The 72,089-nt window shown below is 34.6% G+C and overlaps 3 protein-coding genes and 1 long non-coding RNA gene across 10 annotated transcripts; 2 read left to right on the top strand and 2 right to left on the bottom strand.

Annotated features, from left to right (window-relative positions):
- Positions 1–1,645: 1,645 nt before the first annotated feature.
- LOC110923475 (uncharacterized protein At3g28850) lies at positions 1,646–3,130 on the top strand. The gene has a single exon (XM_022167562.2). The coding sequence runs from the start codon at positions 1,840–1,842 to the stop codon at positions 2,980–2,982; it is 1,143 nt and encodes a 380-aa protein (XP_022023254.1). The 5' UTR covers positions 1,646–1,839; the 3' UTR covers positions 2,983–3,130.
- A 36,376-nt stretch (positions 3,131–39,506) lies between these two features.
- Positions 39,507–40,427, bottom strand: LOC110923127 (transcription factor PRE5). Its single transcript, XM_022167306.2, has 2 exons — positions 40,091–40,427; positions 39,507–39,990 (listed from the first exon to the last, which is right to left on the bottom strand). The coding sequence occupies exons 1-2, from the start codon at positions 40,211–40,213 to the stop codon at positions 39,838–39,840; spliced, it is 276 nt and encodes a 91-aa protein (XP_022022998.1). The 5' UTR covers positions 40,214–40,427; the 3' UTR covers positions 39,507–39,837.
- Positions 40,428–44,056: 3,629 nt separating this feature from the next.
- LOC110923739 lies at positions 44,057–45,097 on the top strand. Its single transcript, XR_002584209.2, has 2 exons — positions 44,057–44,298; positions 45,034–45,097. It is a non-coding gene; the product is annotated as an uncharacterized LOC110923739 (long non-coding RNA).
- Positions 45,098–55,401: 10,304 nt separating this feature from the next.
- Positions 55,402–69,168, bottom strand: LOC110926117 (GDP-mannose transporter GONST3). 7 transcript variants are annotated; one of them, XR_004886944.1, is made up of 15 exons: positions 68,888–69,159; positions 67,051–67,158; positions 64,299–64,415; positions 63,113–63,253; positions 62,931–63,021; positions 62,778–62,858; positions 62,567–62,647; positions 62,287–62,422; positions 61,927–62,216; positions 61,571–61,821; positions 60,255–60,494; positions 59,090–60,144; positions 56,700–56,804; positions 55,600–56,184; positions 55,402–55,531 (listed from the first exon to the last, which is right to left on the bottom strand). XR_004886944.1 is itself a non-coding variant. In XM_022169864.2 (2 exons), the coding sequence occupies exon 2, from the start codon at positions 68,538–68,540 to the stop codon at positions 67,449–67,451; it is 1,092 nt and encodes a 363-aa protein (XP_022025556.1). In that variant the 5' UTR covers positions 68,541–68,546; positions 68,888–69,168; the 3' UTR covers positions 67,317–67,448. The 7 variants fall into 7 exon arrangements, 2 of the variants coding, with proteins under 2 accessions (XP_022025556.1, XP_022025557.1); XR_002584984.2 differs by having other exon boundaries at positions 55,402–56,184; positions 61,927–62,007; positions 62,136–62,216; XR_004886943.1 differs by having other exon boundaries at positions 55,402–56,184.
- Positions 69,169–72,089: the final 2,921 nt, after the last annotated feature.

The following is a 72,089-nucleotide window of genomic DNA, read 5'->3' as shown; positions in this document are numbered from 1 at the left end:
ATATTTATAGGGGAAGGATAGAAAAAAACTCATATTAGCTAACAAAACTAAGAAACCCAAATGAATGGATCATCTTTTGCCACATGTTACACCTTTTTGCAGACTGTGTTACGTGTAACAACCAGAGGCTGCCACATGTTATGTGTAACAACTTTTGCAGACTTTCAGTTTTTTTCTGAAAAAGTAAAAACTGTTACGTAACACGTGACAGCCTCTGGTTGTGACACATAACAAGTCTGCAAAAAGATGTAACATGTGGCAAAAGAAAGTCCATTCATTTAGGGTTCATGGTTTTGTTAACTAACATGACATTCCTTCCTATAATTGCCTTATATTTATATTATTTAAGTCTTCAATGTGAGTGACATGAGATGATGTAAAGTGGTTCAAACATAACTATACAACACATCCGAGAAACATGCAAATGTTACCATCTAAAGATCAAAAAACAGTTTTTAATACGTACCAAACAAATAAATTAAACATGTATTGAACACCCGTGAATTTAGTACCATACTACATATCACATATTCACAAAGATCTCTCACACACTAATACTCTGATTTTCTCTATTACTCTCTTTTTGAAAATTGCAATCATTTTGTTATTAACGCTTCAATTGATCACTTCAATGCATGATCTGTAATCTGTAAACCATCAATTAGACCATGCGTAATGGTAAACAAGAATAATGCCCCCAACATGGGGCATTATGCGCCACGTGTCGCCTAGTCATACTTTGGGCATTATAGAAAAAAAGGTGTAGTGGGGCATTATCCCAATAATGCCCACTCAATCATTTGACAATTATTTTTTTTTTTAAATATAAAAGATAAAGTCTTCATTAATTTAAAATATAAATTACAATACTTGAAAAAAAATACAAAAAAAAAACAGAAAATTAAAAAAACCGAAAAAAAAAACAGAAAAAAAAACAGAAAAAAAAAAAACTAGATGATCTAAAGTCCATATTTTTCACGTATTTTTTGGCGACGCATTTGAGCCAAGATCAACGCGACCTTCTGCCGCGTTTCGATTTGTCTTGCACCGGTTCGGGTTGCGACTCCGGCACGACCTCGACATCGGGTTCGGATTCGGGTTCGGGTTGTGACGGTTGCGACCCGCCGGCTTGACCAAAGCCGTAGGTGGGAGAAACAAAAGGAGGGGCGCCACTCAAGTAAGCCGCGTAACTTAAAAAGCTCGGGTCCATGTCTTGTAGGTTGTACGGGGTTTGCGGTTGGGTTGTGTTCGGGTTCGTGGGTCTTGCGGGGCCACCAAACGGGGGTCGGTATGGATGCATGTTTGTAAAAAAATAGGAGAAAGTGGAGGTTTTTTTATAAAGTAATAGAAGAGAGTGGGTGAGAAAGTAGTAGAAATTTTATAAAAAATTGGAGAAAATGGAATGATATATATATAGTGGGTAAAATTTAGAATTAAAAAAAAAAAATAAGTTTTTGACCGTTGCCAAACGGTCGAATTTTTGGCATCTTTCGAATTCACAGCGTTTTTAAAATCACGCCGGAGCCATTTTTTTTCAAAAAAAACGCCCGGAAACGCCCCATGTAATGGGGGTTCCGGCGTTATGCAGCGTTTTTTGGCAATTTTTTTTAAAAAAAACGCCCCGTTACGGGGGGTCTTACAATTCTAGTTTTTTTAATTTTATTACAATTTCTTTTTACTTTTTGTACAGCTCATTATGTCCCTTTTTCATAATCACCTACACATGGATACTCATATTATAGATGTTATGTTTGCTTAATGTTTTATTGATATAAAGGGGTTGTGGGTATCCTTTATTCTTTAAATTTGTTGTTGTGTTGTTGTGGTGGTGGTGGTGTGATGGGTTGTGCTCCGTCGAAGCAACCGGTGTGCCGGAGATGCAATGCGCGATGTTCTCCAGTGCGGCGGAGCTATTCGTTGCAATCCGACCGCTCTCCACCACGTGAAGAGGGCAGCAAACACCGTGTCGAACCACGGGCCTCAACCACCCTTGGTTACCTTCTGTTTAATACTTCGATTGAATCCGATCGGGTACGCGAAGAACCGCTTCGACGAAATGTCTCGGAGAAGAACAGAAAGGGTTTTGGAACTGGGGTGGTGGAAGAAAAGACTTGGGCTAAGGTGAATGACGAAAAGATAGCGAAAACTGTACCGAAAACGCCCATTGGTACGCCTCGAGGCGAGCCGGAGACGATCAATGCGTGGGAACTGATGGAGGGTTTGGATGATGCAAGCCCGTTTTGTCCACCACCGTCGACGAAGGATCATATCCGTTGCCTCTCGTTTAACACGGGTCCCTACCCGGTTCCACTCGAGCAATCCACATTGCCATCACAAGAAAAAGATATGAAAGTCACTATGAATGAGACGGATGTAGCGTCGGATGATTTTGATCCAAAGATGATTAACGTAAAGCCGTTAATAGACGAGAAACCGCAGTCTGATGAGAAAAAAGTAACTGTCACATCACGTGTCAAAGAAAAGTTGGTTTTGTACTACACAAGTTTAAGGGGAGTTAGAAAGACATATGAGGATTCCTGTCATGTTAGAATCATTCTAAAGAATGCGGGTGTTCGAGTGGATGAACGCGATGTATCGATGCATTCGGGTTTCAAGGAGGAACTTAAAGAGTTATTGGGTGACCGATACGGCATCGGGGGGTTGCCAAAGGTGTTTGTGGGGCGCAAATACATAGGCGGTGCTGACGAGATAAGGCGACTTCATGACGAATTTCAGCTAGATAAGGTGTTAGAAGGTTGCGAAATGCAGGGTGACCGCGGCGGTGGCAACAGTGGTGGTTGTGAGGCTTGTGGTGATATAAGATTTTTACCGTGTGAGACGTGTTCAGGTAGTTGTAAGATTTATTACGAAGTTGATTGTGATGAAAGTGAAGAAGAAGAAGAAGAAAGTGATTATGGGTTTCAAAGATGTCCCGACTGCAACGAAAACGGACTCATAAGGTGTCCAATGTGTTGTGATTAATTTCAATCTTTTTATTTATTGTAAAGTGGAGGGTTATATTTTACCTTATTGTAAATGGTGTGGTTATTAAAGTTTTATAATGTTTTGGGTAGATAGTGACAATTATTTTCCAGACTTTGTGTATACGGGAGCCTCGTACAATTCTTAATCGTCTGTGTGCTATTTTGATTTCGATTTGTTTGTTTGAAGCTTAAATCGTATTGAGTTAAAACTAGCTTTAAGTCGAACTCAATTCTAAACTAAATCTCATTCAATATACAACATTGAACACGAGCTTATACATAAACTTGATTACGTTTGCAGTTAGCTAAACTTTTTTTTACGAGCGATTGAATTTTATAACTCACCGCCTAGCAAGAAACTAGATATGATAATAAAAAACCCATTACGGAATAATAAAGATTTTTGTAATGGAATCGAAGATGGACTCCCGCGATTTGTTATTGTTCTCGAATGCAATATCATTCTGACATGACAATAGTCAATAGACCCAATCAGCAAATCTCTTTTGGCAGTCAACAACGAATTATCATGTACCTTGATTTTCACACACTCTCTCCTTAGGGCATACGGTGTGGAGCGGCAAAGGGAAGTGGCAAACCACTTTGCCACTCGGTAACACCACCACCAACATATAGTTTGCCGAAATGGTTGGGTAAATCGGTGATGGAACACCATTCGGCAAGAGGGAGAAGGAGAGAGAGGGAGGGTATTGTGGGTGGGGTCCATTCCTATCTCAACCAATCACACCTTTTTTCTTTTTTTTAAAAAAAATAGTTTACCACTTCACCAAGTGTTTAAACCATTGCCAACATTTTTCACTAAAGTTTAAACACTTTTGCCTAATTGACAGTGGCGGAGCTTGACCAAAAGCTTCGAGGGGGCGTAAAGTGATGAGACCTAAAATTTTTTTTCCTATCATTATGTTTCGGGTCGGGTTGGCTATCGATTCAGGTCAGGTTAAATAATAATAGTTCTAAATAAAACTAAAAAAAATCATTCATTCAAAGGACCCGTCCTTAAACATAAAAACTTGTGATTAAGTTTATTGTGTGGTGGGTAATCTAGGGTTAAACAAATAAGAGTTAAAATATATTTACAAAACTACCCATCACTTATATACAAAGTAGTAACAAACTTTACTTTAATTAAATTGTAATAAATATTTAGGATATACAAAGTGGTAACAAACTTTACTTTAATTTATATATTGTATAAATATTTAGGAAAAATAATTTGGGGACGCAATCCTATTTAATTTTTAAAATTTCCGTACGAAAAATCGGAAAATATACACTTCTAACCGAAACATTGGGGTGGGCGGGTGCACCCCCGAGTAACAATTAACCTTCGCCTCTGCTAATTGACATGGCGCGCTCTCATTGGTCGGTTTTTTGGTTTGCCACTTTAAAGTGTTTAACCACTCCTTATACCCTTATATCCATACCCCCAAAGCGTGGCGTTTAGGATTTTTTTTTTTTTTTTTTTGCAGACAAAAGGTGATGTGACAGTGATATGAGGTTATATTATGTACGAGGTTGCAGAAGTGTCATGCGTAACCCTAGGGGTGTTCAAGATCGGATAATCCGGTTTTCGGATATCCGAAAATCGAATATCCGAAATTTCGGATAGTGAAATATCGACATCCGAACCCGAATCCGAAATTTCGGAAATTTCGGATTCGGGTTCGGATATCAAATCGGATATCCGAATATCCAATTTTTTATTTAATTTTTATTTTTTTATTATTTTTTAATATTTGGATCCAGATTTTTCGGATAGTTTCGGATATCCGAATATAAATTTCGGATATTTTTTCGGATATTTCGGATATTTTTGGGATACTTCGGATATTTTTCGGATATTTCGGATATTTTTTCGGATACTTCGGATATTTTTCGGATACTTCGGATATTCGGATATCCGAAAAAAATAAAAATTAAATTTTCGGATATTTTCGGATAATCCGATTATCCGAAAATTCTCAAAATCACTATCCGAATCCGAATCCGAATTTTCGGATTATCCGATTTTCGGATATCCGAAAATTCGGATATCCGAAAATTCGGATATTTTGGATACGGGTTTTCGGATATTTCGGAACCTGTTTCGGATTCGGATTTTTTTGAACACCCCTACGTATCCCTAAACGCCGCGCTTTGGCCAAAGCGCGGCGACGCTTCGACCCCAATTTCTGGTGCTTTTAAGAGGCAAGGCATGCATTCTCTGTTCATTCAAAATTCGAAAATCGCAAACCTTGTTTCATTCTTTCGGGTGTTTTGTTGTTTTAGTAGTGTTTCTTCAAAATACAATGTCGTGGTTTAGCATCTACATTTTCGGTGAATACTCTGACGAGTCCGTTGTTCCAGATTCTTATGAGGGAATCGTTATTTCTGCCTCATACAATAAACCGGTCCCTTCCAACACGAGGGAGGAGGAGATTGTATCTGGCATTCGTTATCGTGACAATACGGTGCAGCTGGACTTGAATATCCCTGTGGAAGACTCGTACGCACAACACGACTATTCGGATTACGGATATGGAGGTGAACCATATCCTCAGGCTGAATATCCCGTATGGTCAGCCAAACTATCCCGGCCACGGTTATGGTTGTGAGCAAAGCTATGTACAACAAGACTATCCCGACCACGGTTACAGAGGTGAGCGGAGCTATGTACAGCAAGATTATCCTGACCAGGGAGAGGGTGGTGAGCAGGATGAGGAATGCTCTTACCCAATTATATTTTCTTTTGATGCAAACCGGACCTTTTCGTCACGTGATGAGTTGGTGGCTTGGGTACAGAAGACGGGAAAGAACAATGGCTACGTCATTGTGATTAAAAGGTCGAATAGAAGAGGAAGTAATTTAAGGGTTTGGTTTCAATGCAGTCTTGGTGGAGAGTACAAGAGTGTAGCTATAGTGAGGAAAACAGGTAGCAAGAAAATAGGTTACCCGTTTGAGTTGATAGGGTTTACGGAAGCAAAGGGAAGTGTTTGGACTTTGAAAAGAACAAAGAGTGTAGCAGCCTGGCATGACTTATATAGGGATCGAATCGACACATATCGAAGGCTAATGTACCCACCCGTTGACCTTAATGTTTTCCCAAATGTTCAAGATATAGGTTAAGTATGTATAATTGTAATCCTATTAAATCAGTTATAATTCAAAAGTGTGTTTGTGATTGTTATTGTTCAAAAGATGTGCTTCTATCATGTGTCGTGCCCGCCCGAATCTCACCCACACGACCCGTACGGCCAAAATACGCCATAATACAAACAATGGAGACATAATACGCCATAAGAAACAATCTACGCACTAATACGACACTTACAGACAATCTACGCAATAATACGACACTTACAGACAGTAAACGTCACGATACCGAATTTCACCGACACGGGCTATACGGTCAAATTACGCGATAATAGGAACAATACTTACAATAAACGTCATAATACGACATTTCATCACAGAATACATCAAATGTAAAATTTGAACCCAAAACGCCCCGCTTTAGCCAAAGCGGGGCACTTTGGTTTAAACGTATAACACCAAAGCGGTGCAGCTTTGGTTTAAACTCACCGAAACACACAAACACACACACATAAGGTGCGATTTCACACACTCGATCCTCCCAGGGCTCGATTCAAGACCATTTTCATCGATTCAACTTCTATAAGGTGCGATTACTAGTCCCCAATCATTTATATTTCATTAATTTTAGAAAACTTTGAGATTTGATTGTGTTTTTGGGTTGGGTGATCTGCTTGTGGGTTTTTTTGAAAACAGAAGGGGCAAAGTGCCCAGCTTAGCCCAAAGCGCGGAGGGTTAGAGCCTTAGATAGGCAGACCCTTATTAGTTTCTGGATGACTATTGCGAGGGTTCCCTTTGGGAACTCCTCGCAAAAGGCCACCGCCATCAAAGACCCCCTGTATAGATACCTCCACCGCATCATTGCGTCATCGATCGTGCCCCGGAATCACAGCCGGGAGAAGGTCAACCTGGGTGACTTTTTCTTTCTCTACTGCCTGCTGTGGCCTCATCCGTGTGCGGTCGTTGCGTGCCTTGCGGAGTACTTTGCTGCCCCTTATCATAGGTAGGAGCGTGGTAGGCTTTACGGCGGGTCCTATGTTACAGCGATCGCGCGCTCTTTAGTGATCGTGCTCGAGAGTGACCCGCTGCTGTCCCCGGCCATTCCGTCGACTAGATTAGGTCGAGCGCCAGTATCCAGCATGCGTTTGACGCACCAGTTTGTCGGGATCGGCCTGCACTTTCGGACGCGCGATTACCAGGTTTAGGAGCCCGAGGTGTTGTCGTATGTGATCCTAGTAGTCATTGAGATTAGGGACAGGATACTAGCGCCTCCGGCTGTTCAGGAGGCGGCTCGGCAGGCTTAGCGATAGGCTCTGGGTCTGGATGAGCCTGAGGATTAGGATCAGGCTCAACCTCCGCCTGGTTCGCCTCCGGCTGATCACATCGTTGACGACGAGATCCCACCACCGCCGCCGCTGTCACCTCCGCACCCGTCGTAGTACCCACAACACGTCATTGCAGACTTGCCTCCTGCTGCGCAGGCGGTGGCTCGGGACTTCGAACGGCGCCTCCGACGTGCTGATTGACAGCAAACATGGATCATAGAGACGCTGATGAAGATCCGGGATCATTTGGGATTGCTGCCCCATCCACTGCCACCGTCCCCACCGCCAGAGGATCAGTAGCTTTAGTCTTTATTTTGTATTAGACATTGAGTTGTACTTTTGTATTAGACATTCAGTTGTACTTATGTTTTGTATATACAAATTGATTTTATATATATTTATACGGTAGATCTTTTATTTACACGATGTTTGTTTCGATTATTTGCGTTTATTTCATAAGTCTCTTTCGCAACTTATTGTACGTTGTTTTAAGTAAACATGTTCGTGTAATATAACAAAATAAAATCCGTTAACATTTATAAAAACAATGACATAATGAAACATATCTTATAAATGACTGTTATAAATTAACTATAACCGGTACACTCACGTTAAACGACCGGTATAAATCAACTTTAAATTATATATGTTTTATAAAAATAAAACAAAAAACTACAACTTTTCAACAAGAAACAAAACCAAATACAACAAAAAAAAACGAATACCCTATTTTTTCCACCAAACCTCACTTTTCCCCCAAAAACAAACAGTCAGATCTAAACGCTGCGCTTTGACCAAAGCGCAGCGCTTAGATACCAGGTCAACAGACAAGGTCTGACATGTTCAGTCCTTGTCTGTTGACTTTACACCAAAGCGCTACGTTTTGACCAAAGGGTGTGTGAATAGCCTGAGCCATTATTATAAATCTACTTTTTTGATATAATCTAATTTAATATATAACAACACTAGGTTAGAACCCTGTGTATTACACGGATTGAATAAATGTAATTTTATATATTAAATAATAAAAAAGTTATATCTTTATGAACCCCGTATATTGTACGAGTTAAATAAATGTAATTTTATATATCAAGTGATAAAAAAAAAAGATATATCTTTAAAAACTATGTGTATTACACAGATTAAATAAATGTAATTTTGTATACTAAATACTAAAAACGTCGTATCTTTAAAAAACCCGTGTATAATCGGGTTGAATAAATCTACCAAATGATAAAAAAAATTACATCCTTAAAAACCTCGTATACTACACGTGTTGAATAAATCTAAAAAAGAGTTATATCTTTAAAAACCATATGTATTACACAGATTAAATATATGTAATTTTGTATATTAAATACAAAAAACGTCGTATCTTTAAAAAAAACCCGTGTATAGTCGGGTTGAAAAATCTACCAAATAAAAAAAATTATATCCTTAAAAACCACGTGTATTACACGTGTTGAATAAATCTAATTTTGCATAGCAAATGATAAAAAGTTATATCTTTAAAAACTTTGTGTATTACACGGGTTATATAAATGTAACTTTGTATAGTAAATAATAAAAAAGTTAAATTTTTAAAAACCCCCGTTTTACACAAGTTGAATAAATATAATTTTGTATACCAAATAATAAAAAAGTTATATTTTTAATAAATTAGGAAAACATTTAATATTGATTTATTATTTATAAATTTAATATAAGATAAATAGGAAAGAGATGTATTTGTTTTAAAAATAGATTAAATTAACAATTTAGATTTGAAGATAATATTTTATTAAAGTATGATAAGATTTAATATTAATTTATTATTTATTTAGTTAATATAAGTATATATTTGAGGATACATTCAATGAATGACACGTGTCCAAAACTTGGTTTCTTTTATTATAGTAGATAGATAATGAATATATACGTTTGTAAAACATATTGATAAAAATAATCAAATAATAATATATATTATGTTATATAAAATAACTATATTTAATAATCTATACTATATAATAAAAGAAACAAATAAAAGGACACTTGTCATTATGATACCATCCTTAATTGTAGATAATTATTTTTTTATTTAATTTATTTAATATTAATTAAATTAATATAAATCTTATCAACTCTAAATTATTGGCATAAACTTAACTTCAAATTATAAAGTCTTATCTAAACTAAAAAAAAACATTGTTTCACTTAACAGTAGATAAACATGCATATTATTTATTGTTAATGTTAATATTATTATTGTTAACTATGAGAAATTATATTAAACAACTTATTAATTAAACCAAAAATTTAAAATAGTATTAACCTAATTTAAAAAAGAGTAACTTACGATTTTGGGCCCTGTGGTTATATCACTTTTACACTTTTAGCCCACAAAAGAATTTTTTAACATCTAAGTTCTCAACGTCTTTTTTTTTCCTAACCCTTTTGGCCCCTAACATCTTTTTTTCTAACACTTTTGGCCCCTAACGTTTAATGGATAAGGTTAGTGTTATGGGCTAAAAAGGTTTATAAAAGATGTTTGGGGCTCTGATGTTAAAATAATCTTTTTGGGCTAAAAGGGTAAAAGTGATATAACCACATGGGCCAAAATCGTAATTTACTCTTTAAAAATTAATAAACAAATCCATTTTTATTTAGAAAGGTTTTTTTTAACAATAGATAAACCCGTGATATATAGAGTTTTTTAAGATATTACATTTTTTTTATTATTTGCTATATAAAATTAGATTTGTTCAACCGGTACAATACAATACACAGAGTTTTTTTTCTAAATATAACTTTTTTTATTATTTAGGATATAAAATTACATTTCTTCCACCCGTGAATACACATGGTTTTTTCAAAATATAATTTTTTTATTGTTTGGTATATAAAATTACGTTTATTCAACCCGCACAATAAACGATGTTCTTAAAGACAGTGGCGGATCTAGAAACGGATCGTAGCCGTAACGTTTTATAAATAAGCCGTAACGAAATCGAAAAAACGTCAAATTTTTCCGAAATTTACATTAATTTTTCCAAATTTTTCCGTGCCAAGCCGTAGCGGGTGTTGCCCCCTGATATAAGCTACATCCGCCACTGCTTAAAGATATATTTTTTTATTATCTAATATATAAAATTATATTTACTCTAACACGTGTAATAAATGAGGTTTTTAAAAATATATTGTTTTTTTATTTAGTATATAAAATTACATTTATTCAACCCGTGTAATATACGGGGTTCTAACCTAGTTAAATATATAACAAATGAGCCGATCACAAAACAAATGTTGCTATAAGATTATTTATCAGTCAATTTCGAGTTTTGTTAAGTTTAATAAACTGAACCCGAGTCTAGTTCGGTTCAATTTCAATTGACTCGTTTACGCCCGGCCCCTACTAGTGATCCGTATGTAATGGTCCTAAGATAAAAAGGTATTGTTCCATGTGCAATCGCAATCAATTGAGCACACGAACAAAAGTACCGTTTTTAATATAGTAGCAGTCGCAATAAACAAAACATGTGGCTTTTCAAATACCAACTTTAAGATTGGTTGTAGTAACTTTATGTGACCACAAAGGAGGAGGCCATTAGGATAAGTCGAACGCGTAGAAAACACCTTTAGAATAGACACACACATTAGGAGCCAGAATATGTACCTACTCTCTCTCACTTGGCATCAACTATCTTTCATAATTTGTGTCGACAAAAACCAAACCCGAAAGGTAGTTAGTTGTATAACATAACTCCAAAAGTAAAGTCTAAAAATGTTATAAGTTTAAGTTACTAGGTTAATGAAAAAAAAACATATTGTGTTCGTTTGTGTGGTAAAAAAAATAAGCTTTTATCAGCAATCAGGCCCGTTTAAAAAAAAACGGACAGTTTAAGTAGTCCTTTAAATATAGTCTGCTTATCAGGGTTGATTTGGGGGTGGGCAAGCCACACCCCTGGCCGAGGCCTGATATCTTCGGGGACATAAATTATTAGAAATATAAATATATATATATGTGTGTGTATGTGCGCACGCACGCGTGTGTGTGGGAAGGCTGAAAAAGAAACCTACTTGAGTTTAAAAAAAAAAAAAAAAACCTTGACAACCCTATCTTATAACATATTTGGCCCAATAATCTTATTTTGATCCATATCTATTATGCAAACATCTAATCTAATTAATAATAAAAAGTATAAATAAATAAAAATAAAAAAACAGATAAAAACCACGTTGCTGTTTCATTGTTCAAGAGGCTTCTACTTTCTCGATTCACACAATTTATTGTTGTTAATCTTGCTTAAATTGGGTGTTTTATTGAATGTTGAGACCTAAATTAGGTGTGTTGTTGTTGAATGTTGGGCCTAAATGGGTGTTTTATTGAATTGTTAGACGTAGAAATTTGAAATGAGTAACTATTAATCGTTCGACAAAGAAATTGAGCAATTGTCAATTGTTAGTTAATAATAATATAGAATTGACTAATAGTTTGTATAATCCGTTAGGCCAAAGGGTCTTTTTTCGGCTTGACTAAGGTACTTAAATCCTCAGGAACGCCTCTGCTGCTTATATATTTGTTAATGGAATTAGGTGATATTCTCTTGTGTATAAGACTAAATTTAGTCTTACACATATGTAGGACCGTCCTTGAAAATTCAGGGCCCTGTGTGACTAGAAGAAATGTTTCTTTGAGAATTCAATCGTCGACCGGCCTTTAGCCTTTCACCTTTGTCGTCACTGCCAAAAAAGGATTTTGTTATTTAGTGTTTAAAATTTAAACTTTTCAATGGTGTTACATAGGGTGTGCTGGGTTAAACAAAAATAGAGTTTAAATGTACCAAAACTAAATAGGTTAAATCATAATGGATTGTAAAGATTATTGGATTTTGAATTTTATTTTATAGGCTTATATTTAAAAAAAGTAAATTAAAAAGAAATCTAAAATTTTGGGCCCCAAAGAATATTAGCATTAGGTTGTCACCCATCTTGGCCTGAGCCGGCCAGCATTGATGGCTTGATGCATATATATAATCTTGTAATGGAGCCTTAATATTTATGTTACATTGTGAACTTGTGTCTATTAAGGCCTTGTAGCCTAGTGTTTTGAAGGTGTTTAGGGGTGTTTACGATTCGATTTTGATGATTTATCGAAAACAAAAATTGGACTGCAAAATTTTAAAACCGTATCGTTTACAAACGGGTTGGTCTAAAGATTTGGGCTATGTTGAATGCATAAAAGCCGATACATAAAACTTAGCAGTAGTTAACAGAATCAAGATTACATGCATAAAATCCAAGACATAAAACTTAACAGTTAACGGAACAAATATTACATCAAGCTAATAAACATACTCACTAGTCACTACCATTATCACGTAGATGATAAAACTTCACCAAAAAGTAGACGAAATCAAGACTTAACAGAACACTAGAAACATAAAGATTAAAATATTAAGGATTAGAAAATGAAGAAATAATATGATTTATATAACGCTTAACACCAACACGTACTCACCTTGAAGATGTTGGCACATGCCCTTGATCGATCAAATAAACACACCAAACACAAATACAAATAACTCAAGACTGAAATTATGGAATTTCACATTAGGCTATATAAACTCAATTAAGTAGTTTACTTCAATCATATAAAGCTTTAGCCTAATTTTATTTGAACCGAGTATAATATAAATAACCAAATATATATAACACAAAATTCTTAAGATCATTAAAATATAATCAAACGGCCCTGTGGTTTATATGGTCGGATTTTGTATAAACTAAACCAAACAATTCCTTATGCTTTGAAAATTTTTAAACCGACCGACCGAAAGTAACGACCGTGAAACCAAACCAATGAACGATTTGGGTGGTTTTCACGGTTCTAAACCCAACCGTGAACACCCTTTTAGGTTTGATGAAGTTGTTTATGTCTAAGACTATGTAACCTAGTTTAACTAAAAGATGAAAAGGTTATTGACACTATCAAGTAGACAATGAGATTTTAACTAACTGAGCTTTGAAAAGTATATAGTAATTTATTTAATTAAAAATTAAATAAAAGAAACAAAATGAAGTGATTATTTGATAACCTGATAGTTTCAAATATTTTGATATTTTACTCAAGTCTGTAGTAACTTTATGTTGTCATGCACAACACAAGATATCATACTTCACTATTCATAAAAATGACTTTTGTATATAGTTAAGTTAAATTAAATAAATTAAATAAAATAAATTAAATTAATTAATTAATTAATTAATTAATTTAATAGTTTAAAATCACCTTCTAAGGTATTAACTTTTCATTTTGAAACGTTTAGAGGTATTAATTTTTAGGGTATTAAAATAGTTACTCCATGTGGTTTGCATAAAATAACATAATTAGGTACTAATAGAATGCAATTTTAAACCTACAAATAACGTTAATACCTCCAAACGTTACAAAATGAAAAGTTAATACCCTATAATGTGATTTTAAACTATTAGTACCTAAGTATGTTACTTTGTGCAAACCATAGGTACTAACTATGTAATTAACTCTTCAATTAATTAGATTAAATTAAAATTAAAATTAAATTAAATTAAATTAAATTAAATTAAAATTAAATTAAAATTTATATACTATTAATTTGAAACATTCGTATGCATGTTTAGTTGTAAGTTGTGCTTAAAGGTTTGTACCTTAATCAAATATTGGTTACAAGTTGTGCTTAAGTGGTTGTACCTTAATAATGTATGCATCTTTGATCTTTAGTTGTAAGTTGTGCTTAAATGTTTGTACTTTAATCAAATATTGGTTGTAAGTTGTACTTAAGTGGTTGTATCTTAATTTTTTTTTTGGAAGGCACAGCAAGAATATATTAAGACTAAAAAACCAAGCATACTAGCAAGTAGCTAGCAGCTGGCAACAGTACAGAACAAGAGAAAAAACAACAAGAAGAAAAACTAAAAACAAGACAAGGGACTTCTGACCCATTCATCCCAAGAAAGCGTGGAATGCTTGGTTCTGTTCACAATCCAACTAAACAGGCTGTAAATGATCTCTTCCCGCATAAGATCTATCTGTCTCTTTAAGTTTTTGAAAGTTCTCTCGTTCCTTGCCTTCCAAATGAACCAACACGTCACATAAATAATAGCCAAAAGGCACTTCCTTTTCGTCTTCTCGCCTGGCTCCTCAGCGGCATCGAACAAACAAGCAAGGCTATCCCAACCCGTAAGATCCCAGCCACACCAAACGGAAACCGCTCTCCAAATGGACTTGGCGACCGTACAGTCTAGAAACACATGTTGCACCGACTCTCCCTCCAGATCGCACAAACCACAACCATCTGAATCTAAATGCACCCCTCTCGTCAATAAATTCTGCTTAACCGGTAACCTGTTTTGGATGAGTCTCCACGCGAAACAATTTATTTTAATGGGCAGCCAGTTATTCCAGCCACAAACAGCAGAGTCAGTCCCATAAGTGGCTTCATCTATCGTCTTCCTGACCGAATTGACCGAGAATAAACCTTTCGAGTCCCCTCCCCACCTCCAACTGTCACACCCGGAGTGAAAGCCGAAGAGTTTCACAATTTCTTCCAGATCTTCAACATCAGCAGCTTCTAAGGTTGAAAGATTGTTTTTTACCCAGCTCCATTTCAGTTCGACATCCCCAGTGTCACCTTTGCTCACCCTGTCTGTTATGAAACATTCTTTGTTGGCCTCTAAAGAGTATAACTTTGGGAAGATGAACTGCAACTTGACCCTACCCAGCCATTCGTCTTTCCAGAATTTCGTACGTTTTCCGTCCCCCACACACCTTTTGAAGAGACTATCAAGCTTAATGTCCAGAAGCTCAAAATCTTTGTGAATTTTGGAAATATTAAGCCACGCACCTGGAATATTGTTTTTGGCCATTTGACCATCTTTGTAAACTTTATTAGAGTGAACCGCCGAAACACATCTAACCCAAAGCGCATCTTTCTCAACTCGCCATCTCCACCACCATTTGGCAAGGAGCGCCAAGTTCATCAAATATAGCCCTCCTACACCCAACCCACCAAAACGATTAGGCTTCACCACGTTATTCCACGCCACCCAATTTATTTTGTGTTTATCTCCAACTCCATCCCAAAGAAACTTCCTCCTAAGGCCCTCCAAGGTTCTAACCACCTTTTTGGGCGTTTTGAACATGGAAAGATAGTATAAGGGAAGGCTCCCAAGCACCGATTTAACTAACGTTAATCTCCCCCCGAAGGAGAGACATTTGGATTTCCATTTACTAAGTCTTTTTTTCACCCTTTCTATAACCAAGTCCCAATGCTTGGTCAAGCCCATATTAGCCCCTAAAGGCAGCCCTAAGAAAGTGAAGGGTAACGAACCCGCTTCACAATGAACTAGATTAGCCATAGACACCACCTCCGATCCAGTTACCCCAATGCCATAGAGCTTACTTTTGTGAAAGTTAACCTTGAGACCGGAAACTAGATGAAAACATCTAAGAATCCTAGCGAGATTCAACACATCCGATTCATTCCAATCCCCAATGAACATAGCATCGTCCGCGTACAACACGTGTGAGAGAAGCGGGCCATTGTTTGGAAGTTTTATCCCCTTGAAAACATCATTGCGAACGGCCTCCCTCATCATCATGCTAAGCCCCTCCATTGCCATTATGAAAAGAAAAGGCGATAACGGGTCGCCTTGCTTAACCCCACGCCTAATATTGAACTCCAAAGTGGGCGATCCGTTTAACAAAACTGAGGCGCGACCCGAGGCTAGGTAAGACAAAACCCACATCCTCCATTTTTCTCCAAACCCCATGTGCCTTAAAACATCATCTAGGAAATTCCAGTTCACCGAATCAAAAGCTTTATCGAAATCCACTTTAAGGAGCATGCACTTTTTTTTTACTTTCTTGGCCCAGGATATGGTTTCGTTTATAATGAGATGCCCATCAAGAATGGAACGTCCCGCAATGTAGGCCGATTGTTCCGTCCCCACTAACTTTGAAATGACCCTCTTAACTCGAATAGCCAAAAGTTTAGACACAACTTTTGACATGCAACCAATCAAATTAATCGGGCGAAAATCTTTTAAAGCAATCGGATCATTAATCTTTGGGATAAGCGAAATAAAGGACGAGTTACAACCTTTCTTCAAAAGCCCTGAGCCATGGAAGTCTGAGATAAATCTGAAAAAATCCAAGTAAATAATGTCCCAGTATTCCTGCAGAAATTTGAAGGTAAACCCGTCTGGGCCCGGGGCCTTATCACCCCCGCAAGCCCACACGGCCCTTTTCAGCTCCTCGATACTAAAGGGACGCTCCAACCAATCTCTATCCTCGCTAGAAAGCGTGACGAAGCCATGAGGTTTATTTTTTGGTCTCGATACCGCTTTATCATCGAATTTGGTAGCGAAAAAATCAAAAGCCAAATTGGAAATGACATTCGGGTCATCTTCCCATCTACCATTAATGGCCAGCCCATTAATCCTTGAGCACTTCAGATTTCCATTAACATACCCATGAAAAAAACTACTATTTTCGTCCCCATCGACTTCCCATTTAACCTTTGCTTTCTGAATAATATCCAACCTTCTAGTTCGATTGAGCTCCAGAAGCTTTTTTTTAGAGTCTAGTCTAACCTTTCTTTGAGAGCCAGTCAGACTCGTCCCTTCTGCAGTAACCTCCAAATTATCGATCACATTAGCCAATTTCATTCTCTCCGCCTCCTCAAACGACTTACACTTTTTCCTCCAACTCTTAATGTCTTCTTTGAGGGCTTTAAGTTTCCGCATTAAGGATAACTCCATGGAACCGAACGAGGAACTATTATTCCAGGAGCTTTCCACCACCTCCCTCAATTCCATAGAGGAGAGCCAAGAGTTGAAAAATTTAAAGGGAATCGGACCTGTTTTGATATCTTTACCAGAAAAAACTAAGGGGCAGTGATCAGAAAGATACCTAGGCAGAGCCATCACGGTCGCAGCCGGCCAATAATCAAGAAAGTTTTTGCAAACTAAGAATCTATCCAGCTTACTTAATTTGGTACCGTCATCACTTATCCACGTGAACTTCCTCCCGCCCATGTTATACTCAAAAAGCTCGGCTAAAGCGATAAAGTCGTTAAAGTCTGCCATACTAGACTCGTTAACCAATTTCGAGAACCTGTCTTCTTTACATCTCACTTCGTTAAAATCACCAAACACCATCCACCAACCTGGAATATTTTCCATCACGCTTAGCAATTCAGCCCACAAGACCTTCCTATCTGACACGTCAAGAGGGGCATAAACATTTACCAGGTTAATCGGATCATCTAGACCCACCCAACTTCCGGACAAAAGAATGAAGTTTTTAGATTTCACAGCCTGTGAGACAGTAAAAAAAGACGGGTCCCACACACAAAAGAGACCCCCAGATCTCCCAGATGATTCCACAGCCACCGAATCATACGTACTACGGCCCCAGATCTTCTGAAAAGGTATGTCCCCTGTGTTGACGAGTTGCGTCTCCTGCCCCCCAAAAAAATGAATACCCATAGACTTCCTGATGTTCGCGATCCATTCAAGTTTATCTGCACCACCTCTCCCCACCCCTCTGCAATTTAAGCTCAAAATATTCATCTACCCCCGTTGACCACTCCTGCTTTTTGCCCTGCCACTTCTAATCTTACCGACTCTTTCACACCTGTCATATCCAAGCCAACTTTCTCTCCAACTTCAAACGTTTTGTCAACCTCGCGTTCAAACGAATCTACTGAAGCTTCTGCAGTCGACCTCGTCGGTGCTACAGACCTTCCTCTTCCAACATACGATTGGGAACCCCTGTAACCCATCCCCCTCGATAAAGACCTCGCTTTCCTGCAGTTAAAATCACGCAGAATGTGGCGGCCCCTCAAAGATTTTGCAATCCGAACCCCCGAGATGATCGGCGGTTTTGCTGCTGTTGTAACCTTCTGCCTTTTCCCTTGAGAAGATGAGTGAAGGTCAAGAGGAGGGGAATTATTAAGATCCAACCTGTTTACGTCAACCAAATTAGATTCAGCTTCTTTATAATTAAGCTCATCTGGACCACAGCCCACTGAGTCCTGGGAACCATAAAGCCCAACACCTAGATCTGAGAAAAAAGGCCCACCCTTGCCCCAGATATTGTCCCCCTCCTGTAAAGACGTCCCTATCCCTGGCCCACTTTTACACCCACCAACAGGCCCAATCCCAGCCTGAAAATCCAGCGCCTCTTCAAGATTATTTGTAAATTATTATTATTTATAATAATCTAATTAATTTAGTCAAAATCTGGCATAAATATAATTTGTAACATATTGATGCAATGGTTGTTGTAATGTTTGCATTATGGTTTGTATAGTGGTAATGATATATATTACATATAGATTACGATGAACCTGTCAAACGGGAAAAAATAGACGCAGGTTCATCGTAACGCGCGAGTCCTAGATCAACTTAGTTATTTTATTCTATGTTTTACGTTTCGGTTTAATTTCTTCGCATAAACACCGCAACTTCGGTATCGGTGGTCGCTGGCAGTAATGTGGCATTAGTGCTCGCCTCCGCCGCAACGCGGGGTTGCTTAATACTAGTTAAAATTAAAATATATTAAACGATTTCTTTTTTGAACGGCATAGATTTTTTTCTTGCTATTTAATAAAATTCAAATCCTTTGAGAACCTTGATTTTACCTAAGAAACATGAGTGGGTTATATATAGATTTTTTATTATATTTTCATAAAAGTAATATTTTTTTATTGATGTTATACATTATACATTAAGATTTGGATTTATTTTCTAATTGATGTTATACATTATAGATTTGGACTTATTTTTTCTAATAATACAAAATCAACCATTCACTCATATAGTCATATTGTTAAATTAAGCTGGTTTAACTTGGAAAAAGCCGTATAAGTAATCTATTATAGTTATAAACAGATTTAAAGAGAGTTGGAGTCTGGACGTATTTGGCACTTTGGCAGCCCAATCAACGGCCCAACACTAGTCTGGAAATTAGCGATTATATTGTCGGGTCCAATATCAAGCTCTATTGTCTAGGCCCAATCAAAATATAAGTTTTGGCGGGAGTAAATTGCCATTTTAGTACCTGAGGTTTGTCCTAAGTTACCACTTTAGTCTAAATAGTTTTTTTTTCTTTTCTGGGTCCTTTAGTTTTCCCATTTCTTGCCATTTTGACCTAACCCACTAACTTCGTTAAAAAACTGACGTTCACTTAGCGTCATTTTTGTTACTCTACATTTTTCTTTTCTTTTTGCATTTTCATCCAACCCCTTTTATCTTTAAATACAAAAACAACCCCTTTTATCTTAAACTACAAAAACAACAAATGTATTTACTAAAAGTTCCTAAAAGTCCATATATCATCTCAAAATCTCATTCAAACTTTAATTACAGAGGATGGTGGTTCCGATCACCATACATGTGTCACCTAATCACTTATATATACACACACCACCATAAAAATTGCATATCATAAACCCTCAAATGTAAAAATCTATCTTAAAAAAAACCCAAAAGAGTGTACAAATTGATCATACAACAGTCTTCAATGGGCGGAGATGATTATGGTGAGCGGCGGCTGGAGGTGTTCTTGGGCGGAAAAGGGGGCGGCGGCCGAAGGTGTTCATCGGCAGAGAAGGGGCGACACCGGAGGCTTTCTGATATGATAGGTTTCTCGTTTTCCAATGATGGGGAAGGAGAGGTGGGGAAGATGGTGGTGGCTGGCGGTGAAGCGGCGTGAAGGTGGATGTTATGGAGGAGCTATGGTGGTTTTCTGGACAGAAAAGGATAGAAAGAAGATATGAGAGATGATAGAGAGAGAGAGAGAGAGAGTATATTGTGAGAGTATATTGTGTTAAGTTTGGACTAAAATGACAACTTGAAAAGTTTATGCAAAGTGATCAAAATGACAATAAATGAGAAAAGTTAGAGACTCAGAGAAGAAAAAAAACTATTTGAACTAAAATAGCAATTTAGGACAAACCTCAGGTACTAAAATGGCAATTTACTCTTTTGGCGGCGGTTTTTCCATAACTTCGGCCTTTTGTATATTGTGATTTATAAAATAACTAGGAATGGCTGAAATCACAGACAGTTAAATACTCTAATTATTTTTTAAACTAAGAGATAAAATACAAAAGAGTAAAGCAAGAGAATCAGGAAAAAGAATTTTGAGCTCATAGAATTGTGACACATGACGTAACAACTTACATATTTATCAGGTTTAGATCCATATTTGTTATACAAATTTAGAGAAATAGCACATAATTTTGTAATGTATATTTGTAGCGACTAAGCTTAGAGACGGTTTTTGCTAATTAAATTTTACGGGATAATATTTTTACGGAATCAATAAAAATGTATAAGAACATGTGTTTGCTCTCCATGATTTATTGTTACTTTTTGCTACTATGAACTCGTACATTTTAATGAACAACGAGATCTTCTAGGAACCAAAATTCTAATAAACTCGTACATTTTAATGAACAATGATATCTTCTAGTGGCCTAAATCCTAATGTCGATATTGGTCGTCTACTCGTCTGGCTTGGGCGGTGCACGTTAAAACAGGTAGATAAACATATTAATTTGGACAATTAGTTTAGTTCCTAGTTGCACGTTTTACGGATATACAATTCAACATGGGAGACTTTTGATTCCATGCCCACACCTTTGCCAGCCCCACCATCAAATACAATACACCCAAAACTGCTTATTGGAAACCAGACTGATTATCGGAGACAACCCGACGATTCTACTCGATTCCTGTAGTTAAAAAAGCAATTGACGTTAGGGGGTCAGTTTCGCGAAGAAAAATGATGAAACTTGATTGAGATGGACCTTTAATTTGGGATCTGGAGATGGGGATTGGATGGATGCAGTTGCCATTGAAGCTTTTTTGGTGAGAATAGAGAGAAAGAGGAGGAAGAAGAATACGGTGGTGGTGAAGGTAGTTGCAGGCATTGGCGAAGCTTGACCCCCCGTTTTTTTCCGAAAGCGGGGGGGGGGGGGAACGTATATATTTAAAAAATTCTATACCAAGTAAGCTGCGCCCCTGGTACTTGCAGGTTTTGGTGGGTTGTGAAGGTGGAGGAGGCGGTGGTATTAGAGGTTGAAGAAGATGAGTCTTCTTTATATATTTTCTTTATTTCTTTTAATTGTTCAGGGTAATATAGTTATTTCACACATAGTTAACTGAGAAATTTAACAAAGGTTAGGTCAGGGGACCAATCGAGTTCATTTTTGACAACTTTTGAGATCACGCGTGTAATTAGTAAACCACTAGGACCAAGTATGAAATTTTTGCAAACCACAGGGACCAACTAAGCATTTAACTCTATATATAATGATAACTAGTTGTAACACCCGTGTGAACACACGGGTATGTTTAATAACGATCGAAAACAAATACTAAAAAACAGATTATAATATATGATTTAAATTCTTTGCATTTAGTTACATATCTTTATAAAACAATGTTAATGAAATTATGTGTTAGTGTACATGGTTGATATACAAATAAGCTAAGTACTTGGTAATATGTTGTCTAAAATGAAAACATGAACTAATATGTTGTCTAATATGTTGTCTAAAATGAAAACATGAACTAATTTTTTTACAATTGTGAAATGTCTTTTATACCCTCAAATCTTAATGATAAACATATATGTATGGATTAGAACAATCGCACTTCTCAATAAAATCATTTTAATCTTCTCTCAAGTCCCAAAACACAGATCTTCATCTTCATTGGATCATCTACATCTTCATCGGAATCATCTTCATCTTCATCGGAATCATCTTCATCAGAATCATCTTCCTCTTCTGTAATCTCCATCGATCATCAGCTTCATCTTCATCTTCATCTTCATCCTTCATCTTCTATAACAATCCAAGGTAAAATCACATACCTAAAACATGATCGACACTATGTTTTTGAAATGCTAGAATGTCACAGGTTTTGTGTGAAAATATTGTTTGATTCTTGTGGGTTTTTGTCTCGGGTATCAAAATAGAGGTTTGGGTTCTGGTTATTATGAAGGTTTGTTTCAGGTTTTGTATAAAAATATTGTTTGATTCTTGTGGGTTTTTGTCTCAGGTATCAAAACAGAGTTTTTGTTTGATTCTTGTGGGTTTTTGTCTCGGGTAGCAAAACAGAGGTTTTGAATGTGTTTTCGGTTCCTCATATGAGATCACCTGTGTTTTGGTTTTGATTCTTGTGGGTTTTTGTCTCGGGTATCAACTGAGTATATTGTTCAAAATGTATCATCGATTTCTATAGTTTCAGATCTAATGTGATCATTTGGCTGATTCTTGTGTGTTTTTCTCTAAAAATAATTACAGTACAGATCTAGGTTGTTTATTGAAACTATGATACTTGTGGGTTTTAATTTCTGAATCAAATGCGAAGAAACAAATGATGGAAATTGATAAAGCGCATCAGTGTGTAGTTATTTGAACACATCAATATTGATATTTGAAATTTGAATGATTTTTGGTTGTTTGAGAATTGTTTAAAAAGATGAACTAAATCAGAATTAAATTTTATACAAATGAACCGATCGGATCAGTTTCGGATTGATGTGTTCGTCATATTGATTTTTGGTTTGATTCGATGATATGGGTTCCTCATATTGGTCATTTGAATGTGTTTATATTGGTCATTTGAGAATTGTTTAAGAAGATGAACTAAATCAGAATTAAATGTTATACAAATGAACTGATCGGATTAGTTTCAGATTGATGTGTTCCTCATATTGATTTTTGATTTGATTCGATAATATGGGTTCCTCATATTGGTCATTTGAATGTGTTTATATTGGTCATTTGAATGTGTTTTATTGTACAGAATGGCTGCGGATGTAAAGATACGCAAAAAACCTAGCACGAAGGCGAGAACACTTGACAACCTCCTAGAAGATGGTGCGGTGCACATAAGGAAGTGATTGATCAGAACGATCAATTGTATATGAATGATTATAACCCCAGTGGCAGATATGTAATTAGCGAGCTCTGGAATTTCAAGGAAAATCGAAGAGCTACAATGGGGTTATATTCATTCATATGAATGAATATAACCCAAGTGGCAGATATGTAATTAGCTACACTGGGATTATATTCATTCATATCTGCTACATTCCGAAGTGCACCCATCAGCAAAGATCCACAATTGCTTGTGGTGATATGACGTTTTGTCTCTGTATTGTATGTTACGGTCTTTTGTTATCGAGTCTGTAAGTCCTGTCAAGTCTACGAAGTTGGTATGACGTGTTTTCTCTGTATTTTATGTATTAAAACATTATATTTAATATACAACTTAGGTTTTAATAATTTGTTATATATAGTATACACATAATTATTAGATTGCATTTATTTAAAAAGATTTAATTATTAGATTGCATTTATTAGATTTAATATACAATTTAGGCTTTAATTTTTCTCAAAAATTATTAGTTCAGGTTTAATATAGAAATAATCTAAGTAATTGATAATATGTTGTCTACAAATCCGATTATTAATCATTTCTAAATGTTTTCTAACCATTTGTATCTAAAAATCAGATTATTAATCATTTCTTCATGTTTTCTAACCATTTGTGTCTAAATAACCCGAACAACATGCCATATACTTGTATATAGACACGTATGCAAAGGCAATGTCATTTTATTGCCCACTATGCCGTCGATCGCTTAAAACCACTTGGAATGCCCTGCCAAAGTATAGATACCATTATTGTATATCGAGGAGCAAACGCAAAGCTGATTTTAAGGAACCTTTGCTTTAGTTCATGCATCATCTTTTATCTTTTACGTTTTTAAACACACTGGCATTCTAAGTAAAGCAGAACAATTATATTTCTTAAACTGAGTTTCTATTTTTTTTCATGTCTAACTGGGTTATAAGGTGTGGCCATAAGCATCAGTATCACTAATAAGAAGAAAATAACCAAAATTCTGATAAAGTATAAAATTTCAAAATTTGACAAATCAAAACAAACTCTTAAATAATAAGTCAAGAAGTCGAACACATACAAAAGAGAAATATTGATCATGGTGTTTTGACTTCTATGTTTATAAACTTGCATATTTTTTTCTATTACATATCAAATTAGACTCTACATACAAAACATGGAATAGAAATAACCTTTAACATACCCTAAAAATACCTTACGAACTCACAATTTGTAAACTATGATTCAACCCGAAAACCGACCCTGAATCATTTAAGCATGGCTTCCTCTTTCTGAACTGTTTTGGCAGCCGCAACCGTCGCTTATAATGGTTGTTTAGACACCATTAGCAGCCCCAAAATTGTACCTAATTGCATGTTGTTGTTATTCCTTTTCTTGTTTTGTTATGGTACTCATTACCCCCTACAACCAATGTGGTCTTGTTCGCTGCACTTTTATAACAAAAGCCTTATGTTAGTTTTTCAGTTATAATTAAATCTCCTTTTACTACAGCATTACCTATAGAGTAAATTTAATAGAAAGTATCTAATCGTAAATACGAACTCAAGATACCAGACACTATCATAAATAAGCGGTTGTAAATTTACCTGTTTAAAAACGTTGATTTTTTTTGTCCAAATAAGCACCAAGCAATATCAAATCCATTCCACAATGACCATTTTTATGCACTTGATTTTTAAGTCCAGTTGAATGTAAAAACACCTCTGCATCAACATCAACATCATCAAATAAAGTCTAAGTTTTTAGCACATGAAAGAATAAAATGTCGTTTTGCCATTAATATTGACCTGAAGAACGAAACTCACAGGTATGTTTGAAACAGCAACACCTTGTATCGACATCAACATTGGTATAGCCCATAACCATGTTACTGAAAGCCTTCCCTGCTGCTTTGCTCAATGCCTAAAACAACGGTATCTCCCCATTCTTCTATTAACTACAATACACACACCGAATAAAACCAACATTCTTTTTACTTCTTTGCAGTTAAAACTTGTTCAAAAAGTTCAAAATAAAACACTTAACCCTCGAATCAATTCTTAATGTTAAACTATGTCTATAATAATAATCAACTATGTTAAAGCTATTTCATTTGTTTGTTACTCAAAATTCAATAATCTCAGCATGTACCCTATGATAGAGATGCATTATCTCCATAACTAAAATCTTTAACTTCAGAACAATTATAATTAGCTCAAGATTAATAACAGTTTTAAAATCTAACCATTACCTTGAACCTAATGACTTTCCAGCCAAGATCCAGGAATGTTTGGGATACTTAGCATCAACCTTTCGTACAATATCGTAGGGAAACCCAACCAGTGTTTCTGGCATTGATGGCGCGCTTTGTTCCATTGTGAATGTCTGCAAAAAACCTAAATCAGAAAGATTGGAAATAAAATTTAAAATCGGTAAATATAATAAACCTGCCACTTACGTAGATTCAGGCCATCCTCAATCATAATGCTTTTTCCTAATGTTTTCTTTGCTTTTTGGGGGAAGATGGCTGCTTCTCTCCATAGCGCATACAAAGAATGGAAGATGGGTGCAAGTGCTTTAGCTGTTGCTGTACATAATTCATCACTCACACTTGGATTTATAAACACTTTGTAACTGCCAAAAAAATAATAATAAACAATTTTAGTATTTTTTATTATTTGAAATTATATGAAATTATGTACCTGTGAAGTGAGTCATCAGCATGATCTATACCTTTCATGAAGTTCACATTCAAGTTCAACTTTTTGGCTGTACTTTGTTATTATCGAAACTGGTAAAAGTGAAATTGCAAAATTCTGATTTTGAAACTTTGAATTTTCTTCATTCGATATTAAATAGTATTACAAAACTCTGATTTTAAAAAATATTAAAAATTAAAAATTATACATTACAATTAACACTTAATAAGATATCTCGTTCTCTCGCCTTCTTCCATGCAATTTCATTGTTTGTTTTAATTTGCAGATCAGCAATCATATCACAGGTCTTCTGATCTTGTTTCAGCAGATGTGTGATAAACTCTTCTGCTTTTTCTTTAAACTCTGATGGAGGAGAACAGACCACTTCATCCAGTGCAATGCTACTCCAGGTTTGCTTATAATATTTATCACTCACCATAGCAACTTTTTTGTTGAGTTCTTCATCTTTTCTCTGTTCTTCGAGTGACCATCTTGAAAATTCAATTTTAAGATCCGCAGTTTCAGACCAGTGGTAGAAGCTTTTGCTTGCCATTTAGACCAAGTGTTATTGTTTTTTGGACAGTTTGTTTTAGGGTGAAGGGTTTTTTAAAAACGAAGTGTTGATGTTTTTAAGTAAACTAATCATGAACCTTTATAGTGTGTAAAATGTTTGATGGGGTAAATGAACAGACGTTTCCTAATTATGATAACCTTTTTTGAAGGTTTAAATTTTGTTCTTTGGTTTTCTAGATATTTAATTTTACTTGCTTTCCCATTAAATCATTAAATGTTCATGTTTTTTAAATATAAATTTATACACGTTTTCCCATTAAATCATTAAATGTACAGGGTTTTCAAATATAAATTTTTATTTAATAGTTGCATTTAAATCTGACCTTTGGGCTGTTACAGATTCTATATAATACCATTGACAATTCAAATGTTGTTTCATCATACACAGATTCATTCACTGAAAGCCAAAGATCAACTGTTATTGTTTGCTTTAGTTCTTATAAATACATTAAAATGGAGTCATATTCTGCCGATTTCAAGCAACGCTTTACTAAACAAATCGAAGAGCAAGTTTTGGCTGATAGGTCTACTCTTCAAGAGTTGAAGAGTTGTTTTAACGGACTACAACTTGGTCTACTGACAAGAGACCAGGTTTCGAGAAACCTGAGGGCGATGCCAACTACTTCCGTTCGTGACCTATGTATTGTGAGTAATATAGAGTGTGGAGATAGAGACCTAGAGTTCATGAGAAAGATCAATGACATACAACGAGAAGTTCAGTGCTCCATGGAGTTGAAGTTAAAGTTTCTTGAATCTTGCTATTAGAGTTTAAGTGTCTGATTAGTTTTCTTTTTTATATGTAATTGTTACTTTTTAAATACTTTATATGGATGATCGTATTATTTTTACTTCTTTTTAGACTTTTCGATTTAACAATGTTTAATCTTTATTTAATTTTCTCCTTTAACAATTCTCGAAGCCAAGCAGTTTCAACAAACCCGAGTAACTTTTATCTGAAGTTGGATTATGTTAAGATTGTTTGGTAGTTGTATATATTCTAGGGATAAAGTCGAAAGGTCCATTAGTGGCAGTAGCACTCAAGTTTATATCTTTTAATATATGTTCGTTTATTTAACAACATATTTTGATAACAAACGAAGGTGAACACGAAAATAATTTTATACCCCTGAGATTAGAAAAAGACGTATAACAGGCAAGAAAATAATTTTATGAAACCATGTTGAGGTAAAATGAGAAAAACAATTGTGTAGTCATTTAACATGATTTTCGTCCTAATTTGCAGCAAAAAGATGACAATAAAAACCCTAATGAAGGCTACCTTCAACCTAAATAATCCTAGAAATCAACCTAAAACAGTCTACAACACACAAAAGTTAGAGTTTATACAATGCGGCTTTCTTAAAAAAGGCCTCGGAAACACACAAACAGGTTCAAACTGAAACTAAGTTACAACATAGCAGTGTTGAACTTCTACTCTAATCACATTGTTTTACACCATGAATGACAATATAAAGTTTATGCTTAAGATACATACCAGAAGTCTTTACGATAGAACAACCATTGGTTGTTGGAAACATGAAGCTTTGACCTATCAAAAAGTTTGATGGTTGTTTTGGTATCTCCAATGGCCTAACTACACTTTCAAGCCATTCAATAACTTTAAACCTTGTCATAGCTACAAAAAATGAAAAAAAAAAATCAAATAATCAACAACGTTTCTATTGTTTTGTTAGAAAGAATTTGAAGGCAAAATTTAAAATTATACCTGCTCCTTGGACTTTCCTTGAAGGTAGAGTAACACTAAACAATACCGTTTCAAACTTGAGCGAAAACAACACTAAAGGATACCGTTTCGTAATTATGACATCAGCGAGGACTACATAGCATACCTAAGAAATGACACGTAGCCAATTCTATGTCATCATCTAAGCTCCCTTAATAGATAACATCATGTTCAAGATAACCTCTTTCATGTTCATGTGAGCAAGAAGAGAGAAAGACACAAAGGATGAGTCAAGCACAGTTCACATTATACAAATTTGACACCTGAACCTGTATCATCTGAACTATGTTTCACACCTCCTTTGTGTCTTCCTCTCTTCTTGCTCACATGAACACGAAAGAGCTTATCTTGAACATGAGTAATAACGCACCTGTCTTCTACCTCCATCGCTAGATTCAAAGGGCAAATATGGTCAAAATCAAGAAACACAAGATTAATAATATTTAATGTTTTGAATGTGATGGTTCATACCTTTAAGATGAAATCGAAGTTGGTGAACAGTCTTACATCAGATGCAATATACCTACGCAAGAGACATCAATTAGTTTGAGCAAATAGAATTACCTAAATACCTAATTTCATAACCTAAACTCTACGCAATTTAAATTATCAACAATTTTCATCAGCAATTTTAAAACAGAGGTCTTGTACCTGATAGAAGACAGTTGACTGCAGAGCTCTATGAAAACACTACATGTAATGAAAAACCCCAAATTAGAACCCTAATTTCTAAAATACAGAAAATTACCACAAATAAAGCTTTTAAATAAAGCAAACTTCAAAGTAAAATAAAACACCACATGCAATAAATAAATTTCAACCAAAATCAACCAAATCACAACAAAATTACAGAATCCTGAACTAAAACAATCTGGCTTTACAACTACTCTTAACAGTTTTAAATAATTAATAACAGTTTTAATACAATTAATAACAGTTATATAGGGTAGGGATATGGTAAAAAGTGTCTAAAATGTAAGAAGGGTAAGAAGTGTTTTAAACCATTGGACATTTGATCTAATGGTTGAGATCAATAGGGTATAAAAATGTAAATTGTGTTTTAATTAGAGGGACCTTATGTAAAATTGAAGGGCAATAGTGTCTTTTTCAATGTTTGAAATATGGTAACCATATCATACACGACCAAAAAACTCCTACATTTACTCCTTTTTCCTTAAATATCGGAATTAATGATTCATCTTAATTGTAGGAGGTCTTTGGTTGCATATTCGTCATACATTATCATAACGAGAACTGTAATCAGATTCATGGCATTGTGTTTTAAAACAACTGGATAAATTGACTATGATTCAAGTCATGGTGTTTTATCTGGAGACATTGTTCATGGCGTGGTGTTTTAAACATCTATGATTCAAGTCATGGTATTTTATCTGGAGACATTGTATAAAAATCGTAAACACCATGACTATGATTCAAGTCATGGTGATTTCTCTGGAGACATTGTTCATGGTGTGGTGTTTTAAACATCTATGATTCAAGTCATGGTGTTTTATCTGGAAACATTGTTCATGGCGTGGTGTTTTAAACATCTATGATTCAAGGCATGGTGTTTTATCAATACAAAACATTCCCAGATTTTAAAACACCATGACTATGATTCAAGTCATGGTTTTTTATTTGGAGACATTGTTCATTGCGTGGTATTTTAAACATCTATGATTCAAGTCATGATATTTTATCAATACAAAACATTCCCAGATTTTAAAACACCATGACTATGATTCAAGTCATGGTGTTTTATCTGGAATCCAAAAAACATTGTATTGTGATTACATCCATGGTGTATTAACATCTGGAGAATCAATACAAAACATTCCTAGAATTTAAAACACCATGAGTATGATTCAAGTCATGGTGTTTTCTCTGTAGACATTGTTCATGGCGTGGTGTTTTAAAACATCTGGATACATTCTGGAGACAATGACTATGATTCAAGTCATGGTGTTTTATCTAGAATCCAAAAAACATTGTATTGCAATTTAAAGATGATGAAAAGAAGATATGAACAATATACGATTAAAAGATGTTGCGATTAATATGATGAAGAAATGATACGTAGGTGAAAATGGAATTGGATCTTGCAAAAAAATAGGACGACAGTTTTTTTTTCCAGTTATCTTGAAACTCATTTAATTGATAAGAAAGGTAAATTAATAACATACCCTTTTGAATTAATTAAGATAGAGGACACTTGTCATCACCAAATTATTTCTCACACTTCTTACAAAAGTATGACTTTGTACAGGATCCTTTACCTTTAATAACAATAAATTGCAGCAATATAATATAATATTTACTGTAGGAAAGTATTGGCAGCCCGACCACTGTTCGTTTCATCGTCACTTCTTTCTTCTTCGTTCTCGGATCTTTAGCAGACTGCACATGAATTGCCATAGCTTTACCTAAACAATAATCCATGGGCATATTAAAAATCAAATCTTTTTTAACCCCTAATCGAAAAACATCCAAAACACGAATCAAAATTAATAAACTTATCATTGGTTTACCAATCGTTGCACAGAAGATCTAAAATCACCAATTCTATTAACACGATGGTCAAACACAAAGATTTATCATAAAAAGAACAAAAGGTTTAATTTTATCTATCTTTTCAGTCAATACAAAGAATCTAACAAAAGGCATAAATCATTTACAAAAAACCAAAATTACCTGTCCACATGACAACCCCACCAGCATTTTTAATTCTGCCCCTCTCATCACTTTTATTTGCTTTATGTAACTATAGTTGAAGCAATAGAACCATCAACACTCGAGTTATACTTTTCAGACTCCAAGTCGGTTCTTTGATGGTTGCCATTTTCCTCTGAAACTTGAGAAACCACAAATCAATAAACCATCTTCAGTGCCAATACAAAGCCAAAAAAGTTTTACAATGAAGCATACAATCATATATAAACATTTGATCAAATCCATCTTCAACAAAACAAACTTATTAACCGGAAAAGGAACAGATGATAGATACAATACAAGTATTAAGTTTTAAACCACAAAAACCCTAACTTATCAACTGGAATCAGAATATAACAACAAAAGTGTAACAACATTAACGAAGAATTTCACATTATAGATGAAACTATGAAAACCTAATCTTCAAACTGTATAGTGAACTATCAAACATCAGAATTAAAACGACAATTAACATGAAACTTATGAATAAATTAACAAAAATCAAGTGAAAGTTGGAAACAGAACATATGATAAGTTATGGTTTTTGTGGTTTAAACCCTAATTACTCGAAAATCTGACTTGATTTGAACAGAGACTTACATCATCTGCTGAAACGGAGATCTCGTTTGATGAACTGGACCATTTGATGAACCTGATTGGAGACATCTGCATCGTTCGTCGTTGAATCCCAATCTGCTCGAAGATGTTATTCGGAGTTGAAGAGAGAGAGAGAGAGGTGTGAAGGTTTTGAATTTTGAAAATGAACTGATTTAGAAGAAAGGGAAAGATGGAGGTGGATTTGAATTTTGAAATGAGTAATTATGTTTTTGTTGGTTTGTAATCATTTAGGGTTTGAATGTTGATTTTGTTAAATTAATTATTTAAATAAAAGAAGTAATAAAATTATGATTATGATGATGTAATAAATACATTAAAAATCCTAGTTGGCATATCTAAGAACATGACACATCAGCAAAATGAGGTCAGCACTTAGTCTCCTTTTATAGATTAGTTAGATAGTATATCAAGAAATCAAATGTGGACTATCTGCTTCAACACTGACGAGATTAGACTATCTTAATTGTTTTTGCTAGCTTCTTATTGATATAATGATAATATTATACCAAGAAATCAAATGTGGACTATCTGCTTCAATAATAACGAGATATAGACTATCTTGATTGTTTTTGCTAGCTTCTTACCTGTAGTTGTTTTAATGAAATTAGCTCCTTCTAAAAAGTGACATCTGCACCGGAAGAAATTGACCCAAAAATTTATTTATGCTAGTTAGAACAATTTATTTCTTTTGTTATATTTTCCAACTATTAGGCTATAGGGTGTGGTTATAACCCTCATGACCCTCCATGTTAGTGTCATATCACCCACCTCTAATCCACCTCCAAAACCACTACTCTAAGGGTGTGGTCATGACCCAAACCACTAACCCCTTATTTATTTTAATTTATCTTTGTCTAAATAAAAAAGAAATGATTTATTGAAAAATGAAAAGGAGGACCATGGTTGCCGTGATTTAATCCATGCAAACCATAGTGGATCAAACAAGGGGTTGATGTAACCTTCCATTCATGTTCCTAGGTGGCGAATCATGCCCCAATCATTACCCCCACACCCTTTAGTCTTATACATATACTATGTTATTGCTAAAAAGTAATGTGAGTTTAACTTTTTTTTTCCACGTGATAACTTTGTTTTTCCATTAGGGGGTCGGGGCATCCCGTGGTGAACCCCCACCACGAATGATCGACAAAAAAACACCGTCGCTGGGTGATTTTAAAACGCGTTAATTTCATAACGCGTCAAGTTTATCACGCGTGAAGAACTTGATTGAATTCAGTTTTTTTTTTTTTTTAATGATTTTGATAGTGTGTGGTAAGTGATAGGCATTTCCACTAAAATCCATCACTAGTGATAGAATAATGCTCGATGACATGACGGAAATTGATTGGATGTTGTGAGTGATGAGCGAGTGGTGAGTGATGGACGCCCTACCCCTCTTATGCACATTACAATAATAACGCACAATAAAAAACTTGGCATGTGTAAGAGAGCAAACATATCACTCTAGATAATCGAGGGAAAATAACCCCCAATGTGAGAGTGAGTATAAAGTTTATGCTTAGCAATAAGACAATCAACATATTTATGTATCACTAACTCTTGTCTCGGATATGGATGACAGATAAATCTAAACAACTGGGGTGGGTAACGAAATAATATTTCAAGAATGGTATATGATTAATTATAAAATTTTTTGTTGGTTTGTGATGAGTATGATATTATGTTGTATGTTCAGTTGATGAAACCAGTCTCATACTTGTTTAGCACAATGAAACCCAATATAATGATATATTATATGATCTAAAAGATATAATAAATAGTAGTTTGAAGCAGTAAGAAACTTGAATATATATAAAGTTTTAAAAGTACAGTTGGGTGTTTGATATTGGAAGGCAGTTTTTAATGAGTGGAAGATCGAGTTCCGGGTAATGGGAATCATAACAAATAAAATTCAATGAAGTAATACTATAAACACGTATTCTGACACTTTAGGCGAAATCTATGAACTTTGGTAGGTGACGAGTACCAAATGGGTATATGGGTACGAGACATGCTTTTATGATCGGATACGGGATACGGGACTATGATACCAAAACCAATCAACGGTCTCCTACTTACCCTCTTCCATCGAGATAAACCTACAAAATTATAATGAACCAACATATATGAATTGATTATGAGTTCATACAATTTAGACAACTCAACTTGCCTCATGTATAAAATATGCAACTTGACTAAACACATTTATTGTTAAGACTTTCACAAAATCATTCCGTAAGCAATGAATGTAAGTTGTGCAATTGATTTCGGATCTTAACTCTATGATCTTCATATAAACATTTGGGCCATGTGCAATAGATAAATTTAAATTCTATGATTTTCATATAAACATTTGGGCCATGTGCAATAGATAAATGGATGTTACTTTATATGTGATTGAAGTGTTGACCACATTTAAACTAAAACTTGTTGAAATTAGACATACATGGGCTACAAGTAAATCTTCTTGAGTACATTATTACTATTTTAACAAAGACACTAAAAAATTGAATTTTCTATTTTCTTAACATTCATGTGATAAAGGGGAAAAATAGACAATTCACTAAAAGCATTTAAATATGTGATAAATTTGTGCTTATCATAATAGTGCACGGCTAGGGTCAAAGTATGTGCTTATCATGATAGATGATACACGCTTATAGTTTAGTGACCTCTTCACATGTGAACCTTGTTCAAATTTAACTTGACAAATTGGAGTTCGGTAGCGTTATCCGTACAGCTCACAATATTCATAGCCATACGTACATGTGAAATTCTAGACCCCATCGTACTTTATTGTTTTAGGACCCAACGTACTTTATTGTTTTAGGACGGTGTGCATACTTGGTAAAGTTTCCAAATTAAAGTTTACGCCTATGAACGTGTAATATTATAAAAGTGTTTACTAAGGTAACAATATAGTTCAAAGTGCTAATGTATTAAAGTGATATAGTACGCATGATTCTCAATATAGGCGGTTACCATGGGGTCCTTGCATATACGGGGCTGAAGTATAGAAGCAATGCCTTTGTGGCTTGTTAAGTAGTTTTATAACTACGTATAGTATAATGTGCATGTTATGGTTCATTGTAAAGTATTACAGTTTATGATAAAGTGTTGTGTTTATACGTAGCCTACAGTTACGTGGCATGCGAATGTGCCTTAACTGCTTATCATCTTGTATTGATAAAGTTATAGTGGTTTTATTAAACTAGAACTCACCTAACATAGCCGATCTTTAATATGAACATTAGGCTAAAGCCGGTTGCTATAATGCATTGTTGGCGGATGGAGGCTCTACCTGAAAGCACTGGCACCCCGCTATCTCTTTTAATTATCTGTGTTTTTTATAGGAATCATGTTCTAGTTTCTAGTCTAAATGTCATTTGTCTATTCTAGGAGGGAGTAAGTGCAAATAATATAGTATAAGTATGAGTCATTAGTTACTTGGGGAGGGGGATAGGAAAATACGTAGCTTTGTTAGGGCTCTGTTTACAGAGAGAGGGTGTAGCCCTGGGAACTCTTCGGAGTTAGTTATCGAGTCTGTAAGATCCGATTGGATCATCTTCTTTGTATCAATTTCAATTCCTATTAATCAGAATCGGATCTCTATCATTGGTCCGACCTGCCTCACCTCTGCTCTCCTTTAATTTCATTTCCAGATCTGTGTTCACTTTCAGATCTCAGATTCGCTTTTCTTCTCGGTTCTACATCTGCTTTTTATTTCTGGCTTCTACTTCCAAATTCCTCTATCTGTTTTGTTTCTTCAATTTCCGATTCAATCATGATGAATCAAACTTCTCGTTTTGAAAGCGGATCAGGAGGAACAAAGAGAATTTCAAAAGTTTTTTTCTAAATTGGATAAAACAACAAGATTCGAGTGCGGTGGTGGATTCTTCATATGCGGATGTCCGATCTTCACCTCCGTCTTCACAATTGGCTGCCGTGGACTTGATATTTGCCACATCATCCGTTCGACACAGCAAATCGGTAGCTCCGGTCACTCCAATTACATCGTCAGATCTGGACAACCGTGTAAAGGATTGTTCCTCAGGTTTAACTTCTCGTCCCTCGTCTTCCTTTGTCAAATTGGTTGCCGTCAGATCTGAATATGACGTTAATCTGCTAGGCCAAGAGAAATCAATAATGCAGAGTGAAGCTAGGGCCATGTCAGAGGATTTTAAGTAGGTGTTGGGCTCAGATACTGTATTGGGCCGGTACTCTTCAGATCTGGGCTGGTTTTGTGGGACCATTTCTCCAGCAACTTTGTTTCCGTCTTCAACCTTACATTCGGAGCCCTTTACCACCAAACAGACAACGGTACATTCAGCTCGAGATTTCTTTGTTGGTTCGAGAGTTGCTACGATTTCAGCTAGTCTTTTTTCTGGTTCTCGATTGCTGATTTCCCTGTGTTGGTTATACGCTGATTACATTGGACGCCCAGATGTTGCTCAGTGGTCCGCGGGCCTTGCTCCTGTTCGGGTTCCTTCAAGTCAACTATGGGTGGTGCACGGGCAGTGTCGGCCTCCCGAAGACTCAACTTCGGAGATCTCAGTTGAATTTGGAGCTCGTTAACTGATTCCAGTCTTGAGGACAAGACTGTTTTGAGGGGGGGTAATTATAGGAATCATGTTCTAGTTTCTAGTCTAAATGTCATTTGTATATTCTAGGAGGGGGGTAAGTGCAAATAATATAGTATAAGTATGAGTTATTAGTTACTTGGGGAGGGGGATAGGAAAATACGTTGCTTTGTTAGGGCTCTGTTTACAGAGAGAGGGCGTAGCCCTGGGAACTCTTTGGAGTTAGTTATCGAGTCTGTAAGATCCAATTGGATCATCTTCTTTGTATCAATTTCAATTCCTATTAATCAGAATCGGATCTCTATCAGTTTTCAAGGCTTGATTGTGTCTATGTTTCAGACATAGGATTGTAATGGATGCTTGTGTTTAGTTTGCGCTGCTTGAATTGCTATTTTCACTTAATCTGACTATTTGTCAAAGTATAAATCCAAAAGCTGAGATCCCGGGTTTCAGACATAGGAATGGATACTCGTGTCAAGTTATTTTAATATATTTATATTTATAATTGTATATTATATATTACATAGTATATATATAACTTAATGTTTATTATAGTTATATACAATGCTATTTATTATATAAGTATGTATTATACTATATATATTGTTAATATTAATTATTATTATACAATGCTATTTATTATATAAGTAGGTATTACACTATGTAAATATTGTTAATGTTAATTATAATTATATAAGGAATATTTTATGAACCAAGTATGTTAAACTTGATTCAAGTTTTTAACAAAACAATATCTAAGTCACCATTCAACTCATTTACTCGCATGTTGAATCTTTTTGTAAAAAGCAGCATGCATGCATTCATACTAGGGTAAAAGATATGTATGTAGCTAGCATGTCATGAGATGTTTATAGTACCAGTCACGACCTAAAAACGTGAGGGTGGCATGTTAGCTGTTACATTACTTTTAGAGTTCGTTTAGGTGTACTAATAATTATTTAACTTTTATGCCATGTTCGCATTTTTAGCTATATAAAGATAGCGAAAATGAAATTAAGAGTTGGTAAAAAAGAACAAATACAATAACATCATTTGTTTTACTCAACTCTATATATTCGTTACGTATTTACCTTTATTAACTAAAAACATAAACAAAAGAAGGTATCGAAACATTTGTCTTCCAAACATTAGGAGGAAAATTGAAACCAATTTTCCATTTGTGTTGTATATTCTTTAGGTAATAAACGGCCAAACCAAACATTGTTTGTTTGTATAAAGTTGCAACTGTAATTTCATATGATGATAATTCATCAATAAATATAATTCATTTTTTTGGAAAATAAAAGTTGTTACAACTTTATGTATTTTTATGCTTACAAAATCATACGTCCATTTTCTGATTATTCAAGAAATTTACTTTGGGAAAATAAAAGTTGTTACAACTTTATGTATATTTATAATTATAATTATAGCCCATTTTCTGATTGTTATCAATATAATATAATATTTAAATTTAAAATACTATATAATTGAATCAAATCACCAGAATCTTCAACCATGCGCCATAGTGGTCCATTATAATAAGAATATATATACAATACACACGAGTTAATATAACCTTAATTAAACAACCAGTCTATTACTGTGGTATTATACATAGGATCGAGTTTAATATAATAAACCTTATATTACTGTGGTATTACATAGGATCGAGTTTAATGTAATATAACCTTAAACAACAACCACTCTGTTACATAGGAGTAAACATGAATTCAGAAAACAGTCAGACTAAAAAAAATTATACTGAAGAAACATCAAACTAATCTGATGATAAAAACCGATGAATATCCATTTATTATCCACATTCATATGCATATCCGTTAGATGAGATGGTCAGATGGGTAGATATGTATCCAATCAAGCGAACGTCTTTGTCAAAGAAAACTAATGAAATTAATAATTAGTTTGTCACAAATACAAATGAACCAAAGTATAAAGTATATAAAAGAAATTATGTAAATATTATTATTGTTACTAAGGAAATCAATAATTGTTGTATGTCATTGGTTAATGATCTTTCAAGCATAAATTTTGAACTGCTAGATTTGTGATGACGTTAGCTCCTTCTTTTAAATATTCATATTCATATTCATTATTCATACATATCCATAAATAGTAGCTCAGATTTTGTGGTGGTCCATCTGGTTAAATAAGGATCATAGCTTCTTTGGTCGAACGCTTTTGGTTAACAATTTTATTTAATTTTTAATATTTACAAAAAGACGTTTGTAATTAATTTATACATTTGGAATCAATAACGGATCCAAAAATTTTTTAAAGGAAGTTCCTTTTGGTAATTCTCACTATTCTCACCAGTTTTTTTTTTTTTCCAAATCACACAAGATCTCCACTATTTTTTTTTTATTTTTTCCAAACCATGTGTTTAGAATAAATTATGACCCACTTAATGATTGCTAACCTTTTTTCTTCTTAGGCTACACGGTATGGGGGACGTCCCCACACCGTCCTGGTCTAGCGCCGCAGCAAACACCGTGTCGCCCCCCCCCCTCCCCCCGCCCCGGTCACGGCTTCCCCGTCCGAATTTCGCCGTTGGCGACGTTCCAAAAATGTGGGCCCATTCCGAATTTGACCGTTGAAAACAAAGAAAATTAAATACTTTTCAACGGCTATTTTTTTAATCCCCCCATTTCACTTCCATTTTTATAAATACTCACCCCTTTTACTTATTTTTAACTTTATTTTTTTTAAGTTTATGTTTTTTTTTAATTTATTTTTTTAAGTTTAATTTTTTTTAAGTTTATGTAATGTTTTTTAATATTAATGAAAATATTTTGTTACTTTATTTGTTAAATGTTAAAAAAAAGTTGAAGATTAAAAAAAATAAAAAAACATAAAAGTGGTGGAGGACTATGACTAGGATCATCCTCCCATGCCTCTAGTTTTGGAGGATGATCCATCCTTGGGAGGACTATGACGTGTCGCCTACGTGACGGATCATCCTTCAAGGATGGACCATCACCATACCTTATAGTCTTAATTGCTCCATATTGGTGCTATGATCATTACATAATTAGTGATCTTTTCAAACAAAGCATGTATAATCTTTTGATGAAAGAGGGTCCCATAGGCGAAATCCAAAATAGAACGTGTCTTACGAAGATGAAAGCATGATTTTTTAACGAGTAGAAAAATATGAAACTAACTAAGATTATATCGTACCATTATTAGCATATTAAAGCTCGAATGTAACATTTAGCCATGCACAAATAATTTCACTTAAATCTGTCAATTTTACAAGACGATGGTAATTAATCAGAAATATAAAGCTAAATTTAGAAAACAAATCTTTGTAGCAACAATTATTCTTATGAAAAAACTTTTAATACACTACCGATGTAGCTGTTATTATCATCATCATCATCAAAACTATTGACATCTAAAATAATAACACTACATGTAACTAGGGTTATTAATTAGATAAAACCCTAGAAGCACATATGATTAATTTAGAGATTAACGTACCACATTTATGCTTAATCAAGAAGCTAACAAATAACATAATTATATGTAGAGTTGAGTATTCTACATAATTAAACTTCGAATAATAGAAGCTTCAGGGCTATCGGCATCAATGGTGGATAATAACTGTGATAGTCGATCACTAAGGTCATCAACCTCCCTATGCAAGCTTCTCACATATGTGCAAGTCTCTTGTAGCACCTTCGAAGCCGACGCCTAAATTCATTATTAAAAATAAATAATTTAAACAATATTACTATACTATCTCATTCATAATTAAAATGATGAAGCTGTAACAAGCTATATATCTAATTACCTTGTTAGATCTTTGTATACGAGTCCCGGGAAGAAGTTGTTGTAGCTTGGAGATGAGCTGTACGATTTGATCATCTGAGATCCTAGCCCCCGATGATGATTGTCTCGATCTTCTGCTTGACATCGTATAATCGATCGTATCTTTATAATTAGATTATATAGATATGTTTCAAGGTAGAAGAGATCTCAAAGAAAATGTGCTTCTATATATAGATCAAGTTTAATATATATGTATATATATATGTATTATGTGTATGTGTGTTGGATATGAGGAAGACAGTTGCTTTAGGGTATGGAGTTGTAGAGTTTACTCTGTGAATACCACAAACATTGGAGAAGTTTTAGCATAATGTCGGTATATTACACATTTTTTTACAAATAAAATATATTTTTACATATTTTAGTGATTTTTCGTTGCGTGTGAAATATGTTTTGAGTTATTCAAATATTGATGGGTTAAAGACAAGAGTTTGGCCGAATCGATACAGGTTATATATACATATATTTGGTATATTTAAAAAAAGAAAAGAAAACTAATTGATTATTTGATGTTGTTCGTGGTAATTACTGTTTTGAGTGTTAACTGAATCACGACTTTGGGTCAACGACATAAAAATATTAATTATAAAAAATAAGTGTGTAGATAGATCTAGCTCAAGAGAAAGAATATTTTCTTATTATAAACACAGGAGAGGTAAACTTTATAAACTACATATAAAGACATATCCATGACCATAAAGTCATCATCACAAATAGTAATACTATGACCTAAATATGGAGTCGTCGTGATCATCATACTCAGTATATCTTACCAATGACAAAGCTAAGATAGGATCTAAGAAGGGTAATATGTAGCTCGTAGGAATAGAGTGTCTGCTTCCAATGAGCCTTACCTAAATATGAAGTGTTTGGTTTAATCACTAAGGCCTTTGTTAGAAATGACTATCTACATCTTTTACTCATGTGTTATCCTATGTTTAACTTATAGTTTATCAATATTTAAATGGGTCCTAAAATTTTAGTGCGGTTGAGTTTTCGCAGCTATTATTATGTGTTGTATCTCATTTATATGCACATAAATATATATATACAATTCCTAAAACACCATGTCTATGACAAAACCATCACGGTGACTAGAATATTATCATTTACATGCAACCAGTGGCGGATCTTGCCCGTTGAACGTGTCAGGGCCGAAAGACACAGACACTAAAAAAACCCGGGCAAGCCCGGACCAAACATAGTATATATAAAAAATTTCGATCGAAATGCGAAAAATTAGCACTACGGCCGAAAAACTTACCCGGGCCGTGGCCCTGCCACGGCTCTATTAAGAACCGTCCCTGCATGCAACACAAAGCTACATAAATAACGGCTTAATTTTTATTACTTTTTATTCATAACTAGAACATTATTAGGTAATATTTGAATTTGAATATCATTTATGATCATTGTAGATTGGTAGCCACCATTGCAGATTGTTACTTGTTAGCCACCATTGACTACATTGTTCATCCTACTGCTTGAAAACAAAAAATAATTAAGTTTTAAAAACATATTCTTCCGTGTCTCAAAATAAGTGTCAAGTTGGATCTCAGATATATTGTAACTCACTGATCAAGCACAAAATAGGTAGAATTTTTTTTGAACTACAAAAATTTTTATAACCGTTGTCATTTATGTGATTTGAACTCAACACCTCTTCTTTTAAACCTAGATGTTTAAAGATTTTGTTTTACCAATGGACCACCATCTCATTCGCTTAAAAAAAGGTAGAGTGAAAAACAAAACTTCCTAAACTATTTAGAAATTATTTACCTAAACTAAAATAAAAAATGAGTATTATTATTCGGTGAAAGAGAATAGTTTGTAAACAATTCTAGAAAAGTCAGAAATAAATGAAAATGAAGGAAAGGAAGTGGGGAAACAAAGACACAAACAATAAAGAACGTAGGACCCACTGCAATTTTTTAGGTCGAAATTGAATAATCTTGTTTTCCATTAGTATTTATGCCACATTTCATTTTCATGTATTTATATATATAAATTAATTTGTATTTTTAGTTAATAGATATGATTGGTACTTCTTCACTTCCAAACGACCCAATATGGGATTCATATTTTTATAACAAGACTAAGATACTATGATTATATAAATCTAAGTGATTATAATTCTTTGTCCCTATCATTAGTAGGTACATTGACCTAAGGATGGAGAGAGTCATCATTTTCAAACAACTTTCTTCCAATATGTAGTTATGTTGTTAGGCTAGTTTTTCAATTACTAGTTAAATACAAATTAGTTCTTCATATACGTTCTTGAGACAGTTTAAACTACTCACAAATGTAATATGTAATTTGTCTTAGTGACAACTTTAATCATCTAAGTGTACATTCTTTCTCCGATTCTTGTTATTTTCTTCGGTATCCATTGAAACTAAAAACAGTTCCATAAATTTGGATTATTTTCAACGAAATATAATATAAATTCATTAGCATGGTAATCAACCTTCAAATATGTTATAGATATCCAAGTGCACTCCTAATACATGCAAATGCAAATGATAATCGTTTTTTTAGTATATTAAAAGTAAAATAATCCAAGCTAAGCCTAGTCGAGCTAACAAGCGAGCCAAATCGACTCGTTACGAGCCGAGCCAAGCTAGGCTCACTCTCTAACCAAGCTGAGCCGGCTCAGCTCACTTTAAAACTGAGTCATATCACGCGAGCTTTTTCTAAACTAAATCCAAACGAACTCCGAGCCACGAGTTTTTTAAACAGGCCTAGATCTCTCTAGTTTCCTTGTGATTCAAACATTAAATTGAAGAGAGAATCAATATCAAGATCAAAGGGCAAAAAATAAGTACGCTTGTGCCTAAGGTGAGTACGCTTGTGCGTTGAGGACAAAAACTCAAAAACCCTTGATTCTGACATGATTTGCGAACCAAACTTAATTTAACCGCAAAACAGATGTATATAAACTTGTTACTATCAAAGCTTAACTGTTTTAAAACTCAATTTCAACACCCTTTTGACCAACACTCCTAAACCATCGTTTTTTTATCAATTTTTTTAGAAAACCTAGATTCAAAACTAAATCATAACAAATATCGAATAGGCCTAGAATGTTCTTACCATTGTCTCTATGCATTATTGATGATTGCTAGAGCTTCAAGCAAAACTTTCCTACTTCATGCATAACTTAGATCATTAGAACCCTTCTCATAATCACCTCATAAACTTTAAAAATGAAAGTCTTATGATTATAAGACATAATTACCTCAATGATTAGACTCATATAAACACCAATTGATACCCGATTTCTTCTCCTTTTGATTGGTGATGGAACTGAGAAATAACGTAGGATTTTTTAAGTGATACTAGTTTCCAAGTGATGAAGCAGTTGAAGTGTTCTCGCCTCGATATTTTCAACCAACGTCACCTCAACTGACCAGTTAGAGATTGACAGGTTTCATCCATCGATATGATAATTATGGTGGATTGCAGATGTAACGTTCCATATTTTTCCGATTATTTTTCAAGTATTTGTAATTAGTATTTTCATTTCAATCCTTGTAATTCGAGACTTGATCATAATGGAAATCACATTTTATACCATACTTGTTCAATTATACATGTGCAACACGCAAATAATCACAAAATACACATTTATATTTAAAACTGAACCATATATCGAGATTGTATTTTCTCATAAATAAATTCATACATTACACATGCTTACCTACACTTTAAAACCTTAAAAATGTGCTTAACTTTGTGTTAGAAGCACCAAATAACAACCTAACCAACCACAAGAACCAAATTGGTTTTTTTTTTTTTGTATTTTTGAAGACCTTACGGACCGCAAGCAAAAATCCTTACGGTCCACAAGGACCTGGTTTGGCAGACTCCATTTTCAGCTCGCAAATTTTGCCTATTTTGAACCTTCCCTCCTTCCTAACTCCCAACTACCTTCATTAACTCTCAAACCTCTAATACCCACTTACAAATACAACACTTCCACACTTTCAACACTCACACTCTCTAATCACTTCAAAACCCTCTCAAATTATCAAAATTCTAAAGCTTAGGCAGATTCATCAAGTTCAAAATAATGAGTTTTAAGCTTGTTTATGCAACTTTTCTTCTTGTTTTATTGCTTCTTCTTTCTTGGATAACCTTTAGGAGTTTTACCACATGTTTACCAAGGTAAAAAAAGATGGTACATCACCATTTTGATGTCCAAAGTTAGGATTTTTTTTGAGTTTTGTTAAGAACTTTTAAACATGTTCATCTTGCTTCATCTTTGGATCATCTTCAAGTTGCCAACAAATCTCTATGTTGGATAGGTTTGGATTGAAGTTTTGTTCCAGAAATATTATGATTATATGTTTACATTTCATACAACATAAGTCACCAAGTAGCTTCCAAGTAAACAAAGTGAACAACTACACCAATTCTCCAACCATAACCATGTTTGGAAGCACTCGTCTAGTTAAACTCACTTGGCTACTTGGTGAACTAAATGATTTAATTATGTTCTTCATACTGTATTCATGACCATCTGAATCATGCATGTGATGCTTTGTGCATTTGTGAACTCATAAGGTTAATGGATTTATCCAACCTATGCTTGTCAATACATGACTTGACTAATACATGGCTTATACATAATATATATAATATACATATCTCGAAAACATAACAATATTATCAACCAACACGTGGTTGAATATTATGTAATAAGGTGGAGAATATCTTGGTCTTAGATTCCTTACTTTGGACTTCTAATGGGTGAGTTAGTACCCATGAAAAACACTATACATATTAGTGTCCAAATAAGTTTCTAAGCAATACATGTTTTATATAATTTCATACTTATAAGCCCCATTTACCCCAATCTCCATATCATCAAACTCATACACCTTTATTTATCCTTTTTAGGGTAACTTGGCGATTCCATCCTCCAAAACCGCACACTCGCTTTTTATGGAAATCTTCGCAAACCGTGAGTATACTTGACCCATTTTCCGTTTTAATCACTACTTGGGTTGTAACATGTAAACATACTTAATTCACATACAAACACCTAATCTGTATACATGCTTAATTATTATGCTTATTGTGAATCCATGTTTGACATTTCATGCTTACTATTACATCATTAACCTTGCAAGCCTCCCTTAACATGTATAGCGCTATAGGATTAGCACACCTCACTGTTTGTTGGGTCATTGTTAAGTATTTAATCTTTATGGTCTTATTCACTTCGCTGATAAGATTACGCTAGTGGAAACGTTGGATTGATGTTTAGTTTTGTATCTTAGTATGTAACATGATTAGTATACTTTAACATGTGGATTTGAGAACCAATCTTTTATATGCTATGTAGACAAAACTAGTATGCTCACCGACATTATTTGTGTTGACGGATACTTATTACATGTTGCAAGAAATGTATGATGATGCCACAAGAAAACTACTTATGGTGGAATTAGAAACTCACCCAAATTTTATTTATCTATTTTGATGTTTAGTTATGTTCACTTCCAAGATGTTGTATTTTCTTTTAAAACAATGTATCATTGAATTGATGAAATGAAATGGAAATTTAAATTTTTTTAATTATTGTCACAATTTAGTGTTAAGAAGTCTTTGAGCAATCTGTTAGGTCTCGTCTCGATGTTTCCACCATCAGTTGGGATGTGATAGCATAGATGTTAGAATTATCATGTACGATAGCTAAGCATGACCATGCTTTATCAAGGCACGACTGTGCTTCCCACGTGAGATGTGTTATTTGGTAATCAGGGCACAAGCACAACAGTCCTAGACAATGCTTGTTCATGCTTCTCATAGGATGTCCAAATAGGTGGGAGCTTACCAAGGAGAGATCAAACACTTCTAATTTAACACTAAGCTTCAATCTTTGTTTCACATTTAGCTTTCCATAATTTCTTCACTATGTTTCTAAGGATTGTAAGTTCCACACAAACTCAAATTTTTATGCTATTCTTTATAAACATGGCTACGTAACAAGACTTTGTTTACACGTAATTAAAGTCGCTAAATGGACGTAAATAGTCTTATACATGTCATGGAATCGAACCGTTGATATCAAAAGTTAATACTTACATTTTTTATCCTCAATTTTACATATTATAACATTGTAGTTTAATTTTTATCAATGTTTTAAAAGCTGGTTCAAACTGGCCGGTATTACCAGTGGAACCGGATATCGAAGACACCACCGGTACGATAGAGCCCGGTCTAATTAGGGTACTGATTTAGTTTTCGAACCGACGGAAAATCCAATATTACTGGTTCATACCGATGAACTTGTTTATACCCATGTTCAATTTTAAGCTTCAAACTTCCCATTATAATTTATTATAGCAAAAGGTTTTCTAGTTTCCACTGTTCAGTTGAAGTTCCATCATTCCAACATGTAAGTTCAATTGGAGTTCCGTAATTCAAATCTATACAAATCTTCAACCATCTATCGACGTTCAAACACAAGGTTACTTGCTATATATGTTACTTATCTTACTTAATTCTAGTAAATTATGATTATTGGTAACTAAAACTTCTTATTTTATATTGTAGGAAACGAAAATAGTTATTATCTTGTTCACGAGGATGGTGATGATAGTGAATTTCGTCTTTTAAGCGATCGTGAACTTGATGCATTTAAACCTCCAATGCCATAAACTTTAGTAGACTTTTATTTTAAAAAAATAAACTTTGTGGGCAAATTGATTTTTGAGTAAATTGCCATTTTAGTCCCTGAGTTTTGTCCAAATTTGCCATTTTAGTCCAAATAGCTTTTTTTTTTTTGCCTCTGGGTCCCTGACTTTTCCCTTTTGTTGCCATTTTGATCACATACACTAAATCCATCCAAAAACTTCATCTTTAACCAGGGGTATTTTGGGGATTTTTATTTTAAATGTTTTCAATTGCCATTTTGATCCAATTCCAAAAAATCAAAAAAATTCCAAAAAATCAAAAAAATTCCAAAAAATAATAAAAATTCTAAAAAATCATAAAAATTCTAAAAAATCCGTTTCGGCGCGAACCGTTTCGAACCCGAACCGTTTCGACGCGAACCGTTTCGACCCGTACCGTTTCGACCGGAACCGTTTCGACCGGAACCGTTTCGACGCGAACCGTTTCGACCCGTACCGTTTCGACCCGAACCGTTTCGACCCGAACCGTTTCGACCCGAACCGTTTCGACGCAAACCGTTTTGACGCGAACCGTTTCGAGCCGAACCGTTTCGACGCGAACCGTTTCGACCCGTACCGTTTCGAGCTGAACCGTTTCGACGAGAACTATTTCGAGGCGAACCGTTTCAAACCGAACCGTTTTTAGCTGAACCGTTTCGAACCGAACCGTTTCGAGCTGAACCGTTTCGAAGCGAACCGTTTCGACCCGTACCGTTTGACCCGAACCGTTTCGAGCTGAATCGCTTCGACGCGAACCATTTCGAACCGTACCGTTTCGATGCGAACCGTGCCTTATCGACGCGAACCGTTTCGAACCGTACCGTTTCAATGCGAACTGTTTCGAACCGAACCCTTTCGAACCCAACCGAACCGTTTCGACCCGAACCGTCGAAATGGTTCAGCTCGAAACGGTTCGGTTTGATAAGGCACGGTTCGGTTCGAAACGGTACGGCTTGAAACGGTTCGGCTTCAAAACGGTACGGGTTGAAACGGTACGGCTTGAAATGGTTCGGCTTCGAAACGGTACGTGTCGCAACGGTTCGCGTCGAAACGGTTCAGCTTGAAACGGTACGGGTCGAAACGGTTCGCGTCGAAACGGTTCAGCTCGAAATGGTTCAGGTTCGAAACTGTTCGCGCCGAAACGGATTTTTTAGAATTTTTTAGAATTTTTATGATTTTGTATAATTTTTATTATTTTTAGAATTTTTTGGAATTTTTTTGATTTTTTGGAATTTTTTTGATTTTTTGGAATTGGATCAAAATGGCAATTGAAAACATTTAAAATGAAAATCCCCAAAATACCCCTGGTTAAAGATGGAATTTTTGGATGGAGTTAGTGTGTGTGATCAAAATGGCAATAAAAGAGAAAAGTCAGGGACCCAGAGGCAAAAAAAACTATTTGGACTAAAATGGCAAATTTGGACAAAACTCAGGGACTAAAATGGTAATTTACTCTTGATTTTTAATTATGGAATTATGTAGTTTTGGATTATTTCTTGAGTTAAAGTTGTATTTTTATGGAATTATAGGATCGACAAATCAATCTGGTTAAACCACCCAGTACACTAATTGAATCGTTTCTGAGCCCAATCAAATAAAATATAAAAACTGGTATTTAAAACATTGAATTTTATGACAACAAATTGAAGGCATGCCAAATCATCATGAATGCCTTTTGTTATTATTCTAATAAATAAGTTAAATAATACATAAAAAAACATCAGGCTGCTACAATCAACACCTCCACATTCTTGATCGTTTCGTACCCCCACCTCCATCAACACTTTCCCTACCACTATCACCATCATCGTCATCTGCACCGCCACCTTCGTTGTTGTCGCTACCAATATCTCACCGACTAATATGTATGTTATCTTCACTAGCTGACACAAAAGAAATATAGAGGGTAAACTTGCTCACCTAAACCAATAACATGTTTTTCTTAAATTATTCATTTCACAACTCAACACAACGTGCCCATTTTGTTCCTCATATTCTTAATAATCTAAGGTTTAACTAGGCTAATGCTTGTATTTAAGATTAGTATTAATTTCGTATATACCCTTACAAATTTGAAAATTTTCATATATACCCAACAAAAACTAAAATTATCATATATGCCCTTACAAAATAGTTAAAATATCAAATATACCTAATTAATTAAAAACAATCTAATAAATAATCATTTTACCCTTGTTTCTTTAACTTCAAGTTTTAATATATGTTCATGTTCATCTTTTAACTTCATATTTTTATATAACATATTTTAAGTTTAAATTTATTTTTACCCATTTTCTTATATATATATATATATATATATATATATATATATATATTCATAAACCATATTATTCTTCATATATAATATATAAGCTAAATAAATTAAGCTAAAAATGAGTAAATATAATATTTGAAGTTTAGGTCATATATGAGATCTTAAAGTTCGAGAAAAAATAAGGCTAAAATTATTATTTAGTAAATTGTTTTCAAGCAATCGGGTATATGTGATATTTCAACTACTTTTGTAAGAATATATATGATATTTATAATTTTGTAAGGATATATATAATATTTTTCAAATTTATAGAGCTATATATGAAATTGCCCCAAGATTATGTTATGAATTACATACAATATTAGGTTAATATAAAACAATAAATAGTGATAAATGATTTTACTCATCACATATTCACATTTATAACCTTACTATAAAATAACTGGTACTATTAGTTAAACTTGTCCCTAATGCAAGTTTTACCACTTCAAGGTATTCAATATAATTATAAATTTTTATTTTTATATAAATATATGATAATTTATTTACTAATCTTTGACCAACAACAATACAAAAAGCATCTCATCCGTAGTAGATTAGAGCATTCACATTCAATCCACCATATTTTCATTCTAAATTACATTAAAAAACACTACATTGTCTCTCTCCTTTTCAATTAAAAAATATTTTTTATACCTTTATCATTATCTTTTCTCTCTTCTCCACTCACAACCAGTTTCAAAATATACTAAAAAATTATAGGGGGTGAACAGTGTCCCCCCAAATATACAGATGAACAGTAACATTTTCTCTCTCCTCCACTCATAACCATTTTTTATACTCTTTATATTTTAAAAACACCACACACATAATTTGATTATTTGGATGTGAATGCTCTTAGTAGTGCTATTTTTTTTTTTTAGTTTTTATGTTCCAATTAGAGTTAGAGAAGTAAGGATTAGCTACTCATGGGTTTAGCTACATATAAGGGTACGGGTTTGGCCGAACCCGTACCAAAAGATATTTTTAGTGTTATATATCTAACAAAAAATATTAGCTACACCCCTGTAGCTACTAATATTTACATCTAACAAAAAGACCCGAACGTTGAATATCACTTACTATTTGAAATAGGTTGAGTTGCGATGGTAAAATAAGTATATTTTCTATTATATAAAGAAAATTATTTATAAGATTAAAACTACATATAGAAGGTGGGTATAATATCAATATGGACAATTGGACATAACCAGCGTAATACGTTGCATGTCACATGTGTGTTTCCCCGGTGAAGCGACACAACACGTGACATGAAATTACTCGCCTAATTCGAGACAAAGAAAATGAAATTAAATACGCATGTTTCGTGGAAACAACGTCACGTGAGACTTCGAGGATATCCCATGATTTTAGCTTCTCCTTAAACATGTGATTACTTAAACACCAAATGAATCTTAAATCTAAATTTAGCGGTTACATCTTCTAACCACTATTCACGGTCAACTAACTATTTTATTCTAAAGAATTTTATATATTTTTTTAATAACTAAACTTGCATCGTGAGAATTGAACCCATGACATCTACTTATCTTACATTTTATCTAACTCATCAACACCATTGGGCTATTCCAAATGGATTAAAGAATTTTATATAAGTAATTTTATAAAAGAATTTTATCAACATAACATATGGATCGCATTCCTCATGTCAACCTCATCCCTATAATTTAATCTTGAGTAAATTGTGATTTTGGTCCTCGTGGTTTAGTGGTTATTACTATATTTTACAAAATCTAAATGCATTGCAATTTACATAACAATGTTTCTATTTTATTGCGGCTTTGGTCCACAAAACTAACCCCATCCAACTTATAGTTAATTCCTTGTCACATGAGAGACATGTATTATTATCAATGTGGTGGACCAAAACCGCAATAAAATGGTAATTAGTTTTATTTACTTTTATCATCCAATTTCTTTTATCTATTTTTTAATTACTATACTTACTGCTATATATTTTAATATAAAAACATTAAATTTATACAAACATTTAAAAGAATAAATTAATACAAATACAGATGATGTCCAAAACAAATTTAGAGAAAGAAAATCCAGGTCAAAGCACTAACTGTGATTATAACTTTTTTTTCTTCATTAATAAACCAATTTAAAACCAAAAAAATAAAAATTGGAAATAAAAATGAATAATAATAATAATAATAATAATAATACTAATACTAATAATAATATAAAACGTTTCTTGGTTATGATAACGTATTTTACCATCAAATGAAAAGAAATATAACTTATAAGATCATTTTTGTTAATAAAAAAAAAGCCTGAATTGATAAATATGAACAATAACAGAAGTTTAGAAAGTATTAACGTGTATTTCTAAGGTTTACTTTACACATGAAATTGTTATAAAAAAAAAAACTAATCAAGATGATCTTATAGTATATTGTATGTTGATTAGTTTAAAGAAAAAAAGATAACATACGAGCGCATTTAAGACACAAAGAAAATGTACGTCGACTAATTGAATGAAAAAACATATTATATTATAGTATTGTATTAGGTTATTGTCCCGTGTAATACACGGGGTGAATCATAATTATAATGTAAAATAAAAAAAATATGTTCATAATATGATCTAAGTATATATAATATAGAGTAATATGCAGACCAAATACGAAATAAATATTGAAGTTTGTATAGTCATTCATAATAATATGATCTGTTATTTGTTTTAGGATTTGTCATAGGAACTTAAAATTTTGTACCACTACTAATATTTATTGTGACATTTTCTTGTTCAAAGGTAACGTATCTGATTTTATCTAATAATAGATTATTCTGACGGGTTAATGTTGGCATAATATTATATTTTCTACCATCCAAATATAGTTTCCTCACTTTCGCTATCATTAACATTAATATAAGGTATGCTCGTATTCAAAGCTATAAACCAATATGAATTGTACGAAATAATTACTTTTATCAGAATTACTAAGGAAACCAATAAAAACTATTGATAATGTAATATGTCCCATACAATTTGAAAGGTCTGAAAAGGGACTTCTAGACAGATAAAAGTAATGTAAATGAATAGACAAAAATTGAATCAATAAAACCAATTAACTATAGTTGAGAAAATACTATGTATAGTGTAATACTTTACATGTACAATTGAACCAATAAAACATATATATAAGTGAAAAAATAAAAATAAAGACATGAGACACCATACGATAACTAAGTAAGTCTAAATTTAAAAAAACAAAGTTATGACATTGTGAATGTGAAGATACCTTTCACAGACCTCTACATCTTAGTTACAATAGGAAAAAATATGTATGTTAAGAGTTTACCTTGTTTTAAAACACATATATCTAACTTATCTAAAAATACATGATGTTTTCTATGTGACATAGATAATATGCATATTACTTATTTGACATGGTAAATTTATCTAAAAAACATGATGTTTTCTATGTGACATAGATAATATGCATAGCATATGAAGAGTAAAAAGACATGACGTTTTTAGTATTTAGTATACAAAATTACATTTATTTGATCTCTGTAATACACATGGTTTCTAAAGATATAACTTTTTTTATTATTTGATGTATAAAATTACATTTATTTAACCCGTACAATATATAAGGTTCATAAAGATATAAGTTTTTATTACACGGGGTTCTAACCTAGTAATGAAATACTTGTATTAAAATTATAAGAGGTTTTTAATATCAAATTTATTTATTAAGATTATAATAATATACTTGCATTAAAAATTTAAAAAGTTTTTAACACTAAAGTTATTTATTAAGATTACACTTAATCAGATAATATAAATAACTAATTGTTTTTCATGATTATCAAACTTCGACATTGCAATTTACTTTTGTAGATATTTCGTATACACATGGTTACTCATTTTATGGGTTTTTGTTTAATAATTTCAAATCAAAATAAAATTCTAATATAATATTTAAATCTTTTTAATTTAAAATTTAAAATTTATCTATAAATTATTGATACCCTCATTGAATGACATGTGTTCCAAATCAGATTTATTATATAGTATAGATAGATATAGATATAGATGTTGATGTTGATTAACTTAAAAAACGTACTAAGACAAAATATAGATATGTATACGAGTGCATTAGACATTTGATGGGTGAAAAGGGTTTGCAATTAAACGCTTATAATCTTTAAATTTATTTATATAGAATAGGTTGTTTTTAAAAAAAAATTACAATCAATTTAAATACACTAATCATGTATAAATTTTAGAAGGAAACAATCTAACTAACTGATATGATTTTAAGCCATATTAAAAATTATTTATTTTAGTCTAGTACAAATTATTGATATATCTACTTTATAAATCTAAATCATTCAATACTTCACATACGACTTATTGGTTCTATCTCTTATGGTGCATTATGTACAATAGGTTATTGTTTCTATCAAGTTGGATTGTTTTCTTCTAATCTCGTATGACACATTTTACTATAAGAGTAAAAGATCCTGTACAAATAAGCTTATCGTACACAACGTACGAATATGGTGAAAGGTAAAAAACGCGGTGTCATTTTCGTAATTATTTTACTCGTAGGATAATTATCAAAATTACCCTACAAGATCATTTTACAAAATTACCTTACATATTCAAATTTACCCTACAAGATCATTTGTAGAGTAATTTTGATAATTACCCTATGAGTAAAATAATTACGAAAATGTCACCACGTTTTTTTACTTTTCCACTCTATTCATACATTTTGTACAATAAGATACTTTGTATTTGATTTTTTTTCTTTACTATAATTCAAGCGACAAAATCCTTTTCTTTTATTCGTTTATTGCAAGTTGCATACCTTTTGAGTATTCAATTCGTTTATAGATTAATCTATGTTACAAGACATGTTTCGATATAAGGACATTGCCCACCTAATGTAAACAACCTCACTAAATGACCAATGTAAATAGTGTTTTTTTAACACGTGGTGACACACTACTCACTAGTAGATGCTCTTTATAAATGTTCAAACATTTACTTCAAATTGGTGGATGGTTGTAAATAAATGTTTAATTTAAAGCTTTACTTCAAATTGGTGGATGGGGGTTTATACACCTCTTGAGAATGTGACGGTAAATGCCCTTTTAGTGAAATTTGTCACGTTTCATATTCCATTGCCCTAGAACACCGCTCAAACACGCATTATCCCACAAAACAACTAAAACAATTTTGTCAAATGCATCAAACGTGCATTACTCGTATTGGCTTAGGGACTATTTGTTTACCTCTTAATAAGTCTCTTAATGGTTCAGACGTTTTACTGATTCAGCACTTAATGGTTCAGACTGTTTGTCTGAATGGTTCAGACATTTGCCTCTGAATGGTTAACAAATACACAATTTCTTTAAACTCCCAATTGATCTCCTGGTACCCCTAAAAATTTTACCATTTCTATAACTCCAGATTTTCCTCAAAGCTCTAATTATAACAGACCTTATGGCCTTCTTTCTCCTCTTATGTGCTTGCACTTTTTCTATTTTCAACATCAGATGAATGTCATGAGACAACAACGGGTATGTTCAGCCACACACATAGAACCCACCAGATTGCTTTAGAGTGGACGCAAGTAACTAAAACATGATCGACAGTCTCCTGCATATGTGTTTTTACCCAGCTGCTCCATTTCATAACTGGCTGTTGATCTCAAGTGTTATGTCACGGGCCAAATGTTTGAAGATCGCAATGCTATGGGCTGTGCTTGAACGCTTGGGTTACTGGCTAGTCCTGGACTTTATCGGGGGACGGAGTCGGTGTCAATGAAGAGGTGTACGTGCCTAGTCGTGCAAACGACGAACGCACCACTGGTCGAGAGCTGGCGCCGCTCTCCTGATGAGTCCAAGGCAGGACGAAACCAGTGACACACACAAAGAAGCGGGATGGATTGGTTTGTCCCCGGGACTTGGGGACGCCACACGGGGGTCGAAAACTAACCCCGTGACAGTTAGCTGCCTTAGACAGTAGTTCTTCACGAACGAGCTTCACTGAAAATTCTCAGTCTTCCAACCCCATGTATCTGGTATCCAATAAAAAAGTGACCCATTTGACAGAGCAAACACACTGGCTAAACTATATTGGTGCAAATGCATTCGCCAAAACCTCAGACCCGACCCGCAAGTCTAACCAGAAAAATAGAATAAAAACTAAAATAAGGAACTCCCAGGCAACTATGATTTAATAAAATTGAAGGCACTTTGACAACTATGAACAATGAGATAGGATAATTACTAGTTCATTCGATGGCTCTACATTACAAATTCATTCAGATGATACAATTAAAATTTATACAAATTCATTCAGATGATACAAAAATATTATATGGCAAATAGGTAAATTGCCGTTAACCCAAACCTGAAATAAAAATCTTAAATCTTAACCAAATTGATTTCCAGTAGCATTAAAAAAAATCACATGCTTACTTTATGATATCGGATCCAATGATCTTGCTCAAATGTGCATACGCCAGTTCAAAAGGAAGCTGGAGGCATATGATACTCGATATGATAATCGCATCGTTTCTGAATCGTAGCATATGACCGAACCATTCCTCTCGTTGGAACTTCTCTTTCTCGGTTTTATAAGCCCCGAACTTTATTAATCCTATAGACGAATGGAACGAACTCCATTCTGTATCCATATATTTGTAAGCAGACTCTGCTCCAACTGAATAACAAATATGCCACCCAGGGGCGGACCCACATTGGTGCCACCGGGGTCCCCGGACCCCAATCTTTTAAAAAAAAATAGTAGATTCGGTAGATTAAATTGTATATGGACCCCATAAATACAATTAGGCGGACACCATAGAAATAAAAAGAAAGCTGGTGTGGTGGTAAATCTTCCTCTTTTCCACCAAGAGGTCATGGGTTCAATCCTTGATAACCCCATTTTTCTTATTTTTTTAAAAAATCTAGTTCAAACCTCACTTTAACTCGACCCGAACAAGGACCGACCCGAAAATGGACCCCATTGAAATAAAATCCTGGGTCCGCCATTGATGCCACCTACAGTTTGAAATCAAGGATATAAAAACAGAATAGGCATATATACAATAAAGTAAAATGCCATTTTTGTCCTTGGCCGGTTTTGCGACTTTCGTCCAAAGGTTTGTTTTTCCGCGTCTGGATCCAAAAGGTTTGAAATCTTTCCATTTTCATCCAGCTCGTTAACTCCATTTATTTTTCTCCGTTAAGTAAGGGGTATTTTTCGTCTTTTTTGTTAAGTTAAGGGTATTTTCGTCTTTTTTGAATACTTGTACATTATGCTAAATGCTTGTACATAAAGTGAAAAAGACCAAATTGCCCTTTAAGTTGACAAAAAAGATAAAAATACCCTGCCTTAACCGAGAAAAATGGATGGAGTTAACGAGGCGGATGAAAATGGCAAGATTTCAAGCCTTTTGGATCCAAATACGGAAAAACAAACCTTTGGACGAAAGTCGCAAAACTGGCCAAACCTCAGGGACGAAAATGGCATTTTACTCTATTCAATATATAGATTATATTGTATTACAAATTACCTGGCCAAAAGGGTAGAGTTTTTCCGCTTCCAGAATTGGAGAAAGAAGACAGCCCATGAAATTATGCATATAAAGAAAAAGGGAAGTATCAAGAACTGCAAAGATCTGGAATAAGAAATAAGAGAAAAAACAAACAATTATCAACGATTGAAGACTTTACGAGAATAACAACTGTTATATTAAGAAACCGCCCCATATTTTGGTCATACATTTAAAACGTTTCAAGTACATGGAAAAAACTCGGTAGGTACAGTAGCTAATGCTTCCGTCCCAACTCCCCAAATACCATTTACAAGTAGTTCAATAACCACCAGTACCGTTTCAACCCATACCGTTTCGACCAGTACCGTTTCGACCAGTACCGTTTCGACCCGTACCGTTTCGGCCAGTGGCCTCTTGTATCAGCTATTGATGTTGACCCGAATTTTAAAACTTTCTTGATGGGTGGAAAAAAGTCGAATAAAGTTGTTTATAGTGTCGCGTTTCTTATTTTCTTGATCTTGGTAGTCTTGTGGCTGAAAAATGTTTTAAGCAATGTTTTAAAAACCGGTTTTTAAATCAAACCGGATTAGGCTAAAAAATGGTTCAACCGGTTGAACCAGGTTGTACCGAGCGGTTCAACCGGGTTGACTACCTAACTCTATAATTTCATAAATTACAAAATCAACTCAAAAGATAATCCAAAAATGCATGATTACATATTAAAATATGATCAAAAGTAAATCCATAATAACAAATTATCCAAAAGATATCGAAAATCATTCAATTTTCCAACAAGCTCTTTTAAATGAAAGTGTACGATATGTTTAAGCCATTTGAGTGTTGATAGATCAAGCTCACGATTGCATAAAAGATGAAATTCACTATTATCGCCATCCTCATCAACAAGAGGATGACTATTTTCGTTTCATACAATATTAAATAAGAACTTTTAGTTACAAATAATCATAATATATAAAAATTATGTAAGATAAGTATCATATATAATAAAAATAAGTAACAACCCAAAGTAAAATAACCCTGGGCCGGTACCGGTATTACGTTTCAATCCGGTATACCGGATTTTACCGCCGGTACAAATCTTATGCCGTTTCACTTATTTACCGGGGTGTTTCGTACCGGATTTATATCTAGAAACGGTAATACCGGTATGAACGGCCGGTATTTACCGGTTTTTAAAACATTGGTTTTAAGGCCGACAAAATGAACGACAAGGCTGAAGACTTTACTTCTCTTTTAACCTTTTTACTCCATTTCTTCAACTTGTTGCTGACGCAAAACGCTTTCTGGACAGTTTTTTGAAAGGATGGAGCTTAAACGATTTCGTTTTCGTTTTCTTTGAAACAACTAAAAATTGCTACAAACAACTTCAAGGATTCAAACAAAATCGGGGAAGGAGGTTTTGGGGATGTTTAAGAACCGGAACGGAACGGAACCCTACCCGGAACCAGGTACATAGGGTATGGTTTTTTGTCAAAAAAAACAGAACCGGGACCGAACCAGTTATAGGAATAACCTGTTCCAACTCTTAAAAAGAGAAACCTAAACCAGTTTCAAAACCGGAACCGATTACGGTTATTAAAAATACCCAGTTTGTGCACCTCTACTTCCAACAACTGTTAATGTATATTATTTAATATAGATATAGATATAGACTCGAAAGCGTATAAAACCCAACAGACCCAAATTCCATATATTCAACTCAACTTTATACACTTACAGTATTATTCACACCAGCCAAAACATTATATTTGCAATCATACTTCATATCTTACATAATTGACCTACAAAAACTGAACCAAACATCACAAATCCTCAACCTAAAAATTCGTCTAAATTTCATAACAGAAACAAAACTCTTAATTTTGACCTAAAAAGTCTAATCGATTCAATTATAAGCCGATAATCACTCCTAAATGTCAAAATTTTCATATCGTACATAAGATCTAATGAATACGTATCGTTATTAACAATTCTGAATGCAAATAATTGAAAATCGATTAAATTAGCGATAAAACAGAAGAAAATCGAATACGGAAACAATTGAACGAGATGAAGAGGATCAAACCTGTTTGTTTAATTACCTAAAAATCTAAACAAACTAAACCTAATTATCCACAAATCAAACACAATTAAAACTAACAGAAGCTGAACTACCTAAATTACCATCCATTCAACCACAAAATAACATCAAAATTACCCTAAAATTCAGGCACACTCGTCTTATACTGCAAATTAGCCCTAGGCTGCTTCAACCTAATACAAAACGCAGTGGCCGGATTATTAACAACATCCTCATCCATCTTATAAGAAGCTAGTTCCTCGCAAAACTCATCTAAGAAACACATTTAAAACACATGTATATGATAAATTGAATGTAGGTGTGTTACCTGGAAGATGAATTGCTAATCGTTGTTGGATAGTAGTAGCAACGATGATGAACAGCCTTTATCAAGTTGAATCAAGATATGGGAAATATGGTGATGAAAACTGAAGATACGAGATTCTGGGAGAGATGATGGAAGGTGGGTTGAAGATATGGCGGGTTGTGGGAGATATACCCGCCATTTTTTGACGAGGGTAAAATTGGAACTGAAAATAGAATGTGAACTTACATTATTCTTTTCTCTCCCAATCTTTCCGATTTGGAGAGAAACAATTGAACTCCAAAAAACCTTCTTTTTCTCTCCTCTCTTTCTTTCTCCCCATAAAAAAAAACAAAAAAAAAACCCTCTGGAACACCATAACTCTTTTCTTTCCTTCCAAATCCCTTCTCTTCTCTTGAAAATAAAACTCTGGAACACAGTGTAAATGTTTACGACCCTTATAAAAAACGGAGATTTTCCATATTTTGATATCTTTTTTTGCCTTTTTCCTTTACCTCCAACTTCAGCAACATCTTCCACATTTTATTTTGGGTGTTTTTTTCCGCTACTCTAACTCCTACGTACTCAGAAGATCCTGTGAAAGTCCTAGATTGAAGGTGTATCATCCGTCTTTTGTGTATCATAAGCACCTGATACTACATCCAGAATAACGTCCGAGTATGTCATAGCATTTTACGTAAAAGTTGATGTCACATGTGGTGTTGAAAATAAATCTCCCTCGTTGTTAACATCGTCACCACTCTTCTTACTGCATTCACATTCTCATCTACACAGTTTTTTTAATTATCGAACAAATTAAATCGAGTTTATGTTAAAATACATTTTTGTATACGATATAAGAATTTACATTTATTCTGACCAACCCCACTTTTTAAACCTTTAGACGCGCACTTCTCAAAAACATCACATTTGTTGAAAATAACTTTGTAGCGTTCAAATATAGGCAATATCACTTTGGTATTAGGATAACGTGTTGCAAGTTGGTCTATCGCCCCATCCAAGTTACATTTTAAAGACTCAGCCTCGTCGCACAACTCAAGAACGCTAGATACGCAATCCTTCACATTACAATTTAAAAAAAACGTCACATATTTGACTTACATTAACTTTCAACATTTAATTTATTAACAAGTACATAACAAACAAGTAAATAATCGTTTATTCATACCTCTATTGAAAACCCATCAAAATAAACAGGTACGGTTTCATCATCTCTCTTCGACAAATCGACAACCTGATCATCACTTAAAATATCGTAATCGAAATCATCCGCGTACAACTCTCGTATATCTCCAGCCCGAAACCACCATTTTTTATCTCTTGGTCTTTCCTCAAGCTTATCATATCATGGGTCCAAAATCTTACGGGAGATTCCGTACGCTCATCGTCAAAACCTGGACACGATGTGCTGTCGAGATACAACAACAAAAATCAATTATTCGTCGGTCATATCAAAAACAAGTACATAGGTGTATATTACATTGTTAGACATAAAATAAATAAATAACAAGTACACAAATGTATTTAATGTTGAAAGTAGTGTGACACTTGGTTTTAAATTGCGTGATGCGCTCCGATACGTTTGGTCTAAAAATCTGATGCGTGAAGCGCGATGCGAGCGCATCATACGTGATGCGCTCTTTATAAAAAAAATATTAAAAAATTATTTATACATAAAAACTTATGAAAATATACTTGAAGTAAAACACATGACGCAATAAGAAGATAAGAGTTGTGCTTTTTGGTTCAAATCAAGCATAATAAGATATTAATTATTGAAAAAACCAAACCCAGTTCATAAAATCTGGAAAAAAACATAAGAAACAATGTTGCGTGCATCAGAACGCATTATGCGATGAGTGCATCATGCGAAATGCACGCAATATACTCGCATCACGTAAACGCAACGCATCAGTTGTGGCGATGCGCACTCATCAGCGCATCAGGCATTATGCGCGCATTTTAAAACCAAGGTGTGACATACCACCAAAAAAAGTTAGCGGCCCCGGAAGTATGACTTGTTATCTAACTCAGTCACTTTTACATACCCTTATAGTGTCAAAAATAAATTGACACCAATCATGCTCTTTAAACTCTTTTTCTAGACAAAACCATTTGAGCATTGTGTACATCGCGTGGGCGTTCTTTGTACAAGCCATCATAGTGGATATGAAAAGCATCACAAAGTCAATCTTGAACATTGCTTCATCTTCATAAGCATCCTCTCTAACCTTATCCACGTTTTAAAACTAACTTGAAACCTTAACAAACCTATTTTTCCATGTATCGATCATTTTGTTCGTTTCACTTCCACCTGTACTATCCTTTACCACCCTAATCCCACCAAACGGTACTCCTAAAATTTTCCTAATAGAATCTTTGCCGACTTTTATGTGTCTATCAGCAAGGTTTATTCACATGTTTTCCGTATCTAACCTATCAACTACAAAATGAGCCAGGGAGGGATGACGTGATGTCACTTACCTTCAAATTTAATACTTTACCAAAACCCATTCTCCTCACTACATTCCGTTGCCAAGTCTTCATCATAGAAACAACTTCTAACAGTTTATTAGGCGACGTACGAGTCCTAATGCCTGGTAACTCATCATTGACACCAGCCCTAGCACGTTTATTAGATTTCGCCTTTTCTTTTTTTGGGGACTTTTTGGGTTTTCATTTCTTGAACTTGAATACTTCATCTATTGCGTTCATGTTACAATCTTCCTCGAAATCTGGAAAATACACAAACCATATAATCAATGTCACTTTAGTGCATTTTATCAAATACACCACTAGTGTTATATTGTATATACAAAACACTTGATAGCAAATACTACCTCCTTTCTCAGCTTTTTCTGGACTATTAATAAGTTGACCGGTACTCGTATTCGGGCCCTTCTCCCCACTACTTTCTACCACTACAATAGATTAACATAACAAATAATAATAATTTTATGCAACGTAACTTGTGATCTCATTTATACGTTTTATAACACACCATCAGAGTACACTAATAAAAACAATAACAATTTTAGTCAAATAATACCTCCCTTATCATCTTTTTCTCGCCTACTATTTGGTTGAACAGCAGTCGAGCTTTGGCTCTTCTCCCCACTTCTCTTAGACACTACATAAGAAGTACATAAACACGTCAATATGTATGTATACACAGTGTAGAAGTCCAAATAGTACCATACCAAGTTTTTGGCTTTTTTACGCTTATTAGATTTCGCCTTTTCTTTTTTAAGGACTTTGTAGGGGACTTTCTTGGCTTTTGTTTCTTGGACTTGAATACTTCATCGATTGCGTTCGTGTTACAATCTTCCTCGAAATCTGGAAAATACACAAACCATAAAATCAATGTCTCTTTAGTACATTTTATCAATTACACCATTACTGTTATATTGTAAACACACACAAAAAAAAAAAAAAAAAAAAAAAAAAAAAAAAAAAAAAACACTTGATAGCAAATACTACCTCTTTTCTAATCTTTTTCTGGACTCTAAATAGGTTGACCAGTACTCGTATTCGGGCCCTTCTCCCCACTACTTTCTGCCACTACAAAAGAATAACATAACAAATAATAATAATTTTATGCAACGTAACTTGTGATATCTTTTATACATTTTATAACACACGCCATCGGAGTACACTTATAGAAACAATAACAATTCAAGTCAAATAATACCTCCTTTATCATCTTTTTCTCGTCTGCTTTTGGGCAGAACAGCACTCTAGCTTTGGCTCTTCTCCACACTTCTCTTAGACACTACATAAGAAGTACATAAAGAATACAAGTCAATATGTTTACACCAGTGTAAAAGTCCAAATACCACCATACCAAGTTTTTGGCTTTTTTTCACAAACAACATCCCGTTTAGAAGTAGTTTTCTTCAACCTTTCATATTCACTTTCCGTATTGCCGACATAACCTATAATAACACAAACAAATTTAACATTTTATACCGTGCATACTTAATTTATATTTGTACTGTGTAAAACATCAACTATTAAACATTTTACCTTCCAAGTTATCAGAAAACGGAACACGCGCCGCATTGACTGACTTTGTCTTGCTAATTCAATGGTTTCCCTTTTCTACTCATAAGTTTCCCGTTAGCTGTCTTTCATTCTTTCCACCATGCTTATTATCCCCACCAACACCTTTCAAAAAGTAAAAAGGTGTTATTAGGGGTGGCAATAAAAACCCATTTGGGTATTTTGGGTCCTTTTAAAATAAGAAGCAGCTCACAATGGGCCATGAAATAAGTTGGGATGCGTAAAAAATTATCCATCTAAGTTTTAACACAGGTCAGGATGGGTAAAAATTATCCATCTAAGTAAATGGGAGGCCTGTGGAGCAGAACACAACAAACATCCAAAGAAGAAATCGATATGGCTCTTTCCAAAGCTAAGCAAATCGTTTCCGATAATCCCGTCGTCGTCTTCAGGTTTATCTTCTTCTGATTATGATTCAGAATTTCAATTCAGTTACATAATGTTGTTTTGTTTATTTAATAGAACTTTGCATTGAATTCTTAAACCTAATCGCTTAATTTTGCTGATGAATCTCATGTTTTACAGAAACAACAGTTCACTAAATTAATTTAGTTTTTTCTACAAATCGTGAAAGCATAGATGCAAAACAGTGGTTTTCGATTGGTTTGTGTTGCTGAATGATGTTATGTTCATCATAGATTAGTATTAGGAAATTTAATTTGAATTTGCTGCTAAATAACTAGTGTTACTGGAAGAACAGTAAACTAAACTTTGTTTTTCCGACAATTTGTTAAAGTACAGATGCAAAACAGCCGTTTCTCGGTCGATTTGTTTTGCAGAGTGATGCTGTGCTCATCATAGATTAATCTCTAATCTCTCAGATTTTGCTGTTAAATAATAAGTTTTCCTAGAAGAACAGTTAACTAATTTGAGGTTTTTTTATTTTTAAAAGCTTTTTTATTTTTTTATTTTTTTTTTTTAATTTTAATTTTTTTTTTAATTTTTTTGATTTTTTAATTTTTTTTTATTATTTATTTATTTATTTGTTTTTTAGGCTATCATGCCCAAGTCCATTTTGACAAAAACTCATCTTGACCTAAACCCATCCTAACCCATTACCCAAACCTGCCCAACCCACCCATTTTGCCAGTGTTATAAAGTAGTTCAAAACATAAAATCATTACAGTAAAAATATTTTACATAACTATACCTTTACTGATTATTGCGTCTTCAACTCTTTTCTGGTTAATGTCGAGATCAACATACAGTGTCGCTCCATCACTAAATGAGACCTTACCATCTGTTTTTTCATGTGCCATCTCAAAACCTGATTCAATTAAGTGTAATTAAATACACAAACTTCAGACATATTAACAATAGAATAAGATTCATGTGTACTTTAAGCTCTAGCATTATACATCAAATTTTATACACAAACAAAGTCACCTATTTTGTTCATTCCTTCACTGTCAGAAAACAACTGAATAGGGTCATCCATTGAATTTTTAAACCTAGAGGCCGCTTTACGTGATATCCTTTCACTTTTCCTTCCTACAAAATTAAATTAATTAATGGGTTCCTGTAATCATATCTGACTTGTTACAGACTTACTGGTTCTCATTTGGATGTTTGAAATAACAACTGAAAAAACAAAATACATTCAAAGACCTGTATACACAAACACATAAAAGCTAACCATAAGAATATTGTTGAACATTGTTAAAATAAAAAAATATAAACTATCACTGAAATAAACATGTGAACAAATCAGTTATACAGATGTGTACACCTATAGAATATCAATATCATTCACCAAAAACCCCCCAAAAAACAACAAAAGCCAGATGCTGAATAAACAAACCTTTTTATACATATGTGTACATCCCCTACCCCTTCTTTTAATAAAATTTAAAAAAACCCCAGAAAAGAAAACACGATGATAACAACTTGTATGCTGTTGTGATGATGAAAAAACAGAGTACAATCAAGACTTTTAATCAGTTAAAATCCTAAAGTACACAACATCATTGCTATAATCTTAAACTACACAACATCATTGCTATAATCTGAGGGTAAAGTTCTTGTACAAATAATCTTAACATACTAAACATACAAATTGAAGGAAAACTCAAAAAGACAAGGTGGCATTTTTGTAATTATCAATAACTATCAAAGTTACTCTACAAATATACCTAAAAAAACCTAACCACTCCCCCCACCCCCAAAAAAAACCTAAACCCCCCACCCCCCAAAAACCTAAAAAAAACCTACCCCCCCCCCCCAAAAACCTAAAAAAAAACCTAACCCCCCCCCCCCCACACCCCAAAAACCTAAAAAAACCTAACCCCCCCACCCAAGCTAAAATGCTAAAAACTAAACCCCCCAAAAAACTTAAAAAAATTAAAAAAAACACACAAATTATTTTATTTTATTTTTTTAACATTTTTTATTAAAAAATCGCTACTTTTAGTAGCAGCCAAAAAAAAAAATTTTTTTTTTTTTGCTAACGAAATGTAGCGATTTTTTAATAAAAAATGTTAAAAAAAAAATTTGTGTTTCTTTAGGTATTTTTGGTTGTAACTTTGATAGTTGGTGGTAATTACAAAAATGCCACCTTGTCTTTTTGGGTTTTCCTTCAATTTGTATGTTTAGTATGTTAAGATTATTTGTATTTGATCTTTTGCCATAATCTGAACTATCTTCATCAAAACCCACAGATGAAACCCCTATCTTTTGATTACAATAACTATTACAACTTTGAAGGATCTTTATACACACATCGAATGAAACCCTAGCTTTTGCTTACAACAAATCAAACGAAACATAAACTATAAACAATGCGATGTCGGTATACACTAAAAACTCGTACCTTGCTAGGATTCCGGTGACTGAAATCGCCGATCAAAAGTACCCTTTATCAATCGCCGGCGGAAGTTATCAATCACCGGTGGAAGTAATAGAGAGAGAGACAGAGAGAAAGAATGATTTCGATGTTTATTAAGGGGAGAGTTTTGATCTCCTAAAAACTGATATGTGCGATGATTAGAGAACAAAAATTTTCAAAGATACGATATGACTATTCAGTTTCCCGGGTTCTAATGTTACTTTTAATAGAAAGTTATAATAATACCCTTATGCGAATTTGATTACCAAGGAAGTATGATATAATACAACAACAACAACAACAACCATACCCAGTAAATCCCACAAATAGCAAAGCTACTTATAGGGTCTGGGGAGGGTGGGATGTAGACAGACCTTGCCTCTATCCCTAGGGATAGAGAGGCTGCTTCGAGAGAGACCCTCGGTTCCACATGCCAACACACCAAGTCAAACAATATAGAAATAGCATACAGCATCATTTGGACATAATATAATGTAAATTGGAAGTATGATATAATAATTACAAAAATGGCATTAGTAATTTAGTATTAAATCTCATCATCTTCTAAATCGATGGACAAGATTTGTTCATTTTGTTCACAAATGAACCATTGTTAACGCTAGAACCCCACCCTATGTATATAAAAGATTAAAGCCACACAATGTTGAAGCTCTGTCAAAGTCAAAACAGCCAAGAGGTCCAAGATACTTCGAAGTTCAATGTGTCAGTACCTTCAAAGTACTTATCCCTATGTTTCTTGGTACCCAAGTTAAGAACTGAGACACCCCATAAACTGCACACACCCAACACATTTAAATTCAAGTATTCAAAATTTTAACACAGATTGATGCAAGAAACACACAAAATCAATCTTAACTAGAAAAAATTTAACAACTTGAGCCACAAGAAACACATGATATCCCCATTCACAAGCAACAGAACAAAAACCTGAACCCTAAATTACATATTTTAACAAATTAAACTACAACCAGCAGTAAAATTGGCAAAACCAATCAAGGACAAACCCAGACAATCAATACAAACAAGAAACAAAATCCAATTAGAGTTCAACAATCACCTGTACTGTACGCCCAATTTGATCCCCAACGGCATACGCTTCCAACCTCTTCAATAATCACAAAATACAGGATCTTGGACCCTTTTTGGTCTGTTTGCATCTATCCAGCTAGTCCAAATCACAAAATCAGACAATAGAGAGATATATACAATGCATGAGAGTATGTCTAGAACCGAAGTCCATGTTTACAAGAACTCGCAATGCATTTATCTGAATTAAACAATGAACCTCAATCTTAATGGAAATAAGCAAATATATATATATGATAGATTTCAAAACAACTTGGCTTATATTCATGAGAATAAATGGATCTTCTACTTTGTATAAGATTGCTCACAAATGAGACTGACTTGTAAACAAATACATCTTGCAATTAAAAAAAATACAACATACTGTCCTCATTTTGCTTCCTCTGACCCGGTGACGGTAACATTTTCCATTTCAAGCAGTTTTTGTTGCTCCTCTTCTGCATTTTCTACTTCCTTCACAATTTCAGGTTTCGGCTTGTTGCTAGTAGACTGCTGGTACATGACCCCACCGAGCATACAAATCAATAAACCAATCGTTCCGATAAACGTCGAGTGTTTATCCCAAACCATCAAATTGATCACCACAGTTAACAGCTTGTTTACAATACCGAGCACGGTGAAACCAGTAGCCGATATGGCCCTACGACAAGAAAATCCAAAGAATGAAATAGCCAGACCAAACAAGCATGATAACCCGACAGGTAAAATCACCTCAAAAGAATACCAATCCGACTCATCTGTAAATTCGTGTTTTATCTTCTTTAGCTCTCCCATTATCAACAACTCTAGTGGAAAAAGTAGTAACGCTTCAAGATTGTTGTATAACACGAGACCCCACGTGTTGAGCCCGATCGTCATTACCACATGCTTAATGTAAACAAAATCTATCGACATGCTTATCAAGTACGCCAAAGCCCAACTATACGCCATGAATGTGAACTGGTAATCAGTAATGACATAAAGCACGCTACCGCCAAATATAGTCGCGAGTGAAAGCCACGTCTTTAGCGACGGCCACGGTTGGTGGAGGAAAACGGTTTCTCCAATGGCAACGAAGATCGGGACAACGGACCGAAACACGATAAACGTGTCGACGTTTGCATGGAGAAGAAGCTCACTGTTTGTAAAGAGGGATAGATAAAATATAACCGCCGCTGGAAGGAACCGCCACATTGTCAGTAGGTCTAAACGGTCGTGTTCTAGAAGCTTAAAGTGGCCGAATAAGAGGACACCCGCTGCACTCGTGAAATACTGTAAAGCGGTCAAGGCTCCAGGGTAAGGGAACTTCATGACAGCCCATTTGTTGATGATGGAGAGTAGTGACGCCGATAAGCAGTATCCAGCAGCTATACCGTATACCGAAACTTGCTGGACCAAAACACTATACCATTTCGATTCGGGTTCAACCGGAGCACAAGGAGGTAATGACTCTTTTTCGGGATTTTCTACGTCACCGGACATCTGATCCTGTAATTACTATTACAGTTATTAATTATCAATCCAAATCACTAGATTTATAAAATTCCTGTCACATCATCATAACAGATCTTCATCCTAACCCTAAGTAGCAGATAAATAACTACTTAGTGACACAAAATGACATGAAAATACAATATATTATTAACAAACCCTAGAAAAACTTTCAGCAATTGAGATAATACAACGATACAAGCAACAAATCATAGCAATAATATTCCATGATCTACTTCCACCGACAAAATTAACACTATCGAAACATGATTTAAGCAACATTCTACTAATTTAACCAATAAAATCACAACATATCTGTAAATTTAAGTGAGATGTACCTCTAGAGTGAGTGAGATTTGAGTGTGAAGATAGCGACTGATTCACTCACTGACCGGAGTGAGAATGTGAGGTGCGGTTGAGCCGGAACCCGGTAGGAGCGACGAACAGTGGAGCCGTGGGGAGTGAGCGGCGACTGGTGGTTTTCAGAAAAGGGGAGAGTGAATGGGGCGTGAAAGATAACGTCAGATCGACGGCGTCGACGGGAAGAAGACGGAGATATTTTGTGTATTTTTAAAGGTTTAGGAACCCTTATGCGAAAACTCGGATTCAATGTTTCGTTATCTGAATTTGAGTACCTAACACCGGTAGTGCTGTCAATTTTACACGAATACACGACATGAACCTACACGAAGTTAACAGGTATCGTGTATGGCCTTAACAGGTATCGTGTACCAAACAGGTAGACACGAGATTACCTGTTAATTTTCGTGTATAAACAGGTTAAATACCTGTTTACACGTTAATACCCGTTAGTACACGATAAGAAATTAAATTAAATAAAACTCATCAGCCAAGTGCGTGTGGGTTCCTTAATTCCTTTCTATTTCCATTCCTCATTCAATTAAAAAAATAAATAAAACCCTAAACTCCCTCTGTAACTCTCAGATAGCATGTCGTGTTCGTGTTAACAGGTATTAACAGGTAATTTTCGTGTATAACAGTCGAACTGTAGTGTTAACAGGTATTAACAGGTAATTTTCGTGTATATCGTGTCGTGTTCGTGTTTGAAAAAAAGGACACGATAAGTTATCGTGTCGTGTTCGTGTATGGGATTTCGTGTATCGTGTCTTATCGTGTCGTGTCTTATCGTGTACGGGTATACACGATATGCCAGCCCTAAACACCGGGATATATATGGTGATATTACGTAAATGCCCCTCAACATGTCGGTTTCTAGGTGAAGGAGGGTGTAATTATGGTAGTGCCCCTGAAAATGTAAAATACACGTTTAGAAGACATTTGTGCAAAAGACAAAGGTGTTGTTTGTTTTTTCTGCAAGAAAAGGTCTGCAGTCTGTGGACCACATCTGCAGGAGAAGAGGTGGAACAAATGTCTGCAGTCTGCAAGGAGAAGAGGGTTTGTTTTTTTATATCTATAAAATCCTTTTCTCACACATAACACACACAGACACCTCTGACTCTCTCTCTCTCTCTCTCTCTCTCTCTCTGCCTTCCTCTACCACCACAACTAACAACCACCATCCACCTGCCACCACCACAACCAACCACCACCACTTCAGCCACCACCCACCCCGTCGCAACCACCACCACCACCACCACCTAACACTCACCACCACCATCTTCTCTCTGCCTCCCCCACCCACCCCGTCGCAACCACCAAGCACCACCACTTCAGCCAAAAAACAACCACCTCCACCGAAACCCTAATTTCACCATCTTCGATTTGGGGGTTTCTGATGAGAGAGAGAGAGATCGAGGGAGTTTCTGAAGAGAGAGAGAGAGAGAGATCGATTTGGGGGTTTCGATTTGGGGGTTTCTCCGACCGGTTCTTGTTTCTCAACCACCACCGCACATCTCTTGTTTCGATTTGATGCTTTGTGAAGATGGAGGTGGTGATTGTTGAAGGTGGAGGTGATGGGTGTCGGAGGTGGAGGTGATGGGTGTCGGAGGTGTGGTGGTGGAGGTGGAGGTGGTGGCGGAGATGTGGGGGTGGAGGTGTTGGCGGAGATATGGTGGAGGTGATGCAGAGATGTGGGGGTAGAGAGAAGAGTCTGAGAAGAGGTTTGCAGACATAAGAACATGTCTGTGTGGGGAAGAGGTAGGGAAGACCTTTTTGGTGAGAAGTGCTTCCGGAAAACAAACAAGCTGCAGACTTGTAACGTCTGCGCGCGTCTGCGCGACGCAGACATAAGTGGCCAGAAGTGCTTCTGGCCAAAAAACAAACACCCCCAAAATAACAAAACGCGATTTGTCTTGTTATGTTGTGTTAGAGTTTATAAAATGGGGACGAAGGTCACTGGCCCGACGGGTCCGACCAAATGTAAGAACCGACAGGTGTCTTAAAATTAATAGGGTGAAATTCAAAAAAATGTCGAAATCCGGTTCAATACCTTAATAATCCGCTTCAACCGGCCAGTTTTGTAACGCCCCGCTTTTTCATAATTTACCTAAATTAGAAAGTTTGTTTTGTATTTCTATTTTTGGAAACTTGTATTCCTTGTAATCGTTGTTTCGTGGTATCGTTGTGAAATCCGAGACTTGGATCATAATAAAATTTATTATTTCTTACAATTTATACTTTATTTATTCGTACATGCTTATACAATTTAATCCATTATACGTGTGGTGCATTATTCGTGATTCCTGTAAACGTGTGATAAATCTTCGAATACATAACATACATACCCAATTTATACGTCTTCACAAATGTTTATACGTCATCGATACTTGTTTATACTTGTTCATACTTGTTCTTGTGTTAAAATTACATAATACCCCCTTATTATATGCCTTTTCACTTAAAACACATTAAATCATGACCTACATAAACTACAGGGACTAAATGTGACAAAAACCAAACTCAGATCCGGGAATCTTAGCCGTCGCGTCGCGCCACGGGGATCCCATTTCGTCATCGCGTCGCGCCACAGCCCATAATCCACAGAAAGTTGCGTCCAACCCCCTGGTTGGTCAATTTTGTGTTTCTTGGTTGTGTTTTCTTCACTAATTACCACCTAACTTCACCCTAAACCTCACCTATGTAACACACATCATTCCCACACTTTTTCCACTTTGCAAACACACTAATCCTCACTCTAAACACTCCAAATCAGTAGCTAAATCTCATATTATAATCAGTTCAAGGCAGAATCATTCAAGTTGCAAAAGTGAGTTAAATCTCACCTTTCTTCCATCTTTTTTCACTTCTTCTTCCTCTACAAAGTGTGGAACACCTCTAGGATTGTTCTCACAAGGTTTTTTCATGGAAATCCAAGGTGAAACATCCCATTTTTGAGGTCCAACTTTCTGTTTTGGAAGAAAAGAGTGTTAAACATTCTTTAATCTTGTGTTTTATCCATACAAACCTATGTCCTTATGCTACTAATCAAATCTATGATTAGTAAGCTTAAAAACAAGGTTGTTACATACAAATCGAGGTGTTTAGTCCCTCCAAACTTTCTGCTTTTAAAGGGTTTTCACCCACAAGTGTTGTATCCTCCAAGCTTGTTCTTGTAACAAG

The sequence above is a fragment of the Helianthus annuus genome, chromosome 17, assembly GCF_002127325.2.
Source record: "Helianthus annuus cultivar XRQ/B chromosome 17, HanXRQr2.0-SUNRISE, whole genome shotgun sequence".
NCBI classification, from domain to species: Eukaryota; Viridiplantae; Streptophyta; class Magnoliopsida; order Asterales; family Asteraceae; genus Helianthus; species Helianthus annuus.
Note: the sequence above shows the minus strand (reverse complement) of the source record. Positions and strands in the feature narration are given on the sequence as shown.

Bases quoted from the DNA above. Each gene is read 5' to 3' on its own strand.
- LOC110923475 (XM_022167562.2), top strand. From the start codon at position 1,840: ATGGGTTGTGCTCCGTCGAAGCAACCGGTGTGCCGGAGATGCAATGCG.
- LOC110923127 (XM_022167306.2), bottom strand. From the start codon at position 40,213: ATGTCAAGCAGAAGATCGAGACAATCATCATCGGGGGCTAGGATCTCA. The intron at 39,991-40,090 runs GTAATTAGATAT...TAATGAATTTAG, and splicing joins GTATACAAAGATCTAACAAG to GCGTCGGCTTCGAAGGTGCT.
- LOC110926117 (XM_022169864.2), bottom strand. From the start codon at position 68,540: ATGTCCGGTGACGTAGAAAATCCCGAAAAAGAGTCATTACCTCCTTGT.